The following is a 60,948-nucleotide window of genomic DNA, read 5'->3' on the forward strand; positions in this document are numbered from 1 at the left end:
GAGATAGCAGATAGACGCACAAGGATCTGATTGTGCCCGGATCATTTAGATCAGCCCAGCGCAGGCGGTTTCCTGGTTTCCGAGTTTCATTGGTCTGAGGCTATAAAACCAGCCATGGGACAGCAGGAGGCTCAGATTGGCGCCCAGCCTGGAAGAGGACCCGAGGAGCTGTGAACTCAGAGATGGAGCGGCCCCAATGTCTCCTGCTCCTGCTTTCCCTGTCCTACCCCTTGGCCCATGCTGGTGAGTAGAGGAAGCCATGGGCTAGGGTGACTATCCAGGGTCTATGCACAAGGTGAGAAAGGAGCCATCCCCTCACCTCCTGATCAGGAGTCCGTGTGTCTTTCAGGTGCTTTGCGGAATCAGATTGTTGGGGGGCATGAAGCCAAGCCCCACTCCAGACCCTACATGGCAGCTCTGAAGGTTTCGGGTGATTTCGGCTGCGGGGGGTTTCTGGTGGCCCCGGATTGGGTGATGACCGCCGCTCACTGCATGGGGTAGGTACCGTCGCCGGGTTTGTCCTTCTCACACTGATTGACAAAATAAATTTTAAAGCAGGATTCGTCTGCAGTCTGTGTGAAGCCAGATGTCTCTGCATCCTTGCCCCCATTGCTCGGGGAGGGGAGAGGGGCTGTGCCAGGGAAAGTGACCCACGCTGTCTCCTGCCCATTTCAGGGATATCACCGTGATCCTGGGAGCTCACGATATCCATAAGCCAGAGGAGTCTCAGCAGGTGCTGGGGGTTGAGACTTACTACAACCACCCTGAATACAACGACATCTTGATAGCTAATGACATCCTGCTGCTAAAGGTAAGTGACTTGTCTGCAGCGGGGGGAGGTCCCCCTGACAGCTGCTTCGGGGGAGCGGGGGGGCGGAGGGGCTAAGTGCGGGTGGCTCAGAACAGAGAGAGAATTTTACGTCTTGTGCTGTGGGGAGAAGTCAAAGCTCACTTTTCAAACTGGGCTTTATTATTTTGAGATGGTCCAGCCAGAGAAAGGAAACCGTGGGCAGATCCTGCAACCTCAACTTTCCTGGAGTTCCCTGGGGGTCAGGAGCACTCAGCCCCGCTCAGAATAGATCACCCAGTGTCAGCCTCACTGTCCCACATCCCCTGCAAGCTGCATGTTCTCCAGTATTGCCTCCCTCCTGTCCCCTAGGCTGCTTAGTTAGTGTAAGTGCTCAGGGCCTGATGCTGTAGGTTGCTCAGTCTCTCCCATCACCTGGCCAGGTGGGGCCACTGGACATCTTCTCTCTGAACCATTCTCACCCCTGCCTCCAGATTCCATTGACTACTGCTTGGGGCTTAATACTCCTTCTCTTCCTCCCACCCAGCTGACAGCGAAGGCCAAGCTGAATAAATACATCCAGGTCATCCCTCTGCCCAAGACCAGCAGCGACGTCCCCACCGACACCAGGTGCAGCATGGCAGGATGGGGCTACATTGACAAAGAGAGGGTCACCAACCGGCTCTTTGAGACCAACGTCACCATCTACAGCCGCAGGAAATGCCTCAGCATCTACCCCAACCTCAACGATGGCATGCTATGTGCCGGCAGCTTCCACCACCTCAAGGACTCCAGCCAGGTCAGTACTGGAAACACCGGCAACCGGGTGGAAGTACAGGCACCAGGACCTCAGCTCCTGGGCTGGGACTGCCAGGCAAGCTACTTAGGTTCCACTCTACGAGGAAAAAGAACAGGAGTACTTGTGGCACCTGAGAGACTAACCAATTTATTTGAGCATGAGCTTTCGTGAGCTACAGCTCACTTCATCGGATGCATACTGATGAAGTGAGCTGGAGCTCACGAAAGCTTATGCTCAAATAAATTGGTTAGTCTCTAAGGTGCCACAAGTCCTCCTTTTCTTTTTGAGAATACAGACTAACGCGGCTGTTACTCTGAACTCTAAGAGGAGGGACTTTCATGGATGCAAATCTCCTGCCAGCTCATGTGTCTCCTGTAAGGGTTTCCCCCATGTGGTTTCTTGCTAGGGTGATCAGCTGTCCCGATTTTATAAGGACAGTCCCGATTTTTGGGTAGCTCTCTTATATAGGCTCCTATTACCCCCCACCCCCGTCCCGATTTTTCACATTTGCTGTCTGGTCACCCTATTTCTTGCTACCCAGGCTGACACAAACCCTGCATTCAGCTCCTGGAGGAGGGTTTGCTGCTGAGCCCGGAGATCTGTGGAAGCATATGGCCCGACACCGACGGGTTCCTTCATGAGTCCCATCTACAGGAAAGCTGGGCAAAATTTTTCAACCCCCGTTTTTATTTATTTATTTATTTATTGGCAAAATCATGCAGATTTAGGTCAACCGAAACATTGCACAAAGTTGTGTTAAATTCACGCAATGGTTTCGGTGAAAAAAACAACTGCCTCCCTGCCCCCCCCAAATTTCTGAACAAAATTGAAACACCTTTTCAAAACAGAACGTTTTGATTTTTCGATTCAAAACGCCTCGCCCTTCAGAAATTCCTCTCCGTTTTCCTTGAAAAAGCTCGACACCCCAAGGACATGGTTCATTTCGCCAAGACCCTTTTCCCCCTTGCTGCTGTTTGGAACTGGCGCAAGCTGAAAACGCCATCATTCGCCCAGACCGCTCTGGGCCATGCTGGCGGGTACGTCTCTGCCGCGGTCACAGGGGGGCGATCGCCGCCAGGTGTACATGTAGCCGAGCTGGCTTTAATTTAGCTGACTCGGGTACCACAGCCGTGAAGCCGCGGCAGGACGGGCTAGCCCTGGGAGCACTGACCTAGGGTTCTGGGTGGGTTTGGACACCCTACACTGGTGCAACTGCAATGTCGCAGTAATGCTGACTTGGGAACATCATTCGTGAGCCGCAGTCTTACCCAGTGATTGCAGTACCTGTGACATGGGGCTACCATATTGGCTTTGCACAGAGCAGCCAACTCAACGGGTTGACCCCTGGATTAAGTTGGCCCTGTGTCTGGAGGGCCTCTGAAGTCTCTCCTCTTCTCTGTTTGGCAGGGGGATTCCGGGGGGCCTCTGATCTGCAACGGGGTGGCACAGGGAATTGTTTCCTTTGGCTACAGCTTCCCTCCTGCCGTCTACACCCGTATTGCCAACTACCTTCCGTGGATCAGAAAGATCATGGGCTAGAGGACCGGAGAGGGAGATGCTCCAGCTTCTCCTCCAGCATCTTCTGCCTTGGAGACCCATGCTGCTTTCCCTTATACTGCATCCGCTGGCTTTTTCTCCCTTCCTGGTGTTGTATGAAACCGTAGGGGACAAGACTCTCTCTGGGTGCCTCTATGGCCTTGTTACTGTAGCTCTGAAGGCCTGCATGCCCAGCAGGTCCCTTGTCACCTGGGTTCTGTTGGCTCAGGAGAGGAATGTCAAGTTTTCAGCCCCCTGAGTGAATAGTCTCTTGACTGGTCCCCTGAAGAAGCAGAGGCTCAATATGAGCCAGGGGCTTTGCTGTTCTGAGGGTCTTCAGGATTCCTTCTGTCCCAGTTGACTTAAATAGGGCACAGCTGCCCAGTCTCCGGCATGTGCCTAGACCATCAGAGCAGAGCCAGAGATAATTCTAGAGCAGGGGGCACTGAAGAGGGTTGAAATCGGTCCAAGGAGGTGGTTTTGGACCACCTGGAGGGGAAGGCTCTGACCTGTGCTCGCTCCCTCCTGGGCGTTCCCTGGTTTGTTTCCCTGGTTCAGTCCCAGGCTGAGGTTGGGCTTCACTTGGGTTTACAGAGGAGTTTCTCTCCCTGGCAATTTCAGCTGGTGCCACATTGTCAGAGCCAAAGCGGAGAGAAATCCGGAGGCTGGAAAGGGTCCAGCAAAAGCATGCAGCAGCAGGAGTCTGAATCCTGGCCAGTCCCCAACTCCCCAACGCTATGTTCTCACACCCCCTTCACCCCGGTCACTGCTCCATTCCTCCTCTGTCGCTCGCTGCGATGCTGGGCATGTAACAAGCCTGAAAAAATAAACGCCAATCTGCATTTCACAGCGTCTCATTCTCCAGCTTCACAACGTCCCTTTTCAGTGGGTTTCTGATCATTCTCCAGATAAACACAAAGGGCCAAATTCTGCTCCCAGTTGCAATGGGGTAGGCCCTTTAATTTCAGTGGGTTGCATGGGTGTAAATGAACACTTCAGCCCAAAGGAGAACAGCCCTCTTTCCACTTCCCAGGCCACAGGGGGAAGTGCCCCAGGAGAACTGAAAAAGACCCATGTGGTTTTCTGGTTCCAGACTATGCAGCCTTTAATATCTCCTGTCTAGAGGGAACTTTGCAAATGGGAAGGGCACAGTCTGTAGGTGTTCCTGGTCCTTATTGCTGGGAATGTGTAACCCACCTGATTATGTGATATATGCCATCATGTTTCCAGCAATGCTCCTCTGCCATGTACATTGGCCAAACCGGACAGTCTCTACGCAAAAGAATAAATGGACACAAATCTGACATCAGGAATTATAACATTCAAAACCCAGTAGGAGAACACTTCAATCTCCCTGGTCACTCGATAACAGACCGAAAAGTGGCAATTTTTCAACAAAAAAACTTCAAAAACAGACTCCAACGTGAAACTGAAGAACTGGAATTAATTTGCAAACTGGACACCGTCAAATTAGGCCTGAATAAAGACTGGGAGTGGTTGGGTCATTACAAAACCTAATTTTGCCCATACTAATTTCCCCCTACTGTTACTCACACCTTCTTGTCAACTGTTTGAAATGGGCCACTCTCATTACCACTACAAAAGTGATTTTTCCTCCCTTGGTATCCTACTGTTAATTGAATTGTCTCGTTAGACTGACCTCCCATTTGGTAAGACAACTCCCATCTTTTCATGAGCTGTGATTTCATGTGCTGCTACTGGATTTCCCACTCCCTGCATCTGATGAAGTGGCTTTTAGCCCACGAAAGCTTATGCCCAAATAAATTTGTTAGTCTCTAAGGTGCCATAAGGACTCCACATTGTTTTTGCTGATACAGACTAACACGGCTACCACTCTGAAACCTGCCGCCTGATTAGCTTTGCCGTTCAGTTTAGATACAGACCCTCTCACATACTGCCCGCTGCCTCCTTGTGCTTTTCTTGTGGCCCTGGGTTTGTCACTGATGGCTGCTAGAAAAAGCTCGAGAGGAGGAAAACTCCCACTGCCGGAGCAGAGTTAGGCCAGTGCTGAGCAGGTCCAGCTTTACCAACTTGCATGATTTCATTGCATATCATGACATCTTGGTGTTTTCCTTTCTCAGCTTCCATTTCGTAAAAAAGTTTCTAGCCCAGCGCTAACCATGGGGGATAGGAAGAAGCTTCACTGGGGTAATTTATCTAAAAACTGGGTTTCTTACGCTTTATTCTGAAGCAGCTGGTTCTAGCCACAGTTAGAGACAAGACAGTGGACTAGGAACTTGGGGTATGATCTGGACCCCGTTACCCACCCCACCCCCATCTGAGCCCCTCACTATCTACCACATGGTCAGTTAGAGGCACTCGTGTGCCACAGAGCGAAACTCATCCCTTTCTAACTGGGTTTAAAGCTGTCAGTCAAACACAGGAGTGGCGAGAAGGCACATGGCTTCTGATAACAGTCTAAATGGCAGATTTCAGAGGGGTAGCCGTGTTAGTCTGTATCAGCAAAAACAATGAGACACCATGGAAAAATCAACATGTAGACATGACAACTTTATCACAACCATCGCTGATAACTTTATCTCCAAACCCCAACGTTTAAGACTCTCAGGCTCCACCCAAGTCACCCATCCTCCCTCACAATCATCAGCAAAATCCACAGCTAGTGTAGATCAGCCTAGGTCCCTTGGCTTCAGTAAAGCTAAGCAGACTTATACCAGCTGGGGATCTAGCTCCCTCTATCTCCAGAACCCTAATGGAAGTAGGTTGATAAAGGAGGGAGATTTGGGGTATGTCTACACTACGAAATTAGGTCGAATTTATAGAAGTCGGTTTTTTTGAAATCGGTTTTATATATTCGAGTGTGTGTGTCCCCACAGAAAATGCTCTAAGTGCATTAAGTGCATTAACTCGGCGGAGCGCTTCCACAGTACCGAGGCAAGCGTCGACTTCTGGAGCGTTGCACTGTGGGTAGCTATCCCACAGTTCCCGCAGTCTCCGCTGCCCATTGGAATTCTGGGTTGATATCCCAATGCCTGATGGGGCTAAAACATTGTCGCGGGTGGTTCTGGGTACATATCGTCAGGACCCCGTTCCCACCCCCCCTCCCCCCGTGAAAGCAAGGGCAGACAATCATTTCGCGCCTTTTTTGTCTGCTGCCAGCCAAAGATGTAAAGGATAGATGGAGTGGGTCAGAACAAGAAATAGACCAGATTTGTTTTGTACTCATTTTCCTCCTCCCCTGTCTAGATCACACTGCAGTCAGTCACAGAGAAGGCGCAGCGAGGTTAATCTAGCCATGTATCAATCAGAGGCCAGGCTAACCTCCTTGTTCCAATAACAACGATAACTTTGGTGCACCATTTCTTATTGGAACCCTCCGTGCAGTCCTGCCTGAAATACTCCTTGATGTACAGGCACACCCTTTGTTGATTTTAGCTCCCTGAAGCCAACCCTGTAAGCCGTGTCGTCAGTCGCCCCTCCCTCCGTCAGAGCAACGGCAGACAATTGTTCCGCGCCTTCTTTCTGTGCGGACGCCATACCAAGGCAAGCATGGAGGCCGCTGAGCTCATTTTGACAATTAGGAACACATCAACCACCACACGCATTATCCAGCAGTATATGCAGCACCAGAACATGGCAACGCGATACCGGGCGAGGAGGCGACGTCAGCGCGGTCCCGTGAGTGATCAGGACATGGACACAGATTTCTCTGAAAGCATGGGCCCTGCCAATGCATGCATCATGGTGCTAATGGGGCAGGTTCATGCTGTGGAACGCCGATTCTGGGCTCGGGAAACAAGCACAGACTGGTGGGACCGCATAGTGTTGCAGGTCTGGGACGATTCCCAGTGGCTGCGAAACTTTCGCATGCGTAAGGGCACTTTCATGGAACTTTGTGACTTGCTTTCCCCTGCCCTGAAGCGCATGAATACCAGGATGAGAGCAGCCCTCACAGTTGAGAAGCAAGTGGCGATAGCCCTGTGGAAGCTTGCAACACCAGACAGCTACCGGTCAGTTGGGAATCAATTTGGAGTGGGCAAATCTACTGTGGGGGCTGCTGTGATGCAAGTAGCTCATGCAATCAAAGATCTGCTGATATCAAGGGTAGTGACCCTGGGAAATGTGCAGGTCATAGTGGATGGCTTTGCTGCAATGGGATTCCCTAACTGTGGTGGGACCATAGACGGAACCCATATCCCTATCTTGGCACTGGAGCACCAAGCCGGCGAGTACATAAACCGCAAGGGGTACTTTTCGATAGTGCTGCAAGCTCTGGTGGATCACAAGGGACGTTTCACCAACATCAACGTGGGATGGCCGGGAAAGGTGCATGACGCTCGCATCTTCAGGAACTCTGGTCTGTTTCAAAAGCTGCAGGAAGGGACTTTCTTCCCAGACCAGAAAATAACTGTTGGGGATGTTGAAATGCCTATATGTATCCTTGGGGACCCAGCCTACCCCTTAATGCCATGGCTCATGAAGCCGTACACAGGCAGCCTGGACAGTGATCAGGAGCTGTTCAACTACAGGCTGAGCAAGTGCAGAATGGTGGTAGAATGTGCATTTGGACGTTTAAAGGCGCGCTGGCGCAGTTTACTGACTCGCTTAGACCTCGGCGAAACCAATATTCCCACTGTTATTACTGCTTGCTGTGTGCTCCACAATATCTGTGAGAGTAAGGGGGAGACGTTTATGGCGGGGTGGGAGATTGAGGCAAATCACCTGGCTGCTGGTTACGCGCAGCCAGACACCAGGGCGGTTAGAAGAGCTCAGGAGGGCGCGGTACGCATCAGAGAAGCTTTGAAAACCAGTTTCATGACTGGCCAGGCTACAGTGTGAAAGTTCTGTTTGTTTCTCCTTGATGAAACCCCCCGCCCCTTGGTTCACTCTACTTCCCTGTAAGCTAACCACCCTCCCCTCCTCCCTTTAATCACCGCTTGCAGAGGCAATAAAGTCATTGCTGCTTCACAGTCATGCATTCGTTATTCATTCATCACACAAATAGGGGGATGACTACCAAGGTATCCCAGGAGGGGTGGTGGAGGAGGGAAGGAAAATGCCACACAGCACTTTAAGCACAGCACTTTAAAAGTTTACAACTTTAAAATTTATTGAATGACAGCCTTCTTTTTTTTGGGCAATCCTCTGTTGTGGAGTCGCTGGTTGGCCGGAGGCCCCCCCACCGCGTTCTTGGGCATCTGGGTGTGGAGGCTATGGAACTTGGGGAGGAGGGCGGTTGGTTACAGAGGGGCAGCAGTGGCAGTCTGTGCTCCAGCTGCCTTTGCTGCAGCTCAACCATACACTGGAGCATTCTGGTTTGGTCCTGCAGCAGTCTCAGCATTGAATCCTGCCTCCTCTCATCACACTGCCGCCACATTTGAGCTTCAGCCCTGTCTTCAGCCTGCCACTTACTCTCTTCAGCCCTCCACCTCTCCTCCCGGTCATTTTGTGCTTTCCTGCACTCTGACATTATTTGCCTCCACGCATTCGTCTGTGCTCTGTCAGTGTGGGAGGACAGCATTAGCTCGGAGAACATTTCATCTCGAGTGCGTTTTTTTTTCTTTCTAAGCTTCACTAGCCTCTGGGAAGGAGAAGATCCTGTGATCATTGAAACACATCCAGCTGGTGGAGAAAAAAAAAGGGACAGCGGTATTTAAAAAGACACATTTTATAAAACAGTCGCTACACTCTTTCAGGGTAAACCTTGCTGTTAACATTACATACATAGCACATGTGCTTTCGTTACAAGGTCGCATTTTGCCTCCTCCCACCGCGTGACTACCCCCTCAACCTTCCCCCCTCCCTGTGGCTAACAGCGGGGAACATTTCTGTTCAGCCACAGGCAAACAGCCCAGCAGGAATGGGCTATACTGAGTGTCCCTGAAGAAAAGCATCCTATTTCAACCAGGTGACCATGAATTATATCTCACTCTCCTGAGGATAACACAGAGAGAGAAAGAACGGATTTTGGTTGAATGCCAGCAAACATACACTGCAATGCTTTGTTCTACAGTGATTCCCGAGTATGTGTTACTGGCCTGGAGTGATAAAGTGTCCTACCATGAAGGACGAAATAAGGCTGCCCTCCCCAGAAACCTTTTGCAAAGGCTTTAGGACTACATCTAGGAGAACCGCAAATGCCAGGGCAAAGTAATCCTTTCACATGCTTGCTTTTAAACCATGTATAGCATTTTAAAAGGTACACTCACCAGAGGTCCCTTCTCCGCCTGCTGGGTCCAGGAGGCAGCCTTGGGTGGGTTCGGGGGGTACTGGCTCCAGGTCTAGGGTGAGAAACAGTTCCTGGCTGTCGGGAAAACCGGTTTCTCCGCTTGCTTGCTGTGAGCTATCTACAACCTCCTCCTCCTCATCATCTTCTTCGTCCCCAAAACCTGCTTCCGTATTGCCTCCATCTCCATTGAAGGAGTCAAACAACACGGCTGGGGTAGTGGTGGCTGAACCCCCTAAAATGGCATGCAGCTCATCATAGAAGCGGCATGTTTGGGGCTCTGACCCAGAGCGGCTGTTCGCCTCTCTGGTTTTCTGGTAGGCTTGCCTCAGCTCCTTCAGTTTCACGCGGCACTGCTTCGGGTCCCTGTTATGGCCTCTGTCCTTCATGCCCTGGGAGATTTTCACAAAGGTTTTGGCATTTCGAAAACTGGAACGGAGTTCTGATAGCACGGATTCCTCTCCCCAAACAGCGATCAGATCCCGTACCTCCCGTTCGGTCCATGCTGGAGCTCTTTTGCGATTCTGGGACTCCATCATGGTCACCTGTGCTGATGAGCTCTGCATGGTCACCTGCAGCTTGCCACGCTGGCCAAACAGGAAATGAGATTCAAAAGTTCGCGGTTCTTTTCCTGTCTACCTGGCCAGTGCATCTGAGTTGAGAGTGCTGTCCAGAGCGGTCAGAATGGAGCACTCTGGGATAGCTCCCGGAGGCCAATACCATCGAATTGTGTCCACAGTACCCCAGATTCGAGCTGGGAACGTCGATTTAAGCGCTAATCCACTTGTCAGGGGTGGAGTAAGGAAATCGATTTTAAGAGCCCTTTAAGTCGAAATAAAGGGCTTCACTGTGTGGACGGGTGCAGGTTTAAATCGATTTAACGTTGCTAAATTCGACCTAAAGTCCTAGTGTAGACCAGGGCTTGGTAAAAAAAGCTTTGAAGGGGAGCAGGGAAAGTTGCTTTTAAGATTTTAAACCCCCCCTGCACAGATGCCGTGTGGATGGTTTGAGATGCTATACAAATTTAGTGGGGAACAATGCTTAAGGATGGTCTTTCTGTTTTTTTCGTGTAAAACAAACAAGTTACACTGACAAACAACAGCCAACCATTCAGAAACGATGAGCCAGGCTCCAAAAAATATTCACAAGATTGAATTAAAAATCCACGTGTTTGCATTTGCTGGATCAGGGAGGAGTCATTTCGGGTCAACCTGAATGATTTTTTAAGAATTTTTCTCAAAAAAAAATTGGGTCAAACAAAACGTTTTGATGTTGAGAGGTATTTTCAGGTGTTTGCATATTGTGATAAAATTGAAATAAAACTCTAACAGTCATTTTGACTTCCCCCCAAATCGAAAAAACGTGTTTTGACATTTTCGAACTGAAGAACACTTGGACTTTTTCGGGCTTCTGTTGGCCAAAACAATTCACTGAAATGGGCACACATTCGCAAAAATCTTTCAGTGTCACCAAATCAATCTTGTTTGGGGGAAAAAGAAAACACAAAACCAAACCAATCTGAAACCTTCTACTGTAGAGCATCATCCTTCAAAGGCTTGTAACTCATCTCTGCCCTCCCTTACTTCCTTCACATTCGGAGCACAGTGCACCCACAAAGTGGTCCCACTTTGACTTAAAGAGCTGGGAGTGGCAGGGAGATTCTCTCTGGTGGGAGATCACCAGACCAAGGCCACGTGTTGGAGGAAGGATTTGCCTTTTCATCTGGTTTTATCTGAAAACGCTTTATAGTGCTTAACTGCAGAATTATTAAAGTATTTATAACTATTGATTCATAGTCCCTAAGGCCAGAAGGGACCACTGTGATCATCTAGTCTGACCTCCTGTATGGCACAGACCCAAGAACTGCCCCAAAATAATCCCTAGAGCAGATCTGTTTGAAGCAGATTTAAAAGTTGTCTGTGAAGGAGAATCCACTTCCCACCCTGACACTAGGTAAATTGTTCCAGTGGCTAATTGCTCTCACTGTGAAAAAATTATTCCTTATTTCCAGTCTGAATGTGTCTAGCTTCACCTTCCTGCCACTGGATTGTGTTGGACCTCTCCCTGCTAGACTGAAGAGCCCATGATTAAATATTTGTTCCCTGTGTAGACACTGATAAACTGTGATCCAGTCACCCCTTACTCTTCCCTTGGTTGAGCTAAATAGATGGAGCTCCTTGAGTCTATCACTATCAGGCATGTTTTCCAATCCTTTAATCATTCTTGTGGCTCTTCTCTGAACCCTCTCCAATGCATCAACACCCTTCTTCAATTATGGGCACAAGAACCAAATACAAGATTCCAGCAGCAGTCGCAGCAGTGCCAAATTCAGAGGTAAAATAACCCCTGAACTCCTACTCGAGAATCCCCTGTCTATGCATCCTACGGTTGCATTAGCCCTTCTGGACACAGACTGACTGGGAGCTCATGTTCAGCACGCCCCAACGTAGTCTTTTGCAGAGCCATTGCTTTCCAGGCTAGAGCTCCCCCCTCCTGTAAGTATGGCCGACAGTCTTTGCTCCCAGATGGACACATTTAGCCATATTAAAAACCACATTGGTTGCTTGCACCCAGTTTACTAGCCAACCTAGATCACTCTGAATCAGCCACCTGTCCCTCCTGGGCCTTTACAACTCCCCCAATTTTTGTGCCGTCTGCAAACATTATCAGTGATCGTTTTATGCTGGCTTCCAGGTCACTGATGTTAAATAGCACAGGGCCAAGAACCAATCCCTGCGGGACTCCAGTGGAAACAGACCCCGCTCAATGACACACCCAGCACAGGTTAATTACAGCAGCATAGCGCTTTGCCTGTTGTAGCCTGCAAGGGTTTTACAAATGCTAATTAACCCTCAGATGAATACCCTTAACTCTCATTTTGCAGCCAGGGAAACTGAGGCACGGAGGGGCTGTGATGTGTCCAAAGCCACACAGTGAGTCAGCAGCAGAGTCAGGAATAAAACCCAGGCGTCCTGATGCCCAAACTCCCAGACGCAGGCCCAATTCCCAAGTGCATTAAGGACCCGTTAGTTACTCTGGCAGTGTAAGGGGAACATGTGCTCACTTTAAGGCCCTTTGCAATCAGCTCACAGACGTTCATTATCTATAAATCCCTAGGCTGGTTAATAGGTTTCCTTTGGTTTACGGCTGCAGCAGTTTTTCTAGGCAGCTAGTGGGTGGGTGTCAGAACCAGCTGCCACACGGTTACAGAGCAGGCCAGAAAAGGAAAAGCAATTGCGGATTGATTTGCTTTTGCCAATTTCAGGAACCTGACAGTCACCTTAGGAGCTCTCAATATCCACAAGCAAGAGGACTGCCAGCAAACATTTGTGGTTCAAAGCTATCACCTGCACCCCGACTACAAAGAATGTCCTCAAGCCAATGACATCCTTTTGCTGAAGGTAACAGATTTGTTGGGCTAATATTCACTTCCAGGTTCATACCTCTGGGCACCATGTGAGGATTGGTGCTTGGCCGTGGTCAGGGGTAATTTATGCCAGAAGGGAGCTGAAGACACAATGTGCAGAGCTGGCTCTGCCCTTTCCCCAGAGTTTGGATCAGGGGTGCCAGTTTAGGTCCATCATCTGGGCTCTGCTGTTGGGATGGAGGGCACAGACCCCCGCCCTGTAGAGCATGACTTGGATGAAGATTTGTATTGTGGTAGTACCTACCGGCCCAAGACACAGACCCCCAACCCAGTTGCGCTAGGCCCTGTACAATAACCGAACAAAAAGATGGGCCCTGGCCCAAAGAGCTTAGTCCAAGACAAGAGCCAGATGAACAGGGGAGGACAAGAAAACAAAGGAGATGGTATTTACTCGGTCAGCATGCTGGGCAGCCGTATCGTCGAGGTTTGTGTAAGCATCATGCCAAAGGAGAATTTGAGGAGGTGTTGGAAGGGGAGCGATGAGGTGGCTTTGGGGAAGCTTATGGGGCACTCCTCCCATGCGAGATGGGCAGCAGGGGAGAAAGCACAAAGGGGCTTATCTGACAGCATAACAAATGGGCAATGGAGGCTGGTCTCATGGGTGGTCGGAGGCGGGAGTCAAGCTCTTGATTGCGCAAGAGAGGATAGGGCGCCGGGTGGGAACAGGCCAGGAGGGGCCTGGAAAGTAGTTTGGTTTGATGTGATGGAGAAGGGAGAAGCAGGAGAGGCAGTCTGGCCTTTGGCTCTCTTAGAAACATGCAGTGACAGAGCCTTTGGTGGGCAATATTTAAAACCATTAACACATTTCTGGATCTCCTCCACCTCCACCCCCACAGCTGAAGGGGAAAGCCAGACTAAACAAATATGTCAATGTCATTTGCCTGCCCAAAGCCAACAGAGATGTCACCCCACGGAGCCAGTGCAGCGTAGCTGGATGGGGCCATATCGACCATGGAAAAACCACCGACAAGCTCTTTGAGACCGACGTCACCATCCGGCCAGCAAAGGAATGCCGCTCTTTGAACCCCGGGAAAACTAATCATATAATCTGCGCAGGGAGCAAACACTGGGTCAAGGACTGCAGCCAGTTCAGTAGCAGCCGCGTCTAGGGGAGGATGGCATGGGAGGCAGGCCAGAGGGCTACAAAGAGGTACATGGTAGCAGCCTAACCTTGGAAGATCTTGATCTGTAAATTATCTGAGTTACTATTGCTAGTTTAAAACAACATTCTGGCCAGGACAGATGCCTGTCCCTTTGTCTTGGTTATTTTGTCTCTCCTACCAACTTCTGTTCTCCTCCTCTGTCTCTCTGTAACCTCTTCTTCTGTAGGTCCCTCTCCATTTCTTCCTGGCCCTACCTAGCCCGTTATTCCCCATTTTGCAGTTAATTTCTACTTCCTAAGTGAAGTCCTTTGTCTTTATTACATCTAATTGTGTTGACTTCAGACCAGTTCTCCAATTTATCAAGATTATTTTGAATTCTAATGTTCTCCAGAGTGTTGGAAGCCCTCCCAGCTTGATGTCATCTGCAAATCTTATAAACATCCGCTCCACTCCAAGTCATTAATGAAATGCTTGACTAGTGACAGATCCCACTAGATACATCCTCCCAGTTTGACTGCAAACCATTGATCACTACTCTCTGAATAGGTTTCAGAGTAACAGCCACGTTAGTCTGTATTCGCAAAAAGAAAAGGAGTACTTGTGGCACCTTAGAGACTAACTAATTTATTTGAGCATGAGCTTTCGTGAGCTACAGCTCACTTCATCGGATGCATACTGTGGAAAATACAGAAGATGTTTGTTTTTATACACACAAATCATGAAAAAATGGGTGTTTATCACTACAAAAGGTTTTCTCTCCCCCCAGCCCACTCTCCTGCTGGTAATAGCTTATGTAAAGTGATCACTCTCCTTACAATGTGTATGATAATCAAGGTGGGCCATTTCCAGCACAAATCCAGGTTTTCTTCCCCCGCCCCCCAAACAAACCCACTCTCCTGTCTATCCCCCAAGTTGTGCACCCACCTTTTAGTAATTTCATCTAGACTACATTTCTCTAGTTTGCTTATAAGAACGTCACGTGGGACTGTGTCAAAAGCCTTACTAAAATTAAGATTTCTCCTCTACTGAGCTTCTCCCCATCCACTAGGCCAGTAACTTCATCAAAGAAGGAAATTTGACTGGTTTGACATGATGTCTTCTTTACAATTTCATGGGGGCTAATACTTATAATGCTTACAAACTAATTGTTTAAAAGTTTGTTCTCATATCAAAGTTAGGCTGACTGGTCTATAATTCCCCAGGTCCTCTTTGTTCCCCTTTTTGAAGAGAGGTACTATGTTTGCTTTTCTCCAGTCCTCTGGGACCTCACCCACCCTCCATAAGTTTTTGAAGATAATTGCTTCAACTAGTTCCTTAAGAACCCAATCATGAATTTTGTCAGGCCCTGCTAACTTTAATACATCTAATGTATCTAAATATTTCTTAACCTGGCTTTCCCCTTTTCTGGCTTGTGTTCCTTCCCCCTTGTTAATATTAATTGTGTTAAGTATCTGGCCACAATTAACCTTTTTTATGTAGACTGTAGTAAAGTAGGCATTATACCCCTTCTTGATGATGTCTGTTTTTAGCTCTCCTTCCTTACTAAGCAGTGGGCCTGCACTTACTTTCATCTTTCTCTTGCTCCTAATATATTTATAGAACCTCTTCTTATTGCCTTTTATGACTCTTGCCCCATCTGTAACTCATTCTGAGCCTTAACCTTTCTGATTTTATCCCTACAAGCTTGTGCTGTTCTTTTATTCTCATGCTGATTCCGTGGCATCAATATTGGGAGTGCTAATGTAGACATGGTTGCCCATGGCCATCAGCATTCTTAACCCCATGGGCCTGATTCTCTCTTGTCCTGCACCTGCTGTCTCAGGTACTTTGGCTCTCATGACTATGGTATCCGAGTACCTTGCACTCTTTGTGTTTATTCTCAATCCCTGGGAAGATGGCGGCATTGTATGGCAGATCCCCATCGTATGGAAGGGGAACTGAGCACAGAGAGGTTAAAAGTCTTGCCCAAGGTCACGCAGATGGAGCAAGGACTTGAAGCCAGGTCTCTCAGTTGCTAGGCCAGTGACTGAGCCAGCCCTCCTGCCTGCCACCACTTTACTCTAACTTTGGGCTGTTGTCAATGACACCACAAGGTGCAGGGCATGGAAGACAACAGGGCCCCCTCCCCCCCTCGTAAGCCAGCTCTGAGCAGATCTATATGACAAAGGTTAAACAAACAGCATTGGCCTGTCTACACTAGTGCTCCCAGTGGGACAGCTGCATTGGCAGTTGCAGTATATGTGGTGGGTGGGGAATATTAGCATAGAGGACCAGACCAGTGGGTATAAGGGAGTTTATGCCGTCACGCACATTTCTGAATTTGGGCTGATGTTCCCAGTTCTGGAAGGAGTTCGTGACCCACCCCAGTGAGCCAGGATTGGTGCCGGCACTCATGCATAGCCCCTGCTCTGATAGCTGCTTCATTCCTTCCTTGTTCCTGCATTGCCGGATTGTCACGAGCATGAAAAATAAACTCTTCCCTGTATTTCAGAGAGTCCCTCTCTGCTACGAGCCTTATTGCCTGGGGCTTTCCGGACATCGCTCTGAGAACGTGAGACTGAGAAAAGCTGAGGGGTTATTTCCAGAACCGTGAATCACTTGGGGTCTCCTTTTCAGCTAGAAAGTTTGGGGCTTAGTCCACACTGCCAGCATCTGTAAGTGGGCTAGGAGCACGAAAAGAATGACACTGCCAATGGGCAGTGAGGTTGGCACAACGGTGTAGATGTAACTATGCCAACAGCTGAATGCTTCTGGTGCCAGAGCTAATGTGGTTCAAAGAGGCGGAGGCAGAAAGTTTCTTCGCCAGCATAACACAGCATCTACACTAGGGGGCTCTGCCAGCTTAGCTAGACCGGCAAAGCAGGGACAGTGTAGACAAGCCCTGGCTCAGGGAAACCCTAATCCTCTCCCTCCTTCCCCCACAATCTGTCTCTCCTCCTGTTCCCCAAACCCATGCAGAACTTAGGCTTCTTGGGTCAGGGATTTGGTTTTTATCTCCGGGTCTCATTCAGCAGCGAGGACATAAGTGATGCTGAAAAATAGTAACCTGACCTCTTCCGGCAGAAGCCAGACGTTAGGGGTAAGAGACTGCGTCTTCCCCTAAGAACTTACGTAAGGAATGTTACAGATGTTGGGGGGAGGCACAGAGGGGCTGGTCCAATGTGAAAGGGGGAGAATGTGACAGAACTGGAAATTGAACCCAGTTCGAGTGCCAGTCCAGGGCTTTCCCCACAAGATCAGCCTTCTTCTGGGTCTCAGACACACCCCCTCCCATTCAGGCAGAGTTCAGGACCACACACTTGGGGTGAAACCCTTTTCCTATTGAATTCAAAGGGAGTTTTGTTATTGACGTCTGGAGCCCTGCAAATCTGCCGACATCCGTGGCCCATTTGTGCAAATTGGATGCAGATAAAAATTTGGCATCCGCTCAGGGCTCTATTGATGTCAGTTGAGCCAGAATACCCTTATAAGCTTTTTCTGTCCTCAAAACACCGCTCGTTACATCAGTGATTCAGTGCCTCACTTATTACCTGGCCAATGATGATCCAGGCCCCAGCTCGTCTCCAGGCCAGGCTGACAGTGTAGAACTCGGAGCAAGGGCAGCTCTGTTGACAAAGAAGTGTCCCCGCCCAGTTAGCTAAATATCCCTGATAAAAGAAGCCGGGGTTTCCCCACTCGCAAGTGCAAACAGACACCACCACAGAAAACTGCACCCGGGTTCATATGCACCTTTGCTGAAGGTTCTTCCAAACTGGCTTCTCATTTTGGGTGCCCAGGTTAGGACACGTTGGGCCTGGTTTTCAAGCAGGCTGGTCACTCAACTCTCGGGGGAGAAGCAGCTGCTCAGCCCCAGGGGTCCCCACAGATAGCCATTCCCCAAATCCAAGGACCAAAAGTCAGTGGGGCTCTTTTTGGAAATGACAGCCACGTGAATCAACAGCACCTGCACTTTTAACTCCAAGTCGGAAAAGCAATGGAAAGGCATTTTCCAGCTGTCCCTGTTACCCAGTATACGGTCTCCCAGGTGTCCCCATTAAAGGGACTGGAAAAATCTAGTAAACACATGACATGAAATCAATTCCTGACTGCCTGTGTAAGAGGTGCAAGGCTGTAGTTAAGTTCCAAAACTAGAAGGGGAGGCATATGCCCAGGGATCAAACCCTCCGATCCCAAGTTATTTTAGCACTTGCGAACTTTGATTGGGAATCCCTAGCTCTTATCTAGCATTTTGCAACAGAAGATTTGAAAGCACTTTACAAAGGAGGGATGCACCATTATCCCCATTGTACAGACAGGGAAACTGAGGCATGGGGAGGTGCCATAATTTGCCCAGGTTCACCCAGCAGGCCAGAGGCAGAACCAGAAACAGAACTCTGGTTTCTTTAATCCCAGTTCAGTATTTATCCACTAGGCCACACGGCCTCTTTTCAATCACAGATCACTTCGCTGCACTTAGTCGGGGCACTAAGAAACAACCAGAATAAATTTATCTCAACATGATCCACCAACTAGCTGCTTCATAGATTTTAAGACCAGAACAAACTATAATAAGATCATTTAGTCTGATCTCACCACCACAGAGTTTCACCCAGTTACCCCTGTATTGAGTCAGACATATGTTGGACTAAAGAATAACTTCCAAGAAGGCATCCAGTCTTGATCTGTAGACATCCAGGGATGGAGAATCCACCACTGCCCTGTGGAGTTTGGTTTGATGGTTAAATGCCCTCACCGGTAGAGGTAAGCCGCCACATTGTTAACTACAGTCACCAATTGCCAAATGCTCCATATGTCCCCATCATTTTGCAAATGGGGAAACTGAGGCCCAGACAACATGACGTATGAACTAGACAGTGGTTCTCAAACCAGGGGTCATGTCCCCTCCAGGGGTTGTGAGGTTATTACGTGGCGGGGTCACGAGCTGTCCACCTCCACCCCCAAACCCCGCTTTGCCTCCAGCATTTAGAATAATGTTTAATATTTAAAAATGTGGTTTTAATGTATAAAGGGGGGGTCACACTCAGAGGCTTGCTGTCTGAACGGGGTCACCAATACAAATCTTTGAGAACCTCTGAACTAGGAGGCTCTTTAAGGAGGTGCTGTAGTGTGGTTTGCAGATACCAGAAGGAAGAGAACTGCAGACAAACATAAGAGAATTGATGGGGGGGTTACATAATTTCCCCCCACCTCCATGAAGATTGTTTCATAAAGTGGCCTTCACAACAGTCCCTATTCAGTTCACCCCTCCGCTCTGGCTGAATGCCCATGCGCAGAGGCTCATGCTGGGTCTCCTGTCTGGGGAGATGGTTTTGCGGACGGTGGGACCGGACACCTGCCCCAGCTCCCTCTGGAGAAGTTCCCACTCCTTCTCCAGGAGGTGGTTGTCCTCCCGCCAGAAGAGAGACTCGCTCACGTCGCCACTCATGCCTTCCTCTGAACATCAGAACACGAGGTGCCGTTCACCACGATGCCTTGGTAGGCTAGAGACTCCTGGGAGCAAGAGAGATTCCACACACACACACACGGCAGCTCCCTGGCAGAGTCCAACCCGGCAGCTGTGGCTTCTCTTCTCCCGCTGAGCTGGAGTTGCTACCTATTTCCCTGCAGGAAAGCAGAGGAGGCCAAGGACTGAATGAGCCACGGTGGTCTAACTCCCCTCTCATCCTTACAGGTGACCCCGTAGGTCAGAGGGGCAGGACTTTGGCTGGACAATGCTGGGGAAGGCTACCCCAGGGCTGTGGATAAACAGGGAAGTTTGGTCTCTGAGACTCTCAATCCAGCACATATTCCTAGGGCCAAATCCCCATGAAAAAACCCCTGACAATAAAAACAAAGCTGGGCCCAGCGTCCCGGCAAGAAGCAGCCCCTCCACCAGCACGAAGGGATGGAGAAAATAGCCCTTGAAGAAGCCACAAGCCATCAGAGGAGCCAATCCCCCGTCAGTGCTGGGCTTTGGGCCCATCTCCCACAGAAAGGGGTAAAACTGACCCCTAGAGAAAGCCCGAGAGGATGCTCTGCAGGCAGCTCGGCAGGGATTCTGGCAGGATGCCGTGAGAAAGGCGGCTCCACAGACCTCTGAGCCGAGGCAGAACCAAGGGAGACCGTTCCCCACACGCGCTCCCAGCCCCAGGCCTGCGCCCGTCCAAACACAGCATCAGGGGAACGTTCCAAGTGTGCTTTACGAGCAGCAGCCGCCAACGTCCGTTGTCCCGACCCCCAGCTGGTTCGTCCCCTTGTGACCTGGCAACGCCAAGCACCATGATGTCGCTGCCGGGCACGGACCTGGCCTGAGCCCTTCCCATCACAGCAGGTTGATGTCGTCCAAATAGCCAACCAAGACCACATCCCTGACGTCCTTGAAGACCTTGCGGATGTTCTGCGTATCCGTGGCGCAGGTGTAGTGGCGGTAGAGGCATCTGGAGGCCAACTTGGAGGGTCTCTGCCCTGCGTCACGGTGGACAGCTGAGCATCGCTTGTACGTGTCCACGTACATCTCCAGAATGAACTTCTTCGCCGCCTCCGCATCCCGCTTGGGTCCTGACGTAGAACAAGAACAGACCTCAGCAGGGCTTTGCCACAGAAAGCCAGGCTGGCTCCGTCACACGGGGCAGAACGGGAAGTCACGGTCGTGGCGGTCACGGCATTCTCTGTACGAGTGACTGTGGACGGGGCAGTCCCCCTTTGGTCTATGGCAACAAAACCTTGATTATTCATTTTAAGCCAGTGCCGGGCAACCCCCCCAGTCAAAGAGCAGCATCCCATTGTGCTAGTTGCTGAGCCAATAAATAGCAAAGACAACAGCCTGTGCCCCAGAGAGCCTACAGAGCAGTCCCTGATTGGGAACCCTCCCCACACATGCAGAGTTAGTGAGAGAGGTTTACATGTTACCAGCTGGAGCCTGGGCTATTTTGGACCAGAGTAAGGGCAGAAGATACATGCAGGGTCATCCCCCCCCCACCCTGCCCCGTTTCTCTGCATGCCAATAAAGCAAGTAACCCAGTAACAAAGCAGCGGTGGATGGAATTATGGTCTCTGATATGGCTTGAGTGCGGGAGGACCACTGGGGAGAAGTTCGCTTGTGGCTCTTTCTGTAACAGACAGTGGGGGCGATCTGCTCCAGAGCTGCTCTCTACGAGCACGTGCTCTGCTTCTGGAGAGCCCCCACGGCACCTCGAGGCGGGAGTTACCTGGGAAGCGGGGGAAGTAAGCAGCCAGGTCCGAGTGGGTGATCTTGTCCTCCAGGAGGTCAGTTTTGTTTAAGAAGAGGATCACGGAGGCGCTCTGGAACCAGGGCAGCTCCAGGATGGTTCTGAACAGGGCCAGGCTCTCCCTCATCCGATTCTGCACCCGGGGGTGGGAGACACAGATGACACCCATCAGCCCTCTCCTCAGCCCCCTTTGCTCCCAGAATGCCCTGTGTGAGTCAAAGAGGACTCAGGCAAGGAACATAGTAGCCCAGATGCAGAGAAGGAGGCAGTCCCTTGAGTCAGACATCTGAGTAGAGAACGGAGCCCCTCCAGACATGCTTGCTAGTGAGATATATACCCCCAGGTCTTGTGGCAGGGAAGGTTACTGGTTTAATCGCCCCCCCACCCCGGCACATCTCCTTAGGACTCCTTACCTCCTCGCTATTCTCCTCCAGGCACTGGTCATACTCGCTGAGGGAAGCCAGATAAATCAGGGCAATAACGTTTTCGAAACAGTGTATCCACTTCTTGCGCTCCGACTTCTGCCCACCCACGTCCACGATCCTACAGGGAGCCGGGAGTACAGGGGCGTTAGCTGGCACCTGTCACACACAGCGTCAGAGAGGCACCGACTCCTAGTATGTCTGCAGCATTTACAGGACTCCCTTTGCCCCAGAAGGCGTGTCAAAGCTGGGTGTAGCAACAGCGACAAGCAGCCAGCTCTGGGGTGGAGGATAGCAACTCCACAGCACACAGCAACACCAGGGGTGGGATTCACCTGCCTGAAGCTGGAGTGGGTAGGAGGCATGACTGTGAGGAAGGCAGACTAGAGATACATCCCGGGCTCTTGGTCTTGGGCTATCAGGTTCTGTTACCATCCAGCTCGATTGGAACCAGGAGCTCCTAACCTAGCTGCTTACATGACGCCTCACTTGCACATAGAGGACATGGCCTGGATTGGATCCGTGCCGGAACAGCAGCAAAGACAGGGCAGGGAACCCCATGCAGGTCTGACTGCTTTGCAGCAGCTTCACCTTAAGATCATCTTCTGCATCGAGAAGCAGTATTCACTGATGCCGGTCGTCGGCATGCGGCTCCTCAGGACATCCTGCGCTGTTGGGACATAACAGTCGTCCGCGATACGCTCCAGGCTGGACAGAAAACTGCAAAACAGCCAGGAAACGAGGAGGAAGTCAGTCCCTTGGGCATCTCATCCGAGAGGACCTCAAAGCACTTTACAGAACACTCAGCCCTACAGTAAGGCAGCGATCGTGTCCCCATTTCCGCAGATGGGAGGGGAAGCGAAGACAGACGTGGAGAGAGGCAGGGCAGGGAAGAGAACGCCCGAGTCCTGACTCCCAGCCCTGTGCTCTAACCACACAACCATTACCCCTTCCTATTAAGGCGTAACAGTCTGGGCAGAGCTTGCGGCAGCCTGGAGCCATTTATCACTGATGGGCAAAACCCAGAGAATGTCAGTTCAGAGAAGCACCCTAACATTTCAGGTGCTTTGGTCAAGGAGTTAGGCTGGAAGACACCTGGGAGGATCCGGCATCTGGGTGGACTCAGGAGACTTATGATTCGTTGCTACTTCAGGCCGTGGACCAAGCACAAAACCAAAAACGAGTGTGTTTAAATATCTAAAGAAAAATTTAAAATACATTAACATATAATAGGGTTTATTGAGTGTATTACCACAGCATCCAGAGTGCCCAGCAGACACGAAGACCCTGCTGCGCAAGGTGCTGTACATACACATCGTAAGAGACAGCCTCTGCCCTGAATATCTTACAGGCTAAAATAGACAGGATAGGTGGAAGAGGAGACAGACACAGAGAGGAGCAGTAACTTGCTCAAGGTCATAGAGCAGGTCAGGCTGAGAATAACCCAGGTCTCCTGACTCCCAGCCCAGTGCCCTACGCAGCAGGTCACACCGCCTCTCCCACAAAACCCCTTTTCGTCCCAGAAACCTCGACCGCAAGGCAAATTGAAACCCTGGGAAAGCTGTTTGATGTGTCACCCAGCAGGAGCAGCAGTGCTCGTTACAGCCTGCAGGGGTGACTCACTACAGGGCTGAGTCCAGTAAGTGATATTCCCGCCGTCTCTCGTAGCAGGTCCGGATCCCCGCGTCCCTCCATAGGCGCTCAATGGCGTTTGTGTATGGCCTGTTCAAGGCCGCCACCTTCGAAGCATCTACCCCCATGACCAGCTTGGCGTTTTCCTAGAAGCAGGAGAAATGGGGGGGATGGGGAGGGGGGAAAGTTATATAAAGGGGGAGCAGCTGCTTTCTTGGAAACTTCCAGAAAAAACTTCTCTCCCCTCTCTGCAAGGACAAATCAGAACAGCGCAGGCCTGGGGGTTATATTAACAAAGGGAGTACAGCCTAGTGCACTGACCAGGAGACAAGGGGCCAGGACTCCTGGGTTCTAGTCAGGGCCCTGTCTCTGATTCGCTGTCTAGCCCTAGCCACGTAACCTAGGGCTCAGTTTTCCATCCACACGCACAGCCTGCATTACTGTAGGATCTGAGCATCTCCTGGTCCTTAATGCATTTATCCTCACCGGTCCCCTGGGGAGGGAAGGCAGTGCTAGTATTCCCATTTCACAGAGGAGAAACTGAGGCACGGGGCAGCCAAGTGACCTGCTCCAGCTCGCGCAGGAAGTCAGTAAGCAGAAAAATTCCTTTCTAGTCTCCTCAGCCTTGGGGGACCATGCGTCTCTCTTCCCTGGACAAGGAGCCATTGCTCCTACCATGGAGCGAAGAGGGGCCGCTCGCTCAACCTCCAGCTCTTGACAGAACCACTCTGGAATACACTGGCCTGTTGTGACACCTCCCTTTGCTTTGCACCAACTGCCCTTGGCTCTCCTGTGCGGACTGGCCGGGCTCCTCCCTGGACAAAAACAGGGGGGTGTCGCTGCATTCTACTAGGCTCCAGCCTTCCAGGTAGGTGGGGCTCAGATCCTCAGCTGATGTCAATCAGCACCACTCCATTATCTGCAACGGCGCTAAGTCGATTTACACCCAGGCTGGCTCGGGGCATCCCGCTGCTTCCAATCCCCATCCAGCAGCTGACTGGCAGGGGTCTCCCTGTCTGGGCCGCCCTCCGTACTTACCACGTTCTCTGGCCGGGCGTAAGGGATCTGCAGAGTCTCCATGGCTCCAATCATGGCCTGCATGGAGGCAAAGACGTTCTGATACACCAGCTTGGCAAAGTCTTTGCGATCCTCTTCTGAATAGCCCGCCCCATGGATTATCCGCAGCTGTTTGATGAACGTGCTCTTCCCGCTTTCCCCAGTGCCTGTTGGCCTCAGACAGGAGAGAGACCTTAGACTTCCTCGGGGAGATGGGGTCATGAACCTGGTGGGGAACCTGAGGGTCACCCACTATCAAGAGTCAAGGGGCAAGTACTTCATAGCCACTCCCTGGCCCCACAGACAGACTGTTTGACCATGCCGAATCTGGGAGGTTGCAACAGGAAATGGTCTGCGACATAGAATATCAAGGTTGGAAGGGACCTCAGGAGGTCATCTAGTCCAACCCCCTGCTCAAAGCAGGATCAATCCCCAATTTTTGCCCCAGATCCCGAAATGGCCCCCTCAAGGATTGAACTCACAACTCTGGGTTTAGCAGGCCAATGCTCACACCACCGAGCTATTCCTCCCCCTGGGATATGCCTCCATCAAGGAGGGGGAGAGGGAGATCACATGTCCTCCCCCTCCCCCCCAATTTTAACTATCCTATTGCTGTCTCTCCATGAGGCTGCAGGAGAAGTGCATTTCCTGTCAGGTGAGCCTCTCAATTCTTTTCCACATGGAAAAGCAACAGCAGAGAGGACACGGGTTGAAGGGGTTCTGAATTCTGAGCTCTCCTACCAGCCCTGGAGATGCCTGGAGACTTCAGATTCTGGGACTGTCGGGCCAATTCTTCCTTTCGCCGGCACTAAAGAGCGCACCACCTGGGAATGCCAGCTGACTCTGTCCCATTAACAAGGGATCTGAGACCAAGGCTAGTATATCTAGCCCTTGGTTCCATAGGCTGGAAGGGGCCTCCTGGCCACCAGTCCAGTCCCCTGCTAATCCCAGGTCACCCCATCATAGAATCTCATTCAGAGACCCATCAAGCTCTGTCTTGAAGCTAATTAGGTTGTTTGCCCCCACTACTCCCCTGGGGAGGTTGTTCCAGAACCTTCCTCCCCCGATGGTTAGAAACCTTCTTCTCATCGCCAGCCTAAGTTGATTCATGGCCAGTTTACCCCATTTGTCCTTCTGCTAATATTCTCCTTTAGCTGAAATATCTCCCTGGCTTTTACACACACATACCCGCCCACCACGTATTTAGGGAGAGCAATCAGATCCCCACTCCGCCTTTGTTTTGCTGGTTAAACGAGCCAAGCTCTCATCTCCTCTCATAAGACAGGGCATCCAGTCTCCTGACCATCCTGGTAGCCTTCCTCTGAACCTGTTCCAGTTTGAACTCCTCTTTCCTGAGCAGCAGGGACCGGTGGAGGCCGTACGCTCCCCTTGGAGCAAGCCTGGTATTCATCTGCAACAACTCTCCCATACAACGGCAAAAGCAGTTTCTCCAATGCAGGTTGGATGAGGGTTGGAGAGTAGGAGTGAAGGAAACCTTTGGACAACAGAGATTTGGGGGAGACCCGCCATCCTTCCTTCCCTTTGGCTACAATGCATAAATCCCTCATTATGGCTCCCCTCCCCCATGTTCTCCGCCAAACTGTCATCCTGTGTAAACAAAGCTGCGTGGGCCACAGAGTAACTCACCTAGTAGAAGTAGCTTCAGCTCCATCCTGTCTCGCTTTTTCTGGTCTCTCAGTATTTTGTTGATTTCTTTATCTAACACAACAGCAGCTTTATCTTCTTCCGACAGGAAATAAGGGCACTTCTGACAACAGCAGAAACACCAAGCCATGGTGTGGGAAAGATCTGATCCCGATGGGGAAAGCAGAGAGAAATGCCACACTTTATAGCACAGAGAAGTAATGCTGCCTCCCAATATAGAGGAATCCTGGTGGGAGCAAGGCAGAATGTACCCACCACGGTGCCCTTTTAAACTGGGCTCGGGAATGCTTGGTGAGCCCTTAATCACACATGCTCCAACCTCTGTGGCTGGGGTCTCTGCACTCAGCTTCTCTGAGAACTGCGGTAGCAAAGGTTTCTGGTGGGGGGATTACTTATCCCCCGAGACCGGACATTAATTCAATTCATGCACGCCTCTTTTCCTGCCATTTCTGGCAAAGATACATCTCTACACCTCTTCGTCCCCCCCACCCCGAAGAAAACCATAATGTTCGACAGCTCTGCAAAAGTTAGCTGCAGAGTGGCTGGTTTCTGGTGACAAAGGGAAAGCAGAACGTCTCGTCGAGGCAGGTGTTTCAAATTTCATCAGAAAAACAAACCCAACCAGAAAGGACGGGGTCGGGGGGGTGGAATCTCTGTTCCAAGAAGCGTTCAAGTGATCTTGATTTAAAATTCCCCCAGGATGAGGATTAAAATATCCTTCTCAAACCGAAATTCAGCCTCTCTGAAACATGCCTTGGCTCGTCAGTCCTTAGACAAATCCAGTTTCCAAGACAGAGATATTTAGGTTGCCTCTTGCTTAAACCATAAGGGAGCTCTCTGTGTCAGGAACAGCGATGCATAAGAAACCCTCCCATTCTGAGAAACTCACCACCTACCCCACCCTCCTTCTCAGGCCTGGGCAACAGGTCTGGACTAACCCAGAGAAGTACTGAAACTCCCACACCCTGCTCACATAAGACAGCTGGGGGGGGGGAATCCCCTATGCGCAAACAGCTCTCTCCTTCCCCCCTGTACATCACAGATCCTCCTGCCCAAAGAGGGGAGCGGAACGGAATCTCAGACATCTAAAGCGTTGAGTTCTTCAGATGACAGGCCACCCCGCCCATGTGGTGAGCATTCTCTTCTGCACTGTGACAACCGCCTTTCAATTTCTACCACATGTTCCATCCCCACTCATTGGCGGATAGAGCACAAACATTTTGCAGAAAGATCATTCTTTGCATTGCACAGCACCTTACACTTAAGGCTCTCAGAGTGCTGCTGAAACAGCAGCAAATTAAGCCTCTCAACTGCCCTGTTTGAAGTGGTTGAGGGTAAGTGACTTGCCCATAAATCCCACAGGAAGTCCACGGCAGAACCAGCAACAGAACTAGGAATCCAGTCACTGTCCCTCACTCTAGGCACTTAGGGCTAATTGCGTTACCCTTACACATGCTGAGAACTATCGGACTCTGCAAGTATCCCTAACAGAATCAATGGGACTAGGGACAGAGTAAGGTACCACTTGATTTGAGTAAGAATGGTAACAGCAGCCCATAAAACAGCCATCCCTTGGCTTCTACTAGCTGCGAGAGCCCATGAAATCACTGGTGATGATTCATGCATGCCTGTGGAGGGCCAGGCTAGTTTGGGTTCTACTTGTTCACAATGGAAGTGAAACACACTCGGTGGGGAATTAAATGAGAAGCGAGTCAAGAAACTGTTGAAAACTTGAAATGAAAAAAATACAAAATGCAAGTGTCTTGAAGTTACAAGTTCAGATTATACGCATGGGAACTTCCTGCCTGTAAACAGGACTGGTTTGACTGGTCTGCCTTCTACATAACCCCAAGACAAGCACGGGCAGTCAGAGGGAGAGCTTTCAATTCCCCCTTGCACACCAGTGAGGTTCTTCAACACTGAACCAGAGAAGTGAGAAGGGATTAAGTCTGCATTAACCAATGAGAGTGAACATTCAGTGCTGATAGTTTGCAGGAGGTTTGTAACTGGGGACATCTGCCCGCTTGGAATCGACAAGCTCAGTTTGGGTTTTATTTTTCCAGGCGCACGTCTAAGCATCCTGGATTTGCTGAGAACCGGAAAGAAGATTCATTACAAAAGCCTGTCCTATTTCCAATGCCAGTGGAAATAATTTTTTTTTTTTTAAAAGGAAGAAATCAGACCCATATTGGGACCCTCTGTTGAAGGACTTGTCGTCATGGGATCTCCAGGCCAAAATTTTGGCAAAGATTCAAACAAGCATCCACAGAAGGAGTGTTTCTCTTATTCAGCCCCTATCACAATTAAAACTCCTCTTTACTCTGCACTGCATCAGCCTATAACTGACAGTTGCAGTGATTTGTGAGAAAAACCAGCTGCCCAGAAGGAAAGGATTAAAGTTTCGGCCTTCAGGGATGCCAGAAATCTGACAGGATGTCTGGACTGCTGATGCACCAAGCATGATTCATGCCCAAGCAACGAGGATGGGCTGGAGGCAGTCAGGCAGGTGAGGAAACAAGGGTATGGCTACAATACGGTGCTACGCTGCCAAGTGGAGGCTTCCTGCAGGGGTGCAAACCCTTCCGTCAATGTAAGAGGTGGTGGCTGGGTCAGTGGAAAAATTTGTCTGTTAAGGTAGCTGTGGCTGGGGAGGGGACACGGATTGGGGGGTGTTAGGTTGACCTAAGTACATTGCACAGGGTGCAAAAAATTTTCACAGCTAGGTTGTGATGTAGCTAGGTCGACCTGAATTATAGGTATAGGGCAGAGTAAGAGGAGTCTCTATAGAAACAAAAGGATGACCATAAGAACTGTCTCTCTCTCTTATCCATTTGGTTTCATAGTTTGTTAATTCTTGAATTTTACCACACTAGTGTTCTGTCAGCATATAGAGAGAGGAGACCGTCAAGTTTACAACAGGGAAAATCCAGCACAAGTAGATTGTTATGAAACACTAGAATTATCGAAGGACAGTTACAGAAAAGGGGCCAGATTTACAAAGATGGTGAAAAAGACCACCAGGTGCTAAGGGAGTTGGGTGTCTAAAAACCTTTGTAAATCAGACCCACAGCTGCAACCCGCTTCCCTTCTGAAGCCTCATTTTAACGCCTCTCTGTTATTTTGGGTGTGGAACATTCATTTGAGCTGAAAGGTGCCAGATTTCAAGGGAAAAAAAAACCACAACATTCTCCTTTGTCTTCAGAGTTAAAGTTTCAAAGAGTATTTGTCAATTGACTTTTTCAAGTTACAAGGTAGTGATAATGAATCCGATCTGAAATTTTACTTTTGTCTACTGTTCATCTCCCCGTCATGTAAGAACAGCCTTTACGATCCTTATTATGTGTGTTGTATTGGCGATTAGGAGCCCCAACCAGGACCTCACGGTGCAAGACACTGTATGCATGCCCAATGGAAATGTAGTCCCTGCCTCAAGACATTTACCATCTAAAGTAATTTCAAGTTTTTCCACGTGTTTCAAACTCCTTAGAGAGCATTCGGAGCCAGCCTGATGGGCAGAAAATAGGCTGTAATCAAAGTGATTAGTGGTTTTTGTCGAGGACAGTGCTGGGCCCAATCCTGCTTTCACAGACTTCAACAAGGATATTTTTTTGAAATCTGCTTCAATGGGAGCAGGATTGGGCTGGAGAGTTTGTGAGCACCTGCTGCCCTCTTTTGGCCAGTAGCAGCTTCTGTTCTTCCAAAAAGTCTTTCTAAAACGGACACTTCAATTAGTATACATGTGTCTGAAGTGCTTTCCTAATGGAAGACTGAATTAGCAACTTACTAGGCAGAGTAAGGGAGCTGCTCAGTTGAGACAGGCACTCCTATTTGTTAAGGTTTCTTTAAAACCTTCAATCTCAGTTTTTAACAGAGAACTGCAAAGCAAAAACGGAGTTAAACCCAGATTTCTAAACAGGCTGTTAAGAGGTATTATTCAGAAAAGACCAGTAAGCCGGCTCAGATAGATTGGAAACTCTTGGGTAACAACTGCCTTTTTGTTTTCTGGTTACATGGCACCTAGTACAATTAGGTCTTAGTCTAAAATGGGGGCTCCTAAGTATTACCACAATACAAATAATTTCTAGCCAGGCTGTTTGTAAGTTGCAACTTGTTCTGCTGAAAACTTCCATCTCCTCCTGTATCTCTTAACCTCAATGAGGCTCCTCATGTGAGGTAACAGGACCGTTTACACGGAGAGAGGTTTCCAGGATTAGGTCACAGCCTTGTGTAATTTTCTTCCTTGGAAATTCACTTGGTGCTGAAGATGGTATATGTAGCGTGAACTGTTTGAAGGTAGCAAATGCATGAGGGACAGTACAGGTTTCCCTGAGACAGCAGCTATTTGCAGGTGTAAACTCTTCAGGGCAAGGAATGTGACCTCCTGCCAACTGTGGTAGATAACTTAAGTGAAGCAGTGCCAAAAGGGATTTTCATAGAAGAAAAGTTAAACAATTTTTAAAATGTTATGATTAGTGGGGTATTGAGCACAGAAGTTCTCCCCACCACAGACCCCCTCCATTTTCATTTTTACTTTGCAGTTCTGTTAAGAAGGGTTCCCCAGGCTTTCCTAAAATACAGTGAAATGGCCCTTCCAAAATAATGCACAGAAGGGAGGGAGGGTTGGAACACTAGACTTCATAGTTTTACACCTTTGCTTCTATTAATAGTAGTAATTAGGGCTGTCAAGTGATTAAAAAAATTGATCATGATTAATTGTACTGTTAAACAATAATAGAATACCATTTGGATGTTTTCTACATTTTCAAATATATTGATTTCAGTTACAACAAAGAACAATGTACAGTACTCACTTTATTATTATAAATATTTGTGCTGTAAAAACAAAAGAAACAGTATTTTTCAATTCACCACATACAAGTACTGTAGTGCAATCTCTTTATGATGAAAGTTGAACTTACAAATGTAGAATTATGTACAAAAAACTGCATTCAAAAATAAAATATAAAACCTTAGAGCCCACAAGTCCACTCAGTCCTACTTCTTGTTCAGCCAATCGCTCAGACAAACAAGTCAGTTTACATTTGCAGGAGATAATGCTGCCCGCTTCTCATTTACAATGCCATCTGAAAGTGAGAACAGGCCTTCGCATGGCACTGTTTTAGCCGGCGTCGCAAGATATTTACATGCCAGATGCACTAAAGATCCATATGTCCCTTCATGCTTCAACCCCTATTCCAGAGGACATGGGTCTATGCTGATAAGGGATTCTGCTCAATAACAATCCAAAGCATAGCAGACTGACATGTTAATTTTCATTATCCACCAGCGGATGCCACTAGCAGAAGGTCGATTTTCTTTTTTGATGGTTCGGATTCTGTAGTTTCCACATCAGAGTGTTGCTCTTTTACGACTTCTGAAAGCATGCTCCACACCCCGTCCCTCTCAGATTTTGGAAGGCACTTCAGATTCTTAAACTTTGGGTCGAGTGCTGTAGCTAGCTTTAGAAATCTCACATCGGTACCTTCTTTGTGTTTTGTCAAATCTGCAGTGAAAGTGTTCTTAAAACGAACATGGGCTGGTCATCATCTGAGACTGCTGTAACATGAAATATATGGCAGAATGCGGATAAAACAGAGCAGGAGACATATTATTCTTCCCCAAGGAGTTCAGTCAAAATTTAATGATTTTTTTTTTTTTAAACGAGCATCATTAGCATGGAAGCATGAAGGGGCATACGACTGTTTAGTATATCTGGCATGTAAATACCTGGCAATGCCAGCTACAAAAGTGCCATGTGAATGCCTGTTCTCACTTTCAGGAGACATTATAAATAAGAAGCTGGAAGCATTATCTCCCGTAAATGTAAACAAACTTGTTTCTCTTAGCGATTGGCTGAACAAGAAGTAGGACTGAGTGGACATGTAGGCTCTAAAGTTTTACATTGTTTGTTTTCGAGTGCAGTTATGTAACAAAAAAATCTAAATTTGTAAAGTTGCACTTTCACGATAAAGAGATTGGACTATGGTACTTGTATGAGGTGAATTGAAAAATACTATTTCTTTTATCATGTTTACAGTGCAAATATTTGTAGTAAAAATATAAAGTAAGCATTGTATGCTTTGTATTCTGTGTTGTAACTGAAATCTATTTGAAAATGTAGAAAAACATCCAAAATATTTAATAAATTTCAGTTGGTATTCTGTTATTTAACAGTGCGATTAAAACTGCGATTAATCACGATTAATTTCTTTTTAGTTAATTGCATGAGTTTACTGCAATTAAATCAACAGCGCAAGTGGTAATGTCATCGTGGCACCTAGGAGTTGCACTCAACGACCAGGATCCCATCGCACTAGGCACTGTACAAAGAGAACAGTCGCTGTCCCAAAGGGCACTTTTGTCTAACTCTGTTAATTGGAAGAAATATTCCATAACCATGTTTTAAAGGCCTGTCTCTGCCTGTGACCAATTGCCTTAAGTGCAAGAGATCAGTCCGGGTCTTCAAAAGCCTACCATTCCAAGTGCTCATGATCGTGATGCATCATTCTTGATATCAGGAATTCAGGGTGATGCTGTAGCTGCCCGAGTGCTACTAGCGACATCTGGTGGGCACAGAGGAAATGCACTCAATAGCCTTGGCCAATACATCTCCCAAGAGCAAGTAGCAAGAAATCAATCCACCACGTTTGGTTTATATTTAGTGGATTGTCATCCAGCTGCAAAAAGGCAGCGCATGACCCAGACAGGGAACTCTGGGACATGCATTTCACTCAACATGCATAGAACATTTAGCGCTCAACACACCAGACAAGAACATAAAGGTGGGCTAAACATACAACAATTGTCTTGCCATGACCACTCTTCCTCAGTTAATAAGCAGCCATGAAATTACAGATCCTAGCACACAACACTCCATGTTTATATGAGCAACCAGTTCACAATGGAGCAGTGCATGCCAGGCCTTGTAGTCTGAGAGCTTCACCTGTACAATTCTTCTGTCAACGAACGTGGTCTATACTGGGGATTAGGTTGGCATGACTACATCTCTCGGGAAGGGTGGATTTTTCACACCCCTGACAGATGTAGCTAAACCGATGTAAGGTTTCAGTGGAGACCAGCCCTTACTCAAGATTACGAAAATCCAGGAATACAGGTAACTCCCTCTTTCCCACAGAGAAAATGTGCTACAGAAAGTCAGAACATTCAAGAGGCTCCTTCATCCATAAGAGGCAGCTCCAACCTGCTGGAGAAGTTACTTAGCCAGCTGGGGGTGGGAGGTGAAGGAGAGTAGCAAACAAACACCACATCACCAGAACCGGTTTTAGGAACAAAATTTATTCCAATTTCAAACAGAGAATTTATTTCAGGAGAAAGATATGAAAATCAAATTTCCATCAGGTATTTCTGTAATAAGGGTCAGCGCCCAGGAGCCAGAGTAGGACTGTTCCAAGAAATGGTCACACTCCTAGACTGGAAAAGAGTCTGGAGCCTGAATGGACCCTGGCACTGGGCAGCTTATTCAGAAACTCCTTTCCCCTCCCCCCTTCCCTCCCCCCCACCCCAACACGCACAACAATACATGCATTTCAAATGACAAGGTTTAAAAACAGCATTTTATATAGTATCTTTTTAAATAGGATGTTTAAATTGTTTAAATCAGGATCCTATAATATACAAGTATAACCAAATAATTTCCACCACATTGGCACTTGTAAAGAGTCTCTGGCACTACTAAAGAAGGGGCATTGGCACAAACCATACTTTTAAAACTGGGTGCTGCATTACAGACTTTACCTCTGCTGGACTCGAACAACCTGGGTTTGTATAGTACAATACGATGGTCAGCACACTCCGAAAGTACATTTTAAAAAAATTACCAAGTAATAAAACACGTGAGGAAAAAAAACCCCATAGCTGAAGGAAATGCCAACATCACTAGGAAGCAACAACAGCAGACCAAAGAATCCGATTCCAGGAGAAAGGGAAACAGGCAGTAGGGCTGGAACAGGGAGGGGCAGTTGCTCACCATATGATTGATCCTTGTGGAATGATGCAAGGAAATGGGCCGCCAATGGAAGGAAAATCAGGACGATCTTCTCCCCACCTCCTTCCCCCATGGGTCTCTCCACTGTAAAGTTTAGGATGACTTGGAGTAGGCCTATTTCTTCAGGACAAAAGAAAGTGCACTATGAATTGAGCTTGGCCAAGAGGCTGTTTCCTCAGCCTAAGATTTGGGATTCTTACACATGAATCTCAACAGACTTCTGTCTTGAGCTTCAATCCCTTGCTCATTACCAGCCCTATCACCGAAGAGGATGAAATCGGCAAGTTTGGTTTTTGATTTGGCACTTTTACTACAGCAGGCATCTGTTGTGGGGTCTGCCCCCAGAGATGCAGAGCAGAGGCTGGTTCTGCAAGAATGCTTCACGATCTAAGATGAAGGCAGACAGGACATCTCTCACCACGCAGGGCTGGCTAATTCCACTGCCTTCTCTTCTATGCTACAACCCACAGACACCTTTGGATTTTGTGCACAACTCTGACCTGTTCCTTCTCTAGGTCAGATGAGACTTCAAAAACAAGTTGTGGGACAGCCCTGACATGTGATATCCCCACCCAATTACCCTCAAGCCCAACTGGTGACCATGCCAATAGCTATGCCAAACAATGGACCAGGAGGGTAAACAGCATGTGTTCCAATCTTTCTAAAGCCCAAAATCCTTCCAGAAATCACAGATAGACAAATTCACTCTGTTCCACACAACGAATGACACAAGATCCTTCCTTCTGTGCCAGGTCAACATCTCTTCGCTTGGCAGGTAGAGGGATGATACCCACACAGATTCAAGTGGGAAGTGCCACCATCATTAACCTTGGAAAGGAACCTCTGGGACATTTGTTTCAAGAATCTGAATCTCTTAGCGCCAGGTCCACTGACAGCAATTGGATGCAGTGCAAACCACTCACAAGATCAGGGAAGCAGGAGGACTGGCACACTGTATGTTCCAGAAGAATGGCATTTAGAATAGACCCAAGACAATTAGAAAATCCTCTTCATAGAACACTTTTGACAAAAAGGATCATTTTGGCATAAAGACAGACAAAAACACAGTAAAATTGGTGCAAAGCTGTCTGGCATACAAGAGAATCCCTCCCTTGTTTCTCCTAAACATTAGGCAGGATCAGGAATGTAGTGATTCTACGAGCAGTTGCTGCCCTACTCTCAGCCAGACCCGGGTTCTCTACTTGTTGGTCCCAAGGCTATTATTCCAACACCAGCTCTCTGATATGGCCAGGCATCTCCTCCAAGAGCTTTCTTTCTTCTGTAGTGCTCTGTGAAATACAGCAGTCTTCCCTCTCCTATTCTGGAAAACACGAGGGAGCCCTAAAACAGAACGACTGCAAAGTAATGTGAGCTCCAGATTTAGTGTTACACGTCAAAGGCATCTGGGGCAGTTTGATCTCATTACATTTTGTGCAAAACACCGATGTAGTGCTCAGTCTACAAATGAGAACCGTGCAGTTGGGAGATTGGGGCCTTTGTTAGCCTTAAGCAACCAACAGCAGTCTACATGCAACTGAAGCCATGTCTGGTTTATCCAGAGAATTTGGACCCAATGCTACTTGTTGGAATTGTAATAGAACCATTAGTGTTGCCCGTATTTCACATATGTCCAGATGCCACTGCTTCTTTCTCACTGCTTGCTTTGCCATTGCAGTCTTCCTCTAGGCAGATACAGGAGGCAGCAGAGCTTTGGTTTGCTCACTCACCTGAGGTTCTGGAAGCCTATAAAACGAGATAGACGGGCTTGAAGTTCTCAGCTGAGTGGAATTCAATATGGCACCTAGAATCCATTCGGAATAACACCTGTATCAACAAACCCAGCTGCCTTCCCCTGTACTAGCCTGCTGTCCATCCCACTGCAGGAGTCTCACTTCAGCAACACACTCTAAGTGACTGCTGTACTCTCAATTATCAGGCACCCTGCACCTCTGGAGCAAATATCTGTGCAAGTGCTCCAAAGAGAATCCATGCTTCTCTAAAGAAAAACCATGGCAGCATCTGTCTCAGGGAGAGCACGGACAGGAAAAACAGTAATAGAACTCCCCAACCCCTCCTAAAACTTTTCACAACCTTTTCAAGCAGTAAGAATCCTCCTCACACCCCAGAGTCCATGTCACCCAACTCTGGTCCTTTCTAGGCAATCTGCGAGCCAGGCAGGAATGAAGCACTCTTACAAATGCACACAGCTGGCACAAAACATGATGAGGGCTTCCTTGCTGTTCACAGCATGCAAGAGAACCAGAGGCATGGCATGTGACCCCTCAGGTCTTCAATCCGGCAAAATTTGGTGCTTAAATGCCACAAAATTACTCTGTGAGCTTCTGATCTTCACGGCATAGAGAAGTCGCTCTCTTGGTGCCGTACACTCCACTCGGAGTGAAAGTTTCTTTCCATACATTGAGCCTACTTTTAAAAATAATAATACAGCCAGGCACTTCTCCCCAGGCTCAGCAGCTATTGCTCCAAGAGCTCCCATCATTTAAAGTCCATGAACAAAATACAGCAATATGTAGCAAACCATGTATAGAACATCAATAATTTAAAAAAAAAAAAAAATCATCACAGTCTCCATACCTTTTATAATGGATACGAAAAAAAAGTAACCCAGACTAAACCGTACAAAGAATGGGAAAGTGATGGCTTTTTTGTTGTTGTGGGTTTTTTGCTATAGATGGAGAGCAATCGTTCCTCCCCAACATTTCATCACAGTGAACCATGGGGTGTGTCCTTGGGGAGGGCAGAGTGGGAACAAAAAGCAAGCAGGATTAACAATTACACCAGAGGCACCCTATGGCACAAGGCAAAGGAACCAGTAGCATTCCACACTCCCACAGTCCAGTGAATTTACAATCTTGGCCGGAAAAGTTATAGATCTCTATATATATACCACGGGAATGAAGAGGAAAATAAAAGCGGCTAAGTGACAAAGTAAAGCCCAAGATGAGGCTGCCTGGGCTGTAGGCAAAAATTAAGAGGTGAACAAGGTGCCGAAGAGTGAGGTGTATCCCCCCCGTTAACTGTGAAATAAAAGCAATTTGTTAAAAATATGAAATCAACTACTCTGTGGACAGAGACATGAGACTCCAGGATAACACTGAGCAAATTCGCCACTCCACAGATCAGACAATTTGCAATCATTACATCATTAAAAATTAAGATTTTTTTTCCTGTAATTTTTAAATTTTTCTTTTTTTGTCTTTTCTTCACAAGGAGGCCTCCACGGGGGCGAGGGGCAGAGCAGGTCAGACCAGGTTGTACTCCTTCAGGTTGAGCTGTAGGATGGTGTCCTTGACGGCAGCAAAGACAAAACGGATGTTTTCCGTGTCTGTGGCACATGTGAAGTGAGAGTAGATGATTTTGTCGCTGTCTGGGTTTAAATCCACAAACATCTTGAGGATGAACTCCCGGGCTGCCTGAGCATCCCTCTGCGGGCCTGCAGCAAACAAAGGCAACAGTAAACAGCACTGCGTACAGTCCATTACCTGGTTTGAAACCCCAGAATTGCTAGTTTGCTTTCTCTCTCTCCCCCTCACCCGAAGGGTAGGAGGTTATGTGACCAAAGGCAGAAAGAAAAAATTTAGCCCCCTTGGTCAAGGAATCCGGAACATCTTATGCCTAATACTAACTGGTCAAAACCTAGTAGGTGCTTTTTAAGCTTGAGAATACCAAGCTCCAACAAGCTCTGACTCTGTGCTCTATGAAACACAGAATTTGACACAGCCTCCCAGAAGAACAGGCCATCTGGACCAGCATCCTGAAATGGCATGTAAATGAATCTCATCCTCCTGTAACATATCTAGTCAACTGTAAAATAATGCAGACCTTGGACTGTAGATTTCTTCCTGACCCCGTAGTAATCACCTCGTGCCCTGAAGCTCAAAATCTAGTTCCCATTATTTCTGCATGCCGAACAAAATCAGATTTGAAGTAAGAAACACCCCTAAGACAACCAACTGTAGCGTTTCCAATCTGACCAGCCAGTTTATAGAGCTACGAGCTGCAGTCAGTGTTCACTTTATGCCACTAGCAGCTCCTTAGACAGACACCTGGTGATGCTCTATCGTCTATTTGAAGTGCTTGGTATTCACATATTGTTTCCATAGCATGGACCACACCTTGAGAGAGTATCATCGACCACATCCCATTCGCAATCACACATCATCCTTTGGCAGCTACAGCAATTGCTTATATGGAAAAGTAATATTCGGAAAGCATTTCACATACTTTTCTGCTACCTTCTACTGTGATTTAGCAGCTGAAGATAAGCCAGCACCATGTGACCAATGAATTCACCATGGACCACCAATGATCTCCAGACTAGTGTGAGAACCTTGAAGACAGTGGCTCTCAAACTTTTGTACTGGTGACCCCTTTCACGTAGCAAGCCTCTGAGTGTGACCCCCCCCCCTTATAAATTAAAAACTTTTATATATTTAACACCTTATAAATGCTGGAGGCAAAGTGGGGTTTAGGGTGGAGGCTGACAGCTCATGACCCCCCCCCCATGTAATAATCTCGTGACCCCCCCCCCGAGGGGTCCTGACGCCCAGTTTGAGAACCCCTGCTCTACATTTACCACAAGTAAAGACTTCAGAGAGGTCTGTACTTTCTGACACCAGGGGGCAGGAGACTCCAGGGCTGGAAAGAAGACTAATTAGGACCTGTTTAGTTACAAGCCCATAATGAGGCAAGCAGCTTGCTTGGAAGACGGAACAGATAGAAATTTCTTTGGGGGAAAGGGGATTCTCCAACTGCCGCCAGTGAACTATGGCAAAAAAAAAAAAAAACAAAAAAAAAAAAGGTGGCTCTCCCTTTATCCTGACAGCAGTTTTCAGCTGCCTCCAAGGGCTAAGAGTTGGGAGGAGAGGGCTTAGGAAAAAAAGCTTGTCTGACCTTATTCTCCTGTCTCCCATATACCTTCAATCCCATACAGATTTGGTATCATCCAATTTAGCGGGAGACTGATCTGCAGATCAGAGATTACAGAAAACACTGTTTATGCTGAAGAGCTTAACCCCAAATGGGAGCTTCCCTACATCATCCAAAATTGAGAATAGCAGACTGACAGGGATTTTACCCTGCCTGAAGCTTTTCAACACCAACATCAAAAAAGACTTGGATGATTTGACCAGTCCATAAATTAGCCTATGTGAAGGGGCTACACCCTGCTCTGGCAGAAGGGGTTTGATGGTCTAATTGGTGTTTTCCATCTGTCCTACCACTAAATTCTTGCATGTCTAGAAGTAAGTTGTACACCTGTATGTATATTTCAGGTATGCAAATTAATACTCTGAAATCAAAATAATCGTAGCTCAACTGAGATCCATGCACAGATCTACGGGAAGCAGCGTTTCTGGTGACACTTGGTGGCAGCTTTAATTGTTGATCTATGAAAAGTTTGCAGCTGTTTTTTCAGTCAGAATCCACAAGTTACATGAAGATCAAGATAGTCAAATTTACTCGCCACTTTTGCTCTTTATGAAAAGTATTTCTACCCAATGAAAGGTCTGTCTCCTCCCAACGCCACTCGATCCTACAACAAATTCAGCGCTGAATCTGTAACATACTCATTTTATAGCATCAAGATTTCACTGTAAATCAAACAGAAGAAAGCAGCAAACAGAAGCCCACTCACATATGAATTAAATACCTAATTAAAAATCTCACAGGTTTTTTGTTGATGGTTTCTCCCCCCTCCCCTTATTTAAAAGGTTCATTCTAGTTTGAAAGAGCCTCTTTAAAAATCACTTACCATCAAACTCTGGAAAATAGTCAACAAGGTGGGAGTACAAGATCTTGTCTTCCAACAAATCTTTCTTGTTGAGGAAGAGGATAACAGAAGAATTCTGAAACCATGGGTAGGTGATAATGGTCCGAAAAAGGGCTTTACTCTCTTCCATCCGGTTCTGATGCAAGAAATAAACCACATCAACACACCAAAAACCCTCATTTGTGAAAACCTGGCCATCTCTAATCCTAGACACATGAACTCATCCACATCACCCCAGATATCTCAGATGTCCTGTATTGAACACCTTTGTCCCATTTCAGTTTTGGTCCAGTGGAGTGTGTACGTAGGAAACAAGTGCAACATCTGTGACTGACTTGAATTTAATTTGGCTGGTTTTAATTACTTGCCAATGTGCCATCTTATTTGCCCAAGTCATTTTATGCTTTTCATTACCATGTGATCGATCTGGGATCAACTTCTGGTTATGAAGATTTGTTCCCAACAAAGGTATGTGTTGGTTCATGAGAAGGAGTGCCTGCTGCTGCTTAACAGATGCTCTTCCAGCTGTTCAAGGCACTATAATGATGTAGGCAAAGAGATTAGCCATTATTTGGCAAGATAGTTGCAATGATACAAGGTATCTAGGGTGGGAAATTTAAGATGGGAGAGAAAAAAGGAACATGTGCAAGAGCTTGAGGGCTTTTCATCAGGGTCGCAGAGAACCTAAGATGTGGGACACCCACTGACATGAGAATATTTCTGTAGAATTTGAGTGCACTGTGCATTTCAAATCTATCTTGTACCCTGTTTCCAGAAGTGTCATGACCCATTTAGCCCCAGGTTCTCTCTTTGTAGTGGGAAAAGCTGAAGGCCAAAAACAAGTTACTACTAATTCAAGTTCCAGTTCTCTTGGCACCAAGCAATTCAGTACCAACCTCCAAGAAAATCAGAACGACCCTCCCCACTTTCCCCTCATCATTAGGGCCTACTCTTGCTCAGGCTTACCTCATTATCAGATTCCACTAGAACTTGGTCATATTCACTAAGGGCTACTAAAAACATGATGGAGGTCACATTTTCAAAGCAATGGATCCACTTCCTTCGTTCTGACCTCTGACCCCCAACATCCACCATTCTAAGGAAGAGAAAGACATACAATCTATCAAAGCAATAGGCTGTCAAGGATCAATAAGAGCTTCTTCGCCTGCACCCAAAGCACTAGGATATGAATGGGAGAAACAACTTTCTCCCTCCAAAGTGAAGCAGGCATCATGATACAGTAACATGTCCTCTACGAGCAGTTGTGCTCAGACAGCGTAACAGGAAGTTCTCGGAATGCTAATTCCACAGCCACCTCCACGTTTGACCCATTTCTTTTTCTTGGGAGACTGACCGCAAATACAAGCATCCTCATTCCTGTTTGCATCCTGGCCTCGTTCACTAAGCAGAGCGTCTGGAACCAGGCTCATCCATCACCCTGAACTATGGAGACTGAAAAGAAACTATGGCAAATCCATTTGAATCCTGTTCTACCAAATGCCAAAGCTATTTACATTTTGATATTAAGGCTTTATATTAAAACTTCTGATTGTGAGAGAAAGTTTGAGGTTAAGGACTTCCTTTGGCTATTGGGCTTTCCCCAGGACATTATGCTGAATGGAGTTATGCTAATCCACAGGCAAAGCATGAAACCCAGTCAACCACACATTCACACCATATGCCTAAGAAAAGCCATCAGGATACTGGGTCCGTAATTTGAACCACTATATTTCACCTGCATCTCACTTCTATTGCATCTTTTATAAACGGATCTCCAAAAAAAATTATAAAACAAAGCCACCTAAGTCCAGTCCAGTGCCTATATCTCAGTGGAGCGTTATTCCCATTTCACAGATGGGGAACAACAAATCAGAGGTGGTGACTTGCACTGCAGCAAAGCTAAGAACTGAACCCCAAGTCCAGGTTTCTAGTCCCTTTTTCTACCACATGTTCACTCTTCCCCCTCCTAGAACATTACATGTTATGACAGCATGGACCAGATAAGTATTTAGATAGAATAAAGGAGAATGCCTGTTACAAAGTAGCAAATATGTTAAACAGTACATAGAGAGGCATGATATTTGGAGATCGTATAAAGGCACAGTTAAACCTATAGATACACATATGATGCAGAAGTGAGTCAAATCCTGATGGCACAAGCTATTCATAGGAGAGCACCTTCGGAAGACACACTGGAGAATACACAAAGGAATCAGTACAGAGAAAGCAGGATCTCTCATTAGAGTTAAAGACACGTGGATCAAAGAACCTAAACACTGCATGAAGATAGAAGAATTTCTTGCCAGGAGTTATGTTTCAAACCAGTGTTGCCAGAAGAGGGCTTAGTTTTTCTCTTGCTGGATTAAGCTACCAACAGTTTGTCCAATGGGCTGGTGAGCTGTTATGTACTCATCAGGTGCCAGCATGTTGCTCCTCCTGTGATGTGTTAACAATTCCAGCTGTACATCCACCTCAGGCTCTCTAGATAGAATCAGCAAGTATAGTTCCAAACTATGCCATTTAACCAACACCCTCCTCAATTCCCAGAAGCTATTGGTTTCAACTCCTCTCACTCAGATGCCCTTAATCAACTTAAAAATCACAATAAATCTCCCCCCCGCCCATTTCCCAAACGCACGCTAAAGTCCTCCCTACCTAAGAACATGGGTACTCTTGATCAGTAGTTTAAAAAAGCCAAGAGTAGTCCTCCCCCAGTTCAGTCCCACTTGAGAGAACAGTTATAGCATGGGCTACAGCGTCAGTACCTGAAGATAATATTCTCTAGGTCGAAGGGGTATTCTATTATTCCGGTTGTAGGAACTCTAACCCGTAGCACATCTTGCTGGGTTGGTAGATATCCTGGAGTTGCGATTCGATCCACGTCACTAAGGTAGCTGTGAGAGGCATATGAAGGGGGGAAAAAAAAAGCACCTTAGACTGTAGGTCACACTCATGGGGGTTTCAACACATTATAGCCATATGTTCCTTTCTCCCCCACACGTTAAGGAGACCAAAAGAAATCTGACTGCTTGAAGCATCACTAGGATCATTTAAAATGGGACAGGACCAAGTACTGGAAAACATACTTCAGGGAACAACCTTTCACTGAATCCCAAGGAGACCTAATAGGTTTCTCCACATGTAAATTTCATGACTGTCTATCAATTCCCCAGAATCCCTTCTGATGTAGTAACTGCCATGTGTCACACCTCACACCCTTCTGGTTATAAAAAAAAAATCTGTATGACCCAACACAATGCCATCTTCCAGAGTCTCTATGCACTCAGATATTCTGCAACAGCTCCAAATGTCAAATCCTGATCCCCCTCAACCGTAGCTCCGTAAGGCTAAGTCAACAGGGGAAAGTGGCATTTCTGCTGTGTAGGAACCAGGAACAGGGTACAGAGATGGTCTGGGTGGGCACTGCATAGCCATCTGTACATCCTGGGACCGAGGTGTGAACAGCTCCATTTATCACCCAACAGAAATTGTGGGAAATGGCTGGTGGTGTTACAAGAGTGTATGGATCTTCCAGACATTCCAGTACTTAAAAAAAAAACAAAAAAACAAACACACTTATCCCATCCCATCCCCTGATCCCATCTCCCGCCAGAGCTCTTTGTGTCGAACAACTGAAGCCACAAAAACCAGAATCAAAAAAGCAAGGTGACAACAGTTATTTGGAACCAGAGTTACTGAAAAGGCAGGGAGGCATATGCTTACAGTTCAAACTCAGAAGCATACACCCACATTTCCTAGACTACCCCACCAGACTAAATCATTAGCAGATAGATATACCTATATCATGGGGTGAAGTAATAGGAAGAAAGAGGATAGTCTACAAAAACTAAAAGACAGCAGGGCCAGTTTGCAGTGTGAACCATATTCAGGCATCTGTAGACATCAGCTAAGTTTTAGGAAGCTTTTGTTTAGCCAACATGGCCCTGATATCCAGCAGCGTGCCAGAGTGCTTATGTACTTACTACTTAGCTGAGTCGGAGAGCTGATATTCTCGCCTCCTGTCATAACACTCTTGGATTCCAGGGTCAGTCCACAAGGTTTTAATTGCACTTACATATGGCTGCTCAAAGGTTGAGACTTTTTCTACGTCTACTTCCCGAATCAGCAGTGCATTGGTCTGAGGATAGAAGGTGAAAGGCAAGTGAGCATACATTAAACCTAGATCCTCTTGCAAGGGCTCCAGGAATGCTTTATCTTGAATGCTGGTCAAGCTGCTTACATCAGCTGCAACAGGACAGTAATGGGCAGACTAGACATCTAAAAATTATCTGTTCAATTTGTACTTAGATATCCAACAGAAGATCTAAGTACAAATTGAAAAAGGAAAAACAACTATTTTATATTCTCAGTAGCAGGCACATCTGTGAAAGCTCCTGGAAGCATCACGTGATCCTTAACAGAAATGATTTAAACAGAAATGGCAACCGATTCTCTGAACTTAACTTAACAAGTTGTGCTGGAGCATAAGTCACCTACTGTTTAGAAAATACCAAAACCCAAGCACAGATCTCAGAGTGTGGAGTCCCGGACTGCCTGACGGGGGAGTGCAGTCAGTTTTATTACTAGAACATAGCTGTCTCGTGTTTCATTTTAAAGCTTTAATTGATTTTAGCCTATATTTTAAGAGTGTGGGAGACCTTACTGCAGTCCGTTATAATCAAGACCTCTTCTTTCATGGAGGAGGAAAAAGATAATCAGAACAAAACTGACATCACAAAGTGCAGCAGGACTGAAATCATCACTGCAGCAGGACTGAAATCATCACTGCAGCATGTAATATAACTACTACACACCAATACTGCAATTCCTAAGGGTTTTCTGGATGCAATGAGAAGCAATGTCTGTTCACCCTCACTATACTTGTCTTCAGAGAGAGACTTTAATCTAGTTTGCTTTTCTATGTACATTAAGCATTTGTGGAAGGTGACAGATTATAGCCCCAGAGTCCTTTAACCACACCCCAGAGAAAACACGGGTAATGCAAGCATCCTCATACCATGCCCATGCTTCAGCATGGACCCAGATAGACTCTCTCTAAAGGCCAAAGGGGAGTTCAGCCTTCAAGAACCATTCAATCCTTGGCCTCTCTGTTGAGAATGCTAATAAGAGGGCCAGGTTAGAGGCAGCTATGATGTGGATACCTGGTCATTAAGAACTCATCTGAGCCCTTCGACTTTTTCCATTTACTACTCAGTAGTGATATCTTCAAGTCTAGACTGACTTGGGCCTCAATTTGGACCAATGATCTAGAGAAGAAAGGTGCCACACCCTATTACTAATCTCCTCGGGCCTCCCAGTCCCTATGTGGCTATTAAAAAAGTTAAAATACAGCAACATACAATAAGCCTGGTATAACCTTCACACAGTTTCATTTTGAAAAATAAATCCACTAAGTGTTGTGACAGCAGAGCATGTGAACATCTAAGTTCTTGACACTCACACACTTAAAGGCATCTGCATTCATACACCTTAAAGCCAGCTGAACTAATTTAAAACACATTTAGCCCAAAAGTTTACAAAATCTTGTAAACCAAGCTTCATCCCAGAATAAATTTTTGAGTTGAGTTACAAATCCTTAAAGAAAGGTTAATAAAAGGAAAACTGACAGATCTCCATCTGCCGCTGTTAGTAGGTGTCACTCTAATCGTGCAATCTTCTGGGCTCTCAGCAGCTCCCTTATGCACCTTCTGGCGCTCTGTAATGACACCGGTCATGCAGAGGAAGGCCCGGCACACTCAAAATGCTTTGGTCTTTCTGAGGTGGGTGCAGATCAGTTCGCACCCCTCGAAATTTTTATGTGGGACAACACACACGTCTAGCCAAATGAACACTGTTATACTCCCTGTTGACACCCTATTAATAAAGGCACAGAGCAGCATAGTACCACAGAAGCAGTGAGGGATACAACTGCCATACGGGGCCAACTACCAGGAAGTTTGAACAGGTAGCAGATATAGTACAAAAGGCAGCACAAATACAGGGCACGAACCTACAGCCGTGCCCTAAAAAAACCCTCAGACAAACATGAACTGGTGAAGCAAATCCACCAAGCGACGAAACGATGGCTTGATGGAGCTCTGCACTTTGGCTCACCTTATTCTGTTCGTACTTGTATAGAATCTTCAGGGTCTCCATGGCCCTGATCATGGACTGCATGGCAGTGAAGATGTTTTGGTACACCAGCTTGGTGAAGCCCCTTTTGTCCTCTTCAGAGTAGCCTGAGCCATGAATTATCCTCATCTGTTTGATAAATGTGCTCTTCCCGCTTTCCCCAGTGCCTGCAAATGAAGAAACGAAAGGAAAAGTCAACAGAGATCACAAATGAGGTGTGGTACAGAGGGAGTGAAGCTATTAATGCATCCTACTCCACTGCACCTATTAATGGACCCAAGCGGATCTACTCCATTGATTATTACTTCTCCAGTTCCTTTTTGAAAGTCTATATAGTGGCCCTGGTGGGCCCATCCAATGTCAACTATAAGCCTAACTGAGCATGATAGAAAGAGCACTTGTTCTTTTTGACAGGCTAAAAGCAATTCTGGTACACACACCAAATCTTACATTACAGACACTCTCACACATCCTGCCTCAAAAAGCCCTGTCCGTCCGGCACACCTGACCTATTCCCATACAATCCAGCTTGATCCTATAATCACAGCTTCAGCTAAACTCCCTGATATATTCCTAAATTAGTACATTATACAAACTGGGATGCCAATGGGCGTGGGGGAAGGCTGTTAGATCATGAAAGCTCCAGTAGAATTCTCATTATTTTAGTACAATCACTCTTTCCCAACCCAATCTAGACACCTCCTTACTAGATATGAACTCAATATATTAGAAAGAGCAGCTCTGAAAGGAAGAAGGGATCAAAAAACTACCTTCACCATACATTTTTCTTCTCAGTGGCCTGAAACCACCATCTGATAGTGAAATATTTAAAAAAAAAAAAAAAAAAACAATCACCACCACCACGTGAAGTGGTAATCCTTTCTGGATTATTTTAAGAAGTTTGGATGAGAAACAACTTGTGAAGGGGACGAGGAAAGGAAATCTCAAATCTCTACTGCCAAGCAGAGTTAAAAACACATACAGAGACCAGCAGGCCAAACAGCAGGAATTGGTAAATAAGAAGTCCAGACCCCCCTGAGATGCAGCAAGATCAGAACTAAATCTCTATCCCTGCTGAAATGAACAAAGTCATCCTTTATCAGTTAGGGGCTAAGTAAGAGGGACACAACTGGTATCAAGCAGATAGGTGGCTTATGTTAATTTTGGCAAGAGGACTCCTAAAGTTTTAGGAAAAGTTACTCTTTTGCCTAAAAGCTTTTACCGACTACTGTTCCAAGTAATACTGAAGTTTACTTTAACCCACAGATCTGAGAGTCTTCCTTGTTTCTTCTGTTTGTTACACTGTGGCATTCAACAGTACTTGGCCTAGTCAGTCTCCCCCGTTTGTGTGAGTCTCTTGCACAGCAACAGTGAAGACTCTGTTGTACGTGCAATACCTTAAACTACAGACTTTAAAATCAGCTAGATGTCACGTGAGTGTTGCTTCAACACCGCCAAGCACTAACCGCTAACATCTCCAATAAAAGAAAAGGGATGGCAAGAATGTGCTCCAAATCCAAAAAGGCAGCGCTGCAAGTACAATGCAGACCACACACCACTCATCACATGGTACAAGCCTCCCTCACGACACTGGTTTAATACCAGTTTGGGAAGGCAAGGTAGAGTTGCACTGGTTGGATGTTTCGTACATCCCCAACTCTTACCAAGCCTGCATTCTGTACCTGCAGTCAGGTGGGCAGATCAACATTCCTGCCATTAGGGGCTTAGGAAGATGGAAGCTACATCAGGTGACAGTCCAATGATGAAAATAAAAAGCAGGAAAGGGACAACGTGAAAACTTTCTTATCTTGCAGGGTAAGTGTGAGGGAGAAAGGTTGGCAAAGAAAGGCTTCACACAGCCCTGCCACAATCAAGACCCAACTAGCCTTGGGGGATAATGGGTTTTGTCCAGCGCCCTCTTCTGTATGTATTCATTTATATGGCTACTGATCAGCTATAAGGATCAACCATATATGCCTTCCACAGACCGTCCCCCCATAGCCACCTTACACAGTCTGCAGCTAATTCCTTCACAGAGCAATAGCTCAACTGTACATTGTCCATTCTCCAGAAATATGTTCAATCATTCTACAGAATGCTCTTGTGGAAGTTTCCCCAGATTTGCAGTTGATGTGCATTTAACTAAAAGCTGACTCAATATGGAGCTTTGCTGATTATATTGGCCCATGTATTACAGACTACCCGGATAACGAACCCAGATGCATGCTCATCTTGAGAAATATTAGGAAGGTGACAAATCCTTCAACTCTCCAGATTCAGGGACACAATCTATGGAAAATGCCTGGCTTCAGCAACGTGAACAATCAGATCTCCAACTAGAAATCAGGGGGGTTCTATGTATTAAGACAGAGGCTAATTTATCACAAATGCACATAATTAGTCCCTTTGAGTAGATTCTGAAGTTCCTATGTCTATACTGCAGGGCAATAAACAAATACCCAAGCAGAAAAAAACCCAAAACCAAACACCAAACCAGAAAGAGCAAGAAAAGACTAAAGAGCCTAGCAGAATTTTTAATGTCTCAGTTTACTGAACATTAAAATAAACATTAAGGAGTCCGGTAGCACCTTAAAGACTAACATATTTATTTGGGTATAAGCTTTTGTGAGTAAAAAAACCCACTTCAGATGCATCAATAAATAAAACAAATGTTGTTACTGCCACTAACTAGCTATCTTGGTCTCCTCTAAAAAGTTATACCACAAAGAGAAAAAAAAAAAAAAATCAGAAAGTGAAATCTTTGCGGTTGAGTACACTGTGGTGAGAACACTTCCTCGTGCTTTTACCACAGTAACCAACAAAGAGTTGAGGCACCTCAAAGCACTTTGATGATGCAACTGTAATACAAACTTCAGCACCAGATCACTAACTTAGGTTCACTTATTCTAGCACACAAGAGATCAAATGCACAACCCCTGACCTTCCATTTTTAAATACGTGCCTCCTGCTTGGCTTCGGTCCCTCAACAATATACACACCATCACTGTGATGGGACCCTGAAACCACCAGTGAGGATAGTCTCCTGTCTTCATAAGGACATAATAACCTTCTTTATATGACAATGTTGAGATAAGGGAATAATCTGAGCTCACCATTCCTTCAGTCAACCCATAAAAGCCACCTAGTTTATAATAAGTGTTGCTGATGACAAATGCATTTGAAAACGAACTCGTGTTGGGTCAATGGCACCCACTGCTTACTTTCATATTATTCTGGGACCCAAGTAACTTTACACAGGAAACATAATCTCATTTTCTTCATTAAAAAGATTAACGTATGCCCAGTATCGGCGGGCAGTAACTGAAGCACTGAAATAGCACTATTTATTAGCAGCCCAACTCATAACAGCATTTCTATTTTTCACTCAGTAATTCTGGTTCAAGCTTCAATATAAACCAACTGTCACCACACTGGACAGCGAAGCTGTGTGGAAGAAATTACCTCTGCTTATTTTGCATTCTTATTGATACTCTACTGTTTATATGATTTCTCTTAAAATATATCCTGCCCTCCCCAAAATTCTTAACCAAGAAAATGCCTCTCTCTAACTAACATGATCTGCATTTATGCTCCACCATACACACCAAAGGATTCTGAACCACACACAGGACTACGAACCACATACAGGAAATTAACTTTACCCACCGCTAGAACAACCCCCTTTAGGGGCTAACATGACTGCTGCTTAGTACTATGTAACAGTTTAGGAGAGGCAGTGAAGAGTACCATATCCTATTGAAAGTGAAAATGAATATAAGGAGGCAGAATGCAGTTATTAGGGCTAACGCTGTTATTCTTAGGCCTTGTCTAAACTATGGATGTCTCCCCACAAATCCTCACTAGTTTTTTTAAAAGTTTAGCTGAACTGATTTTAAAAAACAGGTTGGAGCCAGTTGTAGGCCAGGGTCCAGGCAGCTCGAGGTTTTGTTTTTTTTAAATTTTTAATGAATCAGTTTTCAAACTAGTTGAGTCAAGGAATGGTTCAGACCTCCTGGAGCTTACTCTAACCATGGTACAACCAGTTTTAAAACTGGTTCACATTAACGGTTTTTAAAGCCAATTAGATTTGGGGGAAGGAAAGTTCCCTAATATAGACTCAGCCTTAAGAAAATTGACAAATGATCAGAAACCTGGTATTACATTTCACCTGGACAGCAGCACCTCCATCATGCTTTTAACATGCTGCTGGGATACTGTACTATTAATGGCTAGGAAGAAAGTACATCATTTACTCAATCAGTAACACCACTATGCATCAACCTAGATATGCCTATTCAGTCATTCCTGGCCAGACCCAGCCTCGCTTAGCTTTGTAAAGCTGATGCAGACATACCCACATGTGGATTTCGAACTGGACCACCTTACATCTTCAAACAACCCTGACTGGCATGCCAGTTCAGTACACATATCAAATTAAACAGCCTTATTTAATCAGACCTGCTTCCCATTTTGATTTGAAATCACAGATACAATAGATGAACAAGGCCCATGACAGAATGTATAAAAGAGCAGCAATAACTTAGTGTTTTCATAGGCCTCATGGGTTAAGAGTAGCTTATGGGCTACCTGCACCCAGCATCACATTTCCTGCTAACATTGAAGTCCGTAATCTATTATTTTTTGAAAACTTATGATGGCAACTCTCCAAAAACCATGTAGAAGAACTGATTCCCTATCCACGAGGAACCTCAGAAGTACTATGATACACCTTAGTATGCTGATGGAGATATGAACACAGACAACATTTTGTTTACATACTTAAATGACACTCTCACCCCACCAGTGTGGTATCTGAACAGGTATGTCCTTATTCTAGTACAGTGGAGCCCCACTCCTAGAGCAACTCCTGACTACTTTCCTTTCCTGGGCTAATCCTGCTCCATACTTATTACTCCACTTGACTTCAGATTTACTGTGCCTTATCTTTATTTCTCCAAGCCCTCCCTCCAGGTTGGTTTAGAGATCTCTGTGCCCTACTAGAGGAGAGAATGGGAGGGAAAGAATGGTACCCAGGGACCTGGGGGGCTATAGCTGGATAAGTTCCCCGCATTTAACAACGGAGGGAGAAGACCATAGACACCACCAGACTAGGTGGAGAGGATTCCTTCATGAAGAGATGTTAATGAAAGACTCAGAAGTCTGCCAACAATATATAATTACATCAGTTTTAATAATGAAAATTCGCAAACACAAATAAAGCAGTAGGTCCAGCTCCCCTATAAAAGAGTTCTTCAAAAGGATTTTTTTAAGACTAAAAGTATTATCAATTTTGAAGTTTCTGCTTATGTCAAAAGCAATTTTAACACAAAATCCACTATGAAAGAAAACAAATAAACCAGTCAGCCCCCAGCTTCACTATTAAAATTACTCCAAATCTGGAATGAATAAGGAAGATTAAAAAGAAGGGCATGGTAACTTCTAAACAAATTTCCCATATTGTTTTTCCTCACAAGTTATTTTCTGGACAACAGCAAAGTGCCTGACAGTTGTCAACTCTGATAAGTACAAAAAGGTGTGCGGAGTTGGGGGTCTGACCAGCACAGATGTGCCTCCAGAGCATCACTAGAGATTAACATGTGGGTTCTAAGATGGGGGAAGGAAGGATGGCTACTACTGAGTAGTTAGTATCGTGCCTAGCACAATAGGACCCCATTCTTTGTTGGGCCACAGGCACTAGTGTAATAAACATGTTTATTGTCAACAACAAATACATGTAGAGCTTAAAAGGGACATAGTTTTTAACCATGTGATTGGTGCGAAGAGTGCCTACTTTACCACATGCAGAGGAGGGCCCATATAGCTGCAAGGGATGCGCTCACAGCAATAATCATTGGGGAAGAAGGCAACTGATGCAGGGGAGTGAAAGCCACATTCAGCGTGGGAATGATGGGACGAAGGGGCAGGAGATCCAGGGGATGGGGGGCGGGGGAGAGAAAAGAATGGGATCCAGAGCAGGGCAGGTGCTGGGGTCGGAGGACAGGGGAAGAAGAGGAGGGGATCCAAAGCAGGGCAGGTGCTCTGGGGGAGAACAAAAGGTGTTCCAGAGCAGAGCAGGTGCTCTGGGGACCAGGGAGGGTGCTGGGGGGGGGGAGCAGGGCACCCAGAAAAGGAAGAGATCTAGGGCAGGGTGGGTGAGGGGGGATCCAGAGCAAAGGGGGGGGGATGAAGGGGGATCCAGAGCGGGGGGGATCCAGGCAGGAGGGGGTGAAGGAGGGGATCCAGAGCAGGATGGGGGAGAGATCCAGGGCGGGGGGGGGGCACAGAAAGGATCCGGGGGGGAGGGGAGAGATCCAGGGCGGGGGGGGGCACAGAAAGGATCCGGGGGGGAGGGGAGAGATCCAGGGCGGGGGGGGGGCACAGAAAGGATCCGGGGGGGAGGGGAGGGATCCAGGGCGGGGCGGGGGGGGCCCGGCAAGGATCCGGGGCGGGGGGGGGCCGCGGGGCGGCGGCCGCGGGGGGGGGGGGGGCTCCTCACCCAGCAGCAGCAGCTTGAGCTCCCGGCGCGCGTCGCGCTTGTCCCTCCGCAGCTGCTTCTCGATCTCGGCGTTGATGCGCTTCGACTCCTTCACCTCGTCGCTCAGGCAACAGGCCATCATGGACTCCAGAGTCATGGCTCCGCCGCCGCCGCCGCCGGGACCCCCGGCCCGGCCTCCTCAGCCCGGGACCCCCCCCCCCGCGCGGCCCGGCCCGGCCCGGCCTCCTCAGCCCGGGACCCGGCCTCGCCCCCGAGCCCGGGACCCCTCCGGCCAGGCCTAGCACCGCTCCCACCCCTCGGCGCGCTCCCCTCCGCCCGGCTGCACCGCCCGCTCCCTCCTTCCCCCTCAGCCCCGCCGAGCGAGCGACAAGCGCGCACAGCCTACCCCGCTGCCCCTGAAAACAAGGCCTAACTGACTGCGGCCGCCACCAATGGGAAGCGCTTCTTAGCCGGGAGGGGCGGGGCTAGTAACGGCCCGGGGGCGGGGCCCGCAGAGGGAGCAGGTTGCAAGTTTGGTTGGCCGAGCAGGAAGGGAGGGGCAGGGGGGAGCTGGACGCGCGTTCGGGAGCCGGGGCGTGGGGCCGCTGGGCATTGTGGGATGGTGGAGGACTGTGGGAAAGGGGGAGGCTAGGTGAGGGAATGAGTGGGAGGAGGTTGAGCCGCTCGGGGGTGCTGGCCAAGCTGGGCTGTGGGGTGGAGCAGGGCAAAGGGAGCAGAGAAGGTGGGGGCTTCCACCAGCTGGGGCATATGGGGGAGCTGGGACTTGCTTCCACCATCTGGATTATAGGGGCGGGGGGGGGGAGCTGGGACTTGCTTCCACCAGCTGGATTATAGGGGGGGGGAGCTGGGACTTGCTTCCACCAGCTGGATTATAGGGGCGGGGGGGGAGCTGGGACTTGCTTCCACCATCTGGATTATAGGGGCGGGGGGGGGATCTGGGATTTGCTTCCACCAGCTGGATTATAGGGGCGGGGGGGGGAGCTGGGATTTGCTTCCACCAGCTGGATTATAGGGGGGGGGAGCTGGGACTTGCTTCCACCAGCTGGATTATAGGGGGGGGGGGAGCTGGGACCTGCTTCCACCAGCTGGATTATAGGGGGGGGGAGCTGGGACTTGCTTCCACCAGCTGGATTATAGGGGCGGGGGGGGAGCTGGGACTTGCTTCCACCATCTGGATTATAGGGGCGGGGGGGGGAGCTGGGACTTGCTTCCACCAGCTGGATTATAGGGGGGGGGGAGCTGGGACTTGCTTCCACCAGCTGGATTATAGGGGGGGGGAGCTGGGACTTGCTTCCACCAGCTGGATTATAGGGGGGGGGGAGCTGGGACTTGCTTCCACCAGCTGGATTATAGGGGGGGGGGAGCTGGGACTTGCTTCCACCAGCTGGATTATAGGGGGGGGGGAGCTGGGACTTGCTTCCACCAGCTGGATTATAGGGGGGGGGAGCTGGGACTTGCTTCCACCAGCTGGATTATAGGGGGGGGGGAGCTGGGACTTGCTTCCACCAGCTGGATTATAGGGGGGGGGGAGCTGGGACTTGCTTCCACCAGCTGGATTATAGGGGGGGGGGAGCTGGGACTTGCTTCCACCAGCTGGATTATAGGGGGGGGGAGCTGGGACTTGCTTCCACCAGCTGGATTATAGGGGCGGGGGGGGAGCTGGGACTTGCTTCCACCAGCTGGATTATAGGGGCGGGGGGGGGGGAGCTGGGACTTGCTTCCACCAGCTGGATTATAGGGGCGGGGGGGGGAGCTGGGACTTGCTTCCACCAGCTGGATTATAGGGGCGGGGGGGGGGAGCTGGGACTTGCTTCCACCAACTGGGGCATGGGGGGGGGGAGCAGGAGGGATGGCTAAGCGCCTAGCCCCGAGGTACCATCAGACCCTTGTGGGAAGGAAAGGGTTAATGTAGACTGACACATAGGGGGAATTGCTTCTTGCAGTAGCCAAGGAAAATGGGGGAGCTGTGTGGGAGCAGTGCTGACCCCGGCCAGGCCGAGGAAGGGGAGCGCTCCTTTATTTTGAACTCCTATGGAAAGGCTGCATGGTTTTCCCCACGGGAGGGAAGAAATAGCAGCAGTTAGCAGGACGGCCAGGCCTCTCGCCTTTAGACTCCCGTGTGGCAGATGCGTTTGTAGGCTGACTTCAGAGCCTGCCCTTCCTGCGAGAGAGGCGTTTGTTGGGTGTGTTTCAGAGATCTGCTTCAGTCCATCCCAGTCGATGGTCCCAGGCTGATAGACCTAAGAAATATGGCTTGTCATGGAGGGATGGGAGTTGGGTGGTGAATGTGTGCCTAAAGGCAGGGAGGGTTGTGGAGACTTCCTTGGCTCTGGTAGAGTGATCCACCCACTCCCTGGCTAACCCTCCCCACCGGAGATAAAATGTGTCATGGTAGCACCTGAGGTTTACCTGCTGCTTCACATAAAGATAAGTGATTTACAATGTAATTACATACAGGTGCATAAAAACCTAGATATATAGATACAATACTGTAGTTCATTCCTCCTCCATAAATTATTCAACTCAAGTGGGTGGGGTGGGGGTCAGTTACATATTTGGGGCATATGAAAAAAGACAGCAGTGGCATTACCATAAGCAGGCACGAGACTTGGGGAATACCGTTCCCCAGACTATCTCATTGAATGTAGAGACTGTCATCCGTCAGAAGGAGAGAGGGTCACTGCTACCCATTCCATTTTCCTTCCTTCCCTCCTTGCAAGATTGTCCCAATTTTAATGGAGGATGCCTTGTCCTGCAAGTCTTGTTTGGAAGATGTTAATAAGTCGCTAAGGGTACGTCTACACTGGAACAAAAACAAGCCCCCGGCAGCGAGTCTCAGAGTCTAGGTCTACAGGCTCTGGCTCGTGCTATGGCACTAAAAATAGCTGTATGGATGTTCCCACTTGGGCTCCAAAACCCGGTGGGGTGATGGGCCTCAGAGCCAGGGTGGGAACATCTACACGGCTTTTTTTAGTGCCTTAGCAGAAGCCCTGCAAGCCCAAGTCTGTAGACCTGGGCTCAGCGACTCACTGCTGCAAGGTTTTTTTGGTTATCATTATTATTATTAATTCTTTTTACAATACAGATGTACCCCTCTGTAACTCCTGGGACTGATGTTACGAAGTTGGACCATGTCAGGGCATTGTCATTGCATCATGATGTGCCAGCATGCGACAAACTTTATGAGGGTGAGAGATGCATGAGCTTGTCTCATTGCACAAACTTACAGAAGTGGCAGACAGAGGTTAAGGGAGAGATTTGAGCTATGTCCTGCTTGTGATTACAGATCCTTCTCTCTGCTATCCCCACTTGATCTCAGGGCAGCATCCAATTCAGACAATCACTGCACTTTTGGAGTGCTCCAGCCAAGGAAGCAGTGCCTCCAGCATGCTTCCTTCAGGGGTTGATATCTCCCCCCCATGCCCTCTTCTTCCTGTTAAAGAGCCCTTACAGCTTTGTCCTTGGTACTTTTCTCTGTCCCACAGAGACATCTCATAGGTAGCTTTCAACCTTGAACGTCACTCCTGTGCTAGTGACCCCCAACTCTACTGCTCCTCTTTATCAATCTCTGATCCTGCTCTGCCAGTCTTGATTGTCACCTTATGACTAGGTCATGTTACTGATAAATGCATCTGAAACAGTAGTGCATGTTTCTGGTTAAAAGTCATCTTGATTCCACATCTCTGATTTCGCTGTTGCTCTCCTGAACCTTGACTTCCTCCCCAGGGCTAGAAATCTTCGAGCTCTCCTAGATCTTGGGCTCTAATTGCCTTCCCTTCTAAGTCTCCCTATTTTCCCATCGTGGTTTTCTCAAGACCCTTCCTGTCTAGTCTGATCTCTTCTCTATTCTTGACCTCCTCTTTATCTCTTCCTGGCAGGGGACTCTTCACACGAGTCACACTTTTAGTACTGCTCCATCATTCTTTAACATCATCCTTTCCTTCCAAGCCACTTCCTTTCTTTTCCACCTCACCTTGAAATTTTCCTTTTCTCTTTCACTCATACAGTGCGCCTCAGGGTGATAGATTCTGTGATACTCTCTGGGCACTAGCTCCCACCTACTACACATATTAATTGGGAACGAGAGAGACCAGGACCTGACAAGATCCACACACTGTTAAAAGCTACACTCTCCTGTTGTAAGTAGGGTTGGGCATTTATTCCACTTCATCTGGAACCCACAAGCCCCATTGATTTGCATAAATACTTTAATAAGAGGACTATTCCTGCTTAATCCTATTTTCCTCTCCCCATAACTAATGAATTAGACAGTTCAAACCTGTCACGCATCCCATGTGGTGAGGCAGAAATAGATGCCCACTCATCTTTTCGGGGGTGGGCGTTCCTTGCTCTGTTTTTCTTCCTCTGCCTTCATTCCTCCAGGCATCTTTTGGTCGCTTCTGTTGCTCCTTCTGTAGTCATTTCTTTGCCTTACTTTCATTTCTCTTCTCCTGAACTTTATCCAGCTTCCTATTCATTTTTCTTTCCTGCCCGTTCTTTGCTTCTTTCCTCCAAGGTGGGTTGTGCTGGTTTTTTGTCGTGTCCCCCCCCCCCCCCCCCAGATGCTGATCATCTAATTGTCCTTCCCCTACTTGCTTACATTCAGAGTGCTGTTCCAAGGGTAAAATCCTGCTCCTGTCACTCTCTGGTGTAACCAGGCGCAATAAATACCCTTTTCCAACTGTTGCTCCCACAAAGGGTCTGATTCTAGTATCTTCCCACTGCTGATTATCATTCCCTTAACTGCCTGGTTCTAGCCATTACTACCCGAGGGCCTAGCCTCCAACATCTTCCTAGCTCTGAAATCTGCCCAGTTCCCACGGCCAAGCCCCAAACTGCCTGGCTCCAGTTGTTACCCCCTAGTGACCGATTGTTACTCTCCAGTCCTAGCTGTCACTTCTATAAATGCCCAGTTCCAACTGTTGATAGTCCCTCGTTCAAACCGTCATGCCCATGACAGGCTGGTTCCATTGTGCACCTCATTGCAACCGTTCCTCTAATATCTGTCCCATTCTGATTATCATGACTCAGCTTCCAACGGCCGTTCCCATAACTCCCCGTTTCCGACGGTCCCTCGTTGGTCTTGGCAGCCACAGCCTTTCTTGATACATCCACACTGCAGCTGGGACTGAACCATTCAGCCCAGCAGACAGACTCATGCTAGGGCCGCTCAAGCCACCACGGTAAAAGTGGCCATGTGGATGTTGGCCCATAAGCAGTTGCTCTGGTCGCAGTGTGCCGGGCAGGCTTGGACCTGGGTGGCTTACCCAAGGCCACAGTGCCCACACTATAGTTTTTAGCATGCTAGTCAGCATGAGGCTCACTCCCATCTGCAGTGTAGACATTCCCTCTGTCCCCGGCGTTCCCTCTTCCCCGCTCATAGGGAGATCATCTCAAACCTCCTCGGGCCAGAGAGGCGAAGAATGCGCCTTGGTCTACATTTAAAAATTAGGTTGACGTAATTATGTTGGTCATGGGGGTGAAAAATCCGCCCCCCTCCCCTTGACTGACATGGCTGCGCCAACCTACCCACCCCACCCCAGTGTAGACGCAGCTATGTCAGTGGAAGAATGCTTCCGTCGCTATAGCAACCGTCGTTAGGAGAGGTGCTGTTCCTACAGAAAGGGGAAACTGCCATTTTGGAAAATGGAAGAACGGCTGTGTCTATGCAATGCAGTTCTGCCGCCATAGCTACGGTGCTAGAGTCTCTGTTGTGTGCTGTGGGCTGAGTTAAGGTGAAAGCAGTGTCTGGTGCACAGTTCTGGTTTTACAGCCAGGAGCACTTCCACGGGGCAGAAATGCCCTAGGACTCCCTAGTCACAGGCAGGGGGTGGCTAAAAGGTTCTGGAGCTGGCTTTTGACCTGTGCACTTCACCTGCCTGTTGGAAGTCAATGCAGAGTTCACTGCGTGGCCTTAGCGTGGGCTGAAGGCGTAACAAGGAGGCAGGAAGGTCCGAGTTCTACTCCTGCCTCCCTCTGTGACCTTGGCCAAGTCACTTAATCTCATTACATTCTCCCCCTGCTATAAAATTGGGGACAGGGGAAATATTTTTTTCTCCAGGGGTGTTGGGAGACTTGGCTATGTAGTTAATGTTTCTACATTGCTTTGAAGTTGTGAAGTACAATGTAAGTTCTAAGACTGATTAAAATTATTATCTCCTATGCGCAGGTCTGAAATCCGAAGTTCAGGAGATAGCGAACACAAAAGGAACTTCCACCACCCCAACCCTGGTAAGAAAAGGGGGGGGAATCAAATTTACCCTTGTCCTATGTCCTCTTGGGGCCATTTGCTTGTCTCTCACTGATAGGCATCTGCTTCAATGGTTCCTGCTCGACTATAAACTGTTAAAACAATAGAAGCACACATTCTTCAAGCAATTATATTCCTCCCACTTTCTCTTTTGCTTTCGCTGTCCTAATGCAGCATGGTCTTGTCAATAAGGCACTGAACAAGGAGCCTGAAGACCCGGACTTTGTTCCCTGATCTGCTGGCTGACCTTGAGCAAGTCAGTGCCCCCCTCTGTGCCTCAGTTTCCCCTCTCACCCTTGGTCTGTCGAGTCTGGTTTGATTGTAAGCTGTTTTGGGATATGGTACAACACCTAGCACTATGGCACCCCAATCTGGGGCATCTAAGCAATATAATACAAATAACAATTGTGCTGCTGTCTTTTAATTTATTTGTCTTCTCTGTTTTCTATGTCCCGCTCACCTCATCCTCTACGACTACTTTCTAGCCCTTCCTGCTTCACTTTCCTCTCTTCACTCTAGAATTTATCTTCCTTCTGGCTTCCTTTCTAATCATCTTCCCAGACTCTTTAATTTATCTGACTCTCTCTCTCCCATCTCAAGGTCCTGTCTTGCCCCTGTTGGCCCTAAAGGCCACTATCAGCAAGAGCTACCAACTATGCACCTCCTTCACTTCAGCCTTTCTGCCTCCTGCTGGATGCTCTCTAAAAATACCACCTTCTGTTTGCCAACTCTGTTAGCCCATGCAGTGGGGCCCCCTCAAAGCTGTTGTGTTTGGCCCACATGTGATTTCCCAGCGTTTTGTTTGTGGGGTGACTCTTTCTCAAGTGCGTGGTGTGAAAGGTGCCCCCTGCAAATACATGGGAATGTGCTGCTCATACACATGATCTCGAACGTGCGGGCAAATTCAGAGCAATAGCAGTTGTCATCACAGCCCATATCCTTAGTAGCTAATTAGCATGGAGGCCCAGAACAGCATCTGTCTTCCCTCACAGAAAGTGAATGCCCATGCCCCGAAAGACAGCCAGTGATTTGCAGTTGCCAACCCCGTGTAAGAGATCCTTGCTCACACTTTCACTGGGACCATCAAGATGTTGACATGCCTTTCTGGTTAACTGGGCAGTCTGGCTACTGTCACCTTTCTCAACCCTCCTCCATTTTTGAGCCTTGCTTTGTGTGTCTGAGCAGTTGAGATTTGTAGTCCCGGCTCTGAAGAGCTACTGGGTCTCTTGCTCCTTTGGGGAAGGAACCGAGCTTATTTTTGGCCTCTCAGAAAACAATAAATAACACCATGTTTTAGAAATTTGCTGTTTGTATCTTGCTGCAGCTGTCTGCCTGAGACTGGCATGGAGAACGTCTCACTGTTTAAAGCTAAAGTCAGACTTCCAATGCATTACAGCTGCTTTCAACTGGAAACATTTTTCTCCTTAAACAGGGAGTGAATGTGATCTAGTGGTTCGGGCACAGAAATCCTAATTCCGCAAACCACTTAATCACGGCTTAAATCAGTGGAATTTAAGCATGTTCTTAAAGTTAAGCAGCTGCTTAAGTGGTCTGTTGAATCAGGGCAGGGCTGGGAGTCAGGACTCCTGGTTCTATCCATAGCTTGATCACTGACTTGTAGCTTGGGCAAATACGTCCCTGAGCCATTGTAAAATGAGCACATTAAAGCTATGCCTTATGCGTGACTTGCTTTGAGATCTACAGATGAAAAATGCTCTATAACTGAGGAATGCTTGATATCTTTTTAAAACTATCTTTTAAACAACACATCTGTTCAGTAAAATGGAAGAGCCAGTTGAAATTATAATCCCGTCTAGCTATTTTGAACTACAGTGTGTGTTTTCACTCCTCAGTGTCTAACCAGGAACTGGAGCTGAGGTAGAATATAATTATCCGAGTTCAGATGCATCCAGGATGCCAGAGTTAACTCTTACCAAAAAGCGCCATGGGATCATTAAAAGCCACAAGTAGCCCGGACCTCCATTTAATGTCTTGTCTGATAAGCAGAAGCACCCTTTTGGCTAGATGTAATGGGGAAACCGACTGAAAGTTGGAAAGGAGACCACAAGGAATACTCAGAAAGGCCAGAACGAGCAGGAAAGGAGAGGGAGGGAGGAGGGAATAAGGAATAAAAGGAGAGTTGGCCTGCAAAGTGAGAGAGGGAGGGGGAATAGAAAATAGAGACAGCTGGTATGTTATGATCACAAAGCTCTTGCCAGGAGCAACCTATCAGGGGAAAATTCAGCCTTCTGGCAGAACTACAGCAGCTAACTTGAATGTCTGTTTTAAGTGTCTTCGTTAAAGTGAAATCCCTTCTTCCAGACAGCCTAGAAAAGAACCCTATGCTCACTGTTTTACAGCAGTGCCTGAAGGTCCCGTTCAAGACCGGGATCGCTCTGTACAAACACGGAATAAGAGACCGTCTCTGCCC

General features: G+C 47.7%; 3 protein-coding genes across 5 annotated transcripts; 1 reads left to right on the forward strand and 2 right to left on the reverse strand.

The window, feature by feature from the left end:
• The first annotated feature begins 156 nt into the window (after positions 1–156).
• LOC311513213 (mast cell protease 1A-like) lies at positions 157–3,936 on the forward strand. Its single transcript, XM_084614895.1, has 5 exons — positions 157–243; positions 350–497; positions 676–811; positions 1,335–1,586; positions 2,994–3,936. The coding sequence occupies exons 1-5, from the start codon at positions 183–185 to the stop codon at positions 3,123–3,125; spliced, it is 729 nt and encodes a 242-aa protein (XP_084471021.1). The 5' UTR covers positions 157–182; the 3' UTR covers positions 3,126–3,936.
• Positions 3,937–18,858: 14,922 nt separating this feature from the next.
• GNA15 (G protein subunit alpha 15) lies at positions 18,859–26,658 on the reverse strand. 3 transcript variants are annotated; one of them, XM_084614199.1, is made up of 8 exons: positions 25,826–26,658; positions 24,161–24,345; positions 23,114–23,268; positions 22,082–22,210; positions 21,482–21,611; positions 21,048–21,201; positions 20,143–20,397; positions 18,859–19,461 (listed from the first exon to the last, which is right to left on the reverse strand). In XM_084614199.1, the coding sequence occupies exons 1-7, from the start codon at positions 25,971–25,973 to the stop codon at positions 20,162–20,164; spliced, it is 1,137 nt and encodes a 378-aa protein (XP_084470325.1). In that variant the 5' UTR covers positions 25,974–26,658; the 3' UTR covers positions 18,859–19,461; positions 20,143–20,161. The 3 variants fall into 3 exon arrangements, with proteins under 3 accessions (XP_084470325.1, XP_084470323.1, XP_084470324.1); XM_084614197.1 differs by having other exon boundaries at positions 18,859–20,546; positions 24,161–24,217; positions 25,826–25,888; XM_084614198.1 differs by lacking the exon at positions 18,859–19,461 and having other exon boundaries at positions 20,024–20,397.
• A 6,460-nt stretch (positions 26,659–33,118) lies between these two features.
• On the reverse strand, positions 33,119–52,460 carry GNA11 (G protein subunit alpha 11). The gene is made up of 7 exons (XM_084614451.1): positions 52,268–52,460; positions 45,754–45,938; positions 43,623–43,777; positions 42,405–42,533; positions 40,606–40,735; positions 39,622–39,775; positions 33,119–37,302 (listed from the first exon to the last, which is right to left on the reverse strand). The coding sequence occupies exons 1-7, from the start codon at positions 52,401–52,403 to the stop codon at positions 37,112–37,114; spliced, it is 1,080 nt and encodes a 359-aa protein (XP_084470577.1). The 5' UTR covers positions 52,404–52,460; the 3' UTR covers positions 33,119–37,111.
• Between the last annotated feature and the right edge of the window lie 8,488 nt (positions 52,461–60,948).

This window comes from Lepidochelys olivacea, assembly GCF_965140295.1.
Source record: "Lepidochelys olivacea isolate rLepOli2 genome assembly, chromosome: 25".
Classification (NCBI taxonomy): Eukaryota; Metazoa; Chordata; order Testudines; family Cheloniidae; genus Lepidochelys; species Lepidochelys olivacea.

Bases quoted from the DNA above. Each gene is read 5' to 3' on its own strand.
- LOC311513213 (XM_084614895.1), top strand. From the start codon at position 183: ATGGAGCGGCCCCAATGTCTCCTGCTCCTGCTTTCCCTGTCCTACCCC. The intron at 244-349 runs GTGAGTAGAGGA...TGTGTCTTTCAG, and splicing joins CTACCCCTTGGCCCATGCTG to GTGCTTTGCGGAATCAGATT. The intron at 812-1,334 runs GTAAGTGACTTG...CCTCCCACCCAG, and splicing joins ATGACATCCTGCTGCTAAAG to CTGACAGCGAAGGCCAAGCT.
- GNA15 (XM_084614197.1), bottom strand. From the start codon at position 24,214: ATGATTGGAGCCATGGAGACTCTGCAGATCCCTTACGCCCGGCCAGAG. The intron at 23,269-24,160 runs GTAAGTACGGAG...TCCTGCTTCTAG, and splicing joins ACGCCCGGCCAGAGAACGTG to GAAAACGCCAAGCTGGTCAT. The intron at 20,547-21,047 runs GTAACTCCCGCC...TTGTTGCCATAG, and splicing joins TTACTTCCCCCGCTTCCCAG to ACCAAAGGGGGACTGCCCCG.
- GNA11 (XM_084614451.1), bottom strand. From the start codon at position 52,403: ATGACTCTGGAGTCCATGATGGCCTGTTGCCTGAGCGACGAGGTGAAG. The intron at 45,939-52,267 runs GTGAGGAGCCCC...CTTCATTTGCAG, and splicing joins GCTCAAGCTGCTGCTGCTGG to GCACTGGGGAAAGCGGGAAG. The intron at 42,534-43,622 runs GTAAGTACATAA...TGCCTCTCACAG, and splicing joins CTCTCCGACTCAGCTAAGTA to CTACCTTAGTGACGTGGATC.